The 54,291-nt window shown below is 54.9% G+C and overlaps 4 protein-coding genes and 1 long non-coding RNA gene across 11 annotated transcripts; all 5 read left to right on the forward strand.

Moving 5' to 3' along the window:
* The first annotated feature begins 868 nt into the window (after positions 1-868).
* Positions 869-27,096, forward strand: PLEKHM2 (pleckstrin homology and RUN domain containing M2). 4 transcript variants are annotated; one of them, XM_057433016.1, is made up of 21 exons: positions 869-1,000; positions 12,104-12,210; positions 12,344-12,453; positions 12,676-12,789; positions 13,212-13,311; positions 13,838-13,925; positions 14,396-14,582; positions 16,606-16,665; positions 19,130-19,364; positions 20,674-21,435; positions 21,697-21,766; positions 21,847-21,937; positions 22,248-22,312; positions 23,024-23,112; positions 23,673-23,805; positions 23,889-24,079; positions 24,374-24,439; positions 24,861-25,020; positions 25,243-25,422; positions 25,507-25,623; positions 25,974-27,096. In XM_057433016.1, exons 1-21 carry the CDS (start codon positions 941-943, stop codon positions 26,109-26,111), a joined length of 3,123 nt encoding a protein of 1,040 aa, XP_057288999.1. In that variant the 5' UTR covers positions 869-940; the 3' UTR covers positions 26,112-27,096. The 4 variants fall into 4 exon arrangements, with proteins under 4 accessions (XP_057288999.1, XP_057289000.1, XP_057289001.1 ...); XM_057433017.1 differs by lacking the exon at positions 16,606-16,665; XM_057433018.1 differs by lacking the exon at positions 12,676-12,789.
* Positions 27,097-28,221: 1,125 nt separating this feature from the next.
* Positions 28,222-30,767, forward strand: SLC25A34 (solute carrier family 25 member 34). Of its 2 annotated transcripts, none has more exons than XM_057433022.1 (5): positions 28,222-28,752; positions 29,321-29,386; positions 30,071-30,223; positions 30,319-30,453; positions 30,518-30,767. In XM_057433022.1, exons 1-5 carry the CDS (start codon positions 28,264-28,266, stop codon positions 30,716-30,718), a joined length of 1,044 nt encoding a protein of 347 aa, XP_057289005.1. In that variant the 5' UTR covers positions 28,222-28,263; the 3' UTR covers positions 30,719-30,767. The 2 variants fall into 2 exon arrangements, with proteins under 2 accessions (XP_057289005.1, XP_057289006.1); XM_057433023.1 differs by having other exon boundaries at positions 30,536-30,767.
* Positions 30,768-30,895: 128 nt separating this feature from the next.
* TMEM82 (transmembrane protein 82) lies at positions 30,896-33,982 on the forward strand. Of its 2 annotated transcripts, XM_057433024.1 has the most exons (6): positions 30,901-31,569; positions 31,652-31,724; positions 31,971-32,145; positions 33,016-33,424; positions 33,557-33,744; positions 33,845-33,982. In XM_057433024.1, the coding sequence occupies exons 1-6, from the start codon at positions 31,500-31,502 to the stop codon at positions 33,905-33,907; spliced, it is 978 nt and encodes a 325-aa protein (XP_057289007.1). In that variant the 5' UTR covers positions 30,901-31,499; the 3' UTR covers positions 33,908-33,982. The 2 variants fall into 2 exon arrangements, with proteins under 2 accessions (XP_057289008.1, XP_057289007.1); XM_057433025.1 differs by lacking the exon at positions 31,971-32,145 and having other exon boundaries at positions 30,896-31,569.
* A 3,046-nt stretch (positions 33,983-37,028) lies between these two features.
* FBLIM1 (filamin binding LIM protein 1) lies at positions 37,029-39,149 on the forward strand. Of its 2 annotated transcripts, XM_057433014.1 has the most exons (7): positions 37,029-37,222; positions 37,580-37,713; positions 37,799-37,910; positions 38,002-38,171; positions 38,303-38,481; positions 38,573-38,690; positions 38,982-39,149. In XM_057433014.1, exons 1-7 carry the CDS (start codon positions 37,039-37,041, stop codon positions 39,093-39,095), a joined length of 1,011 nt encoding a protein of 336 aa, XP_057288997.1. In that variant the 5' UTR covers positions 37,029-37,038; the 3' UTR covers positions 39,096-39,149. The 2 variants fall into 2 exon arrangements, with proteins under 2 accessions (XP_057288997.1, XP_057288998.1); XM_057433015.1 differs by lacking the exons at positions 37,580-37,713; positions 37,799-37,910.
* Positions 39,150-46,926: 7,777 nt separating this feature from the next.
* LOC130611836 (uncharacterized) lies at positions 46,927-47,714 on the forward strand. The gene is made up of 2 exons (XR_008975330.1): positions 46,927-47,008; positions 47,082-47,714. It is a non-coding gene; the product is annotated as an uncharacterized LOC130611836 (long non-coding RNA).
* Positions 47,715-54,291: the final 6,577 nt, after the last annotated feature.

Consider the following 54,291-nt stretch of genomic DNA (forward strand, 5'->3'; position numbering starts at 1 on the left):
TACCCCTTGTCCTGTCACTACAGTCCCTAATGAAGAGTCCCTCCCCAGCATCCCTATAGACCCCCTTCAGACACTGGAAGCTGCTCTGAAGTCTCCACACTGCCTTCTCCTCTCACACAAACCTTAGCAGCCTCCAGCTCGGGGTTGCTGGGACCGGAGGAAGCGCTGCTGAAGCCCCAGCTGATGGGATGCCATTTGCACCCCTTATTTCCCCACTGAGCATCCCTCCTTTGAGGCTGGCTGCTGCCAGCACCCCCAAAGCCGTAGGAGAGCCCGGTGTCCTCTCAGCAACCATTGTTGTCCCTTTGTGTCCTCTCAGGGGAGCGTGAAGGACCCAGCGCCATGTCCCCTTGTGTGCGCTCGGTGGGCCATGAGTCCTAAATGATGTCTTCCATCGGCCGCTGATTCGGTTGGCATGGAAGGGACCTTAAAGCTCGTAGGCAGGGGTTGGAGCTGGAGGAGCTTTAAGGTCCCTTCCACCCCAAACCAGGCTGCGGTTCATTGACATCAACGTCCCCTCACTGCTCCCTCAGGGACTCGCCGCCATTTTGGCCCCCCTTCCCCTCCCCTCAGTGTGTCCCCGCGGCCGCCATTAGTGGCGGGACGGGGCGGTCCCGGTGCTGGCTGCCGGGGGCGGGCAGCGTTGTTCCCGTTCCTATTCCCGTTCCCGTTTTACCTCAGTTCCTGCCGGAGCGCGGCGGCGATCACGAGCTCGCCCCAGCTCTGCTCCCTCCTTCCCCGGAGGAGCGGCCATGGAGCGTTGAGCGGCGGCCACGGCCCCTACCCCGCAGCCGGGCGTGGGGCCGGCCGGGCCGGGCCAACCGGCAGCACGGAGCCGGCCGGCGGGGTACGGCGGCGGCGGGGAGGCGAAAGGGCCCGGCGCGGAGGGCGGCATTCGGCCTCCGCCGGCCGGGCGAGGAGGCGGGCGGGCGGCCCCGCCATGGAGCCGGCTGAGGTGAAGGATCGCATCCTGGAGAACATCTCCCTCTCCGTCAAGAAGGTGAGCGGCGGGGGGGGGGGCTGCGGGGCCATGGAGGAGCCTTTCCCCGGCTCCGAGGGGAGGCCGTGGGGCTGCCCCCCCCCCGCCTTTGCTATGGGTGTGGGGCTGGGGACATCCCTTGGTCTCCTCTCTATGGGCGCTGGGGACTCTCCTCTGGTGGCGTTGTGGGGCTGGGGACACCCGGCTATGTGGGGCTGAAGGTGAGGACCTTGGGACCCCCCCCAGACCCCAAAGGTAGGGGGCTGGGGACACCCCAACGCACTGGGGGATGCTTCGGGATGGGAGCGTGGGGTCAAGAACACCCCTGCTAGAGGCTGGGGAAAGCTTCAGGGATGGAGGTTGGACGAGGCCTTGGGTGCCATGGTTTAGTGTGAGGTGTCCCTGCGCATGGCACGAGGGGTGGAAGTGGGTGAGCTTAAGGTCCTTTCCAACCCTAACTATTCTATGATTCAGTGCTGTGCCATGGAGCACCCCAAAATGTGGGGTCAGCCCCTGGGAGGGGGTGCTTCCTGAGGGACACTGCCAGGGTCGCCCCTGGGAGCCTCAGTCTCTGTTGGTTGGGATATCCTGGGGTTCCCCCTTGTCAATGGGTTTCTTTCTCCTGTGGCCAGGGCTGTGGGGATGCCGCTGCACTCCCTTTGCCTGTTCATTGGGGGGGATCTGGACGAGTCCAGCCTGAAACCCTCTTCCAAGGGGTGCTCCCTCCAGTCATAGATGTGCCTTGGAGGAGCAGGACCTGGAATCTTTTCCCCATGGACACAGGGGATGTGCGGGTCATACCCATGGGTTGGGCTGCGCCCTCAAAACAAGGGCTCTGAAGATGTGTTCTGTCATACCCCATCGTACCCTGTGCTACTTGCTCCACATTCCTCCTTGCCCCTCGGCATCTGCTGCTGGTGAGAGGGTTTCGTGAAGCCCATCCCTTTGGTGGGAAGTGTCTGCATGCACGGAGGGGCCCAGGACGCTGCAGTCTCTTTGGGTGGTTGCAGGAGTGAGTTGTAGGGGCACGCTGAAAGGTCTGGGTTGGAGCACGTGTCCTGCCTGGTCCGTGTGTGAGCTCCAGCATTCCTGGAGAAGGGATTCAAGCTCCGCTGGAGGAGGTAAAGGGGGGGGGGTCTTGTTTGTTTTCATCCCAAGTTTTTGGAGCAGGGAAGTTTCTCTGGACTCGCTGACATTTGTGCACTTGTTGGGTTTCCACCGCCTTATGGAATAGGAGTTTTCCTGTGGTCTGCAGCGTGTCCTGACACAGGTTTCATCCATGAAAATTTGTCTTTATGAAGACCATCACCAGTGGATTCCCAGCACTGTTATGAAAGGGTGGCCTGACATCGCCTCTGGGGTGCAGGATGGATGTGCCATGTGCAAACCTCTCCCAGCTGCCTTCTTTTCTTCCATGGGTGACTCTGCCTTCTGCTCTCTCACCTTTCTGTCCTCTGGAAGCCCAGGATACTCTTTCATCTACCTGGAAGTGAGTGGATGTTTAGCCTGCTCCAAGCTCTGTTACAGTGCTCTGCAGAGCTACTGCCTCAGTTTCCCCATCTGTATAAAAACATACTACAAGCATATAGGATTCGTTGCACATCACTTCCTTCCATTCAGAAAATCCTTGGAGGATCCCTGTTGGAAATGCTGTAGAAGCAGCGTGTTATTTTAATGATTACTGTACTTGAACAGGACTCCACAACTAGCTCTGCCAGCACTCCTCTGCCTCGATCCCTGCCACCTCCTACCTTGGTCCAGTGGGGAAGAGGGATCTGGGGCTTTTCCAGTCCTACCTCTTTGGCTTTCTTCTTCAGAGCAAGGAAGCTCAGGGAAATGAAGGAACCTCTGTGAAGCTTCATGCTGATGGACTTCCTTACGCCATCCCAGTGGAGCTCAAGCACATGGTGAAAGTCCAGTGCTGGCACATCCCTGGTTTTACCCCAGGATGCAGTTCTTCCTCAGGGACATTGCCTCTCTTCAGCTCTGGAGCCACTGATTTTCCACAGCACTTGCCTCTAGGCTCAGCCCCCAAGACCCTGGTGTTTCTCTATTCATTGCATGTCATTGGGAACAGTAAGGCAGTAGGTGAGAGGAGCAGGTACACACACGTGCTGGGAAAATCCTGTTCTCATTCATCCTCCTCTCTGTACCTCTGGGTCCCTCTTGAGTAACTCCTTGTGGCTGGGATTGCACCATGGGGCATGGAGGAGGTTTCAGAGTATCTCTGCTCTCATTTCAGAAGCTTCCTCGCTGTGTAGGTTGCTCACTCCTTACTTTCACCACTGTTACAGGTTGGAGTGGTGCAGCGGAGGGTTTGGGTGTGTTTGTGGTGATGGGCACGCCTCTCCACACCACTTTTTGGCTGGATGATAATAGGGTTTTCTCTCCTCAGTTTCAGACTCAGAGGAGTTTGTGGACTCTCAGCCTGTGGGCTACAACTTAGATGTTACTTCAGAAGTCAGCCAGGACTAAACCCCACCTTGAGACTGGTTAAACTGGGACAAACCCGCAGTGAAGGCTGAGGTTCCTGGTTATGGTGTCAAGCTTTGAGTAGCAGCCACAGAAAAAATGCCTCATTTGAGTGAGTGGCCCAGGGAAAGCCATCCAGACACTGGTCATCTTCCCTCTGCCTCAGACAGGGAAGGCAGTGAGCAGCAGGGTCTGTGCCATAGAGCTGTGGCTTTACCTGGGTGCAGCTTCAGTTTCCACAGAGCGCCTCTGAATTCAGGAGTGGGCTCAGAGCACAAGCACTGGGTGAGTTCTGTCTGAATCAACAGCAGCAAAAGTGCTTTCATTCCAAGTGAACCCCTCGAGCCTCAGTAACCAGGACTGTTTCTCTCTTATCTTCCTAGAAATAGCTGAGGGATGGAACCCAGCTAGAAAAGGTGGGGTCACAAACCTGCTTGGAGAGGGAAGTTACAAACCAGAGGGGGGTGTCTGTGGTACCCAAGATCTGGACCGTTCCTGTACTTCACCTGTACCTCAGAGATCAGTGGTAAGGGTGCTGCTGACTGTAGAGGTGTGAGAGCAGAGGTTTGAGATCGGGGCTCTGCAAAGAGAGAGGCAAAACATCCAATTGGACAAAATTTGCCCCTCCAGCTGGAGACCTGTCAGAGGCTTCTGCTTTTGGTTTCAGGAGAGGTCAGGAAACACTATCACTGGTGAGGGGGGTCCCTGCATCAATTCCAACATGCATCCAAGGGCACTGTGAGCATGGTGTTGATTTCCCATCCAGAGCTTGTCCTCTCTGGCAGATGTAAGTTAATTCAGAGGGTTTTGCTTTCTGCCCACATGGACAGTGGTGCTGCGGGCTCATTCCTTTTGCTTATGACTGCTTCTTTTCCCCTTTCCCGTCCAGTGCTCCCTCACGCTGGTTCCTGCCCTGGGCTGTGCTCCACCACAAGTTACTGAGCAAATTGGTGCCTAACCCTTAAGGTTTTTAAAGGATTAGGGCTTTATTGAGGCAGAAGGCTGGAGATGGACAAGTTATGACTCATTGTGGATTCACCCCTTTCTGTGCATCCTCTCCCTTGTTCACTCAAGTGCTTGTTTTCTTCTAGGAGATGCTACTGTGTGGCAGCAGTGGGGTGAGAACTGCCTCCTAGTGCCTCCCAGCTGAACTCTTACCTTGATTGATAAGCATGTGAGAAATGCCAACAGCTTCATACCCATCCCTGGCCAACCATCTCCCGATAGCTAGAACCTATCACAGGTGACTTGGTCCATGCTAAAGCTGGTAGTGTCAATGTTTTGTATTCTAGAGAGGTTTACTGCTGTCCTGCCTGTGATTAGGTAGGGAAAATGCGACTTCCTCAAACAGTGCTTATTGTTGGCTACTCAGGAGCTCAATATAAGACCAGAGGAGATCAGAATCCAGGATTCTGGGGCTCTCCTCTGTTTTTCAGGCTTTCCTACTGGCTTTGAAGGACACACATTCCCATGAACCCTAGAGCAGCTCATCCCTGGTGCATGCCAATTAGGTGGAGCCATGGTTTTTGCTGATGTTGCAGGACTTCTTGCCAAAAGCCCTGGCTCTGCTGCGTTTGTGCATGACTTAGGGAAGGTTTCCACTTCCCTCTCAGTGAATTAATGCTGTGCCTTCTCTGCCTGTCTCCGGCTCAGATTTGTACCATTGAAATGCCTTTGCAGTCTGCCCTGCTGCCTGAGCGACACCTGTGCAACATCTCTGCTTCTCCTGTGTGGTGAGGGAGGATAGATTTGGGGATGGTTTAGTGCCCCCATGTCCTGGAGAGGAGCAGGTAGCACTGGAATGGAGCATCCCTCCTCAAGTCTCACAGGGAATGTGCTCACCTCTGGCTGGGTGGATTTATCCAGCCCAGCTGCCATGACACAGAGGTGGCAGTTCTGGAGATGTGAAAATAGCCAAGCAGTGACTTGTCTCCTGCTTCCCACTGAGGGACACCTCGCTGGCTCTGGGACTGCAGGGGGTTTATCTCTGCCCAGGGTGTTTCCCCTCGTTTGTGCTTGCTCCACGCCACATCCGTTGTTGCTGGGGGGAGCACATAGCAGGGATTAACTTCAGAAGTCCTGCCATGCCCTTTCACCACATGGACCAGGTTTGCCAGCTGCCAGAAACCTGTGCCTGAAGCCAGCAGCCACCTCACACAGCTCAGAAGTCAGCCATGAAGACACAAGGATCTCTCAGGTGCTTTAAGAAGCCTGTGAACGCTTGCAGCTCCTACACTGTGTGTTTTGGTGGTCCTCTAAGAGCTTTGCCACTATCTGGTGAGGGAATGAAGCTGCTTGCTGTGGTTCTGCTGAGAGCACAGCTGTGTATTCCCTGAGTTGCTTGAGGATCTCAAAGTTTCTGTCTTTGGAAATTCCTGTTGCCTCATCCTGGGACAGGTCTGGTGATGATAGGAGGCTCATCACCCATGCCTGCAAGGGGATTAGATTCTGCAGGTACCTAAAGTGATGCTTGTGTCATACCCAGGGGAGGCATTTCTCAGAATGAGCTCTGTTTCTGTTGGTGGACAAGGCTATGATAGCCTTTTGGGGAGAAAACATCCCACTTGTTTTACCACTAACACAAAGCCTTTCACTGGAGAGCAGTTGGTTTAGGAGGCTCAGTTTTGGTAGGGAGTTTATACAAGGAGCTGAAGCAATGCCTCTGAGCCTCTCTGCCTCTGATTGCACAACTGCTGTTGAGTGATTTCAGCTTTCCCTACTGCTGATAACCTGGTCCAAGAGGAGTAACTGAAATAACTGCAGAGGACTTGGATGATGGGGAGAGATTTATAGCAGCAAGTGCCCAGGGTGTGAGTAAACAGCAGCTCTCTGGAGAGCAGCACCTTTACAAGGACTTGCAGGGCACAAGCAAGAGGAACAGGATGCTCCCTGTGACTTGGAAGCAAGTGTCACCCCTGGAAAAGATCCTATCCTTTGCTGAGCCATGCATGGGTCCAGCCTGCTGCAAGGTTTGCTGCTTAGAAGCAATGAAGGAAAGCCCTGGAAAAGCCTTGGGGCTGTGGGAGATGACGAGTGTACGTGTCCCATGAGGTGACAGCCTTCCTGGCGCTGGATTGCAAACTCTTCAGAGCTCTGTGTCTCCAGCCACGGAGCATCTTTGCTGTGGGTTTCAGCTTCACCTCTTTCAGGCTCCTGTCTGTGCACATTAAGAGCACACTCTGTTTCTCTCCAGGCTGCTCCAGCATCACTTGTGGTGCCTTCAATGTGCTGACACTCTGAGTGTGATGATGTATTTCATTGGGAAAGCCACAAGATCCAGGTGAGATGTCCTGAGTCCGGGATGGACACTGGGCACTGAGACCCGCGCTGATTTGGAAGCTTGTTGTAAGAAATGTTGAGTCAGATCGTGTATGCAGGCTGCAAAACTGAAGCTTTAGGGTTTGTGTTCTGCAAGTGTGCAAGAGAGAGTAACATCCCTGCCTCAAAATTCAGCCTGCTTTTAGGGAAGACCAGAAGGTTTCCAAGCAGAGTAGTTCAGTCTCTTTATGCACTTGTCATTGTATGGTTGTACTCCCCTGAGCAGGTATGAGAGTGCTTTCTCTCATACCTTTATGTGTCTGTCCTATCCCTTCCTATTGCCACTTCCCTTGGGGTTGAGCTACCATCACTTGCTTGGGACAAGGTCAGTCACCCACCACCTTTTTTGGTGCTTCCTGGAGATCCAGGCTTGCTCCTGAGGGTGCGGCCCCAGACTGAGAGCCCAGCGCTGGTTCTTAATCAGCGCGTTCTTAATCACTGTGTTAACTTTGCAGGCTGCCTTCGCAGGAAACCATATGGGCTTGCTCTTGCAGAGCATTCCGTGTGTGCAGTGTGGTAGGTAACATGCCACCATCCTTGTCCAGTTGGTGGAAGAATGAGGTCCTGGGAGCAGGCTTTGGGGTTTGGGTCTTGTTTGCATCTCCAGCTGCCTGCCTGGATGGCTCCTGAAATACTGCCCTCAAAGAAAACCCCTACCTGGTAGCTTGGAGGAGGTGTCTTTCAGCTGCTGGGGAAGATGGTGAGAGAACAGGAACTGAGGCAGAGAAAAGGCTTCTGTTAAGTTTTGGCTGCCCACTTGCTGCTCTGTGGTGGCTGCTTTTGTTTTGCATTCCTGCAGCTGAGGAAACCCCCTCAGCAGCCCATGTGCAGTGGGTTTCAGAGCACCCCTCACCTTCCCCCTGCAGCAAGCGCAGTGCTTGGGGACATAAAGGAGTGCAGGGGGTGGGGGGGTTACTTTTCTTTTGCTGTGTCTGTCCTGTCAGGGACAAGCAGAACAAGGGAGATGGAGTTGGTGTCAGAAAACTGCCAGTGAAACATCTGCAGGCTGGATTTATGGAGTGGAGATGGAGATTTGGTTGGGTTGTGGCCAGCCGTGATCAGGGTAAGGAGGCTCTATATTTCGATAAGGTTTTAGAAACCCTGGAATGATTTCAAAGGAGCACCATGAGAATGATTGGATTCGGGGAACGGACGTCACAGCGTGTTTGTTGGCAGCCCTTGCAACACAGGAGCTCTGTGAATGGGCCTGGAGAGCTTCACGCTCTGAGAACCGGTGCGATTAGGAGGTTCTAAAATTGGGCAAGGAATGATCCTTTCTGGTGCCTGCCAGCACAGGGTGTGGTGGTCATTGCACAAAGTCAGCTCGTGATGGATAAACAGCAATTAAATTCACCTTCTCCTCAATGGGAGCAAGGTGGGATGGAAGGAGCGCAAGCCCCGTGCTCCCCCCCTGCAAACCAGCTCTGTTCCCTTTGGACAAACACCCTCTGCTCTGCTTCCCTCTCAGGAGTGGTTAATTCACCTGCCTCAAGTGTTTGGGCTTTCGTAACCAGGTCACCCAAGTGGGTTTGTCCCACGGTGCAGGGACCCAGCCGGCTGCAGCGTGCTCTCGGTGTCAGATGCCTCCTGCACGCCAACAGCGCTTATTTTGGCCACAGGAATGCCTATAAATAGCCCTGGGACAGGGCTCGAGGCATTCACCATGCCCCAGATGAGTCCGTGTCTGAGCCAGCCTTCAACCCTTCCCTCTGCATTTGGAGTGCAGAGGAGAGGAGGGAAAAAGCATCTCTCAGGACAACCCAGCAGTGACCAGTGTCACGTTTGGGTCATGTTTTTAACCTGGTTCCTTGGCTCCATCCTTATTCTCCCTGGTTCCAGCCTGGCTCGCTGCCCAGGCATGGCAGGGAGCTGCTTTGTGGATGCTTCATAACGTTTGGTCACCACCTCCCAAACAGGTCCATCTGCTGTAATTGGGGAGAGGTTTGTTTCAGATTGTTCATTTGTGGTTTATAGTGATTTAGGGAATTAAATGCTGCATGGAAATGCCTTTTTGTCAGGGCAGTGCCACATGGCTCCTGCCTGTGCTGCACAGTCAGGATCCACCAAGATGCTCATGTTCATAGTTCCTACAAACTTCCAGCTAGGTGGATCTGGGAGCAGGCCAGCTCCAGGCCTGTTCTGGGAAATGATGCAACTGGATTTTGTTCCCCAAGTGGGACACCTGTTTCACTTCACCTTTCCTCTTCATCCTTCTTCCCAAACCAAAAATGCCTCCCCATCAACTTTGGCAATTCTCAGCCTCTCCCCACCCTTGCTGTAAGGATGACTCAACCCAGGAGACCCTGAGGCTTCTTCTGTTGTTTCCTCCCTGGACACGTGGTGCCTTGGCAGGGATTTGTCTGGCCAAACTCATTTTAGGGCTGTTGCAAGCCGTGCATATCCTTTGCTGGACTGTAAGCTGTTGGATGATGGGATGCTGGAAACAGCAGTCTCTCGACACAGCACCATATAGGAATGTGGCAGCACAACTTAGTGCCTATGGATAGGACGAGCCCTCGGTGCACATCCCTGTGACTGACAACTCCTAAAATGCCATGACTTGGAGTGCCCAGATCCAGATCTGAAACTGCTGAGTGCGGTTCCCCCTTGCAGGGTCCCATGTGCACAGGGCTGGTTTGATCCCATGATTGAGCAACGCACAGTCACACCAGCTCGTCCTCTGCCTCCTGACGTTGCAGAGGGACAGACTTGAGTCTTTTGGGGTAGGTTTGCTGTGCACATCGCTATGGGGCTGGGTTTTCCAACAGCGTCCCCAGGAAGAGGGGGCAGTGCAGGGGTGGCTGGTTTGTGTGGAGCAGGAGGCTGCGTGCTGCCAGCAGAGCAGCTAAAAGCGACAGCAAGCCTTAATATAACACAGATTGAGCCCTTCAAACCCTAGATCCCTTCATGGGAGAAGATTCAGCTTTTCAAGGGAAGGCAAATCTGGGTTATAGGAATTCCTGGTTACATCTCAGTGCTTGGAGATGTTGAGATGAGACAACCAGCACTTGCTAATGGTTTGCATCCTCCGATGAGGGGAGCAGGTCGGTCTGTGTAGCAATGAAGAGGGTTGGGAGCTGTGAACTGCCTGGTGGAAGGACTGTGACAAAGATGTAGGTTATTTGTGGGGAAGGAAGGAAGGAAAGGAAAAAGAGGAAATGTTTCTATTTGCTCATCTCTTTTGCTGCTCAGGCTCGGAGTGTCTCTGTCACGGGGAATTCCTCTAGTCAGCGGCACAGACAGGCTTCAAGTTCCTCCAGGATGCCCTCGCCAAGCTGTGTGCTGAGGGTCTGCTTGGGTTTAGTGTAAGCTAGTGGAGGGCCTGGTTTAGTTCTGTTTCCTCCTTGCTGTCCTCAAACCAGCACAGAGCCTGCAGAAACACCCAGGACAGGAACCCTTCTCCAGGGGTGCCCAAGCTCTCTGCAGAGGCAACAGCCTGGCTGGGACAAGCCAGGTATTGCTGCCTTCAAATCCTGCCTGTATAGCAGGGGCTTTGCTTCCTGCCTCAGTTTCCCCCCAAATGGGATATTTTAGTGAGCTCCAGGGAGAGCATCCCCTGGAGTTTAATCTGTCCGTCACTTGAGGGATACAGCTCTGAATCATGACTTAGTTTCTTCCTCTGCTGTCCTTGCTACAGTTTAAAACACAGGTTCCAGGTAGCTCCTGAAATAGATCTTGAATAGTGGGATTTTAGGGCATTCTCCTCCCTGTCTGTGTCTGGGCTGCCTGTTAATAGTGTAAATCCTCTGGAACAGTCCCCTCCCAGGAAGGGGTAAGAGCTGCTGGGCTGCAATGCTTCGGGTCTCACCTGGGTGTTGAGAGAATATCTGTGCATCACCAGAGCACCCAGTGGCTCTGCAACTGAAACACTGCTGCCTGTTTCCTTCCACAGGGGATTTACCTTCTGGATTAGTTGGGACGGGACAGGTTCATGTGCGCTGTGCGATGGGATGTGGGAATTTGGCCATGATTCTTCGGGCTCAGCAGTTCTTTCCCACGTAAGGGCTGGGACCAGCTCCATGCAGGAACACGCCTGGCTCTCCCATCGTAGCTCAGAGCTCTAGAGGGATTCACCCTTCAAGCAGGGAGGGTGTTGGAGTTAGATCTATTCCTGTTTTCAAGAGTGTTGTTGGGAACAGTTTTCCAGGGGCCATGGGGTGTTCTGTGTCCCCTGGATAACTTTTATATGGAGACTGGATGGTGTTTCTAAAGCAGCTTCTCTGCCTCTAGTAATAACTGAAGAGGAGAAAGCAGTTTTCTGGGGACAAATCAGACTCAACCAGCAAAGTTCTTGTTTTTTCAATCTACCATGAAACCAGGGAAGTTTGGCAAAGAATTATCAGGTCACTAAAACACTGTACTTGTGGCTGTTGTTGTGTTTCAGCTTGTCACCAGCCAGACAAATAAAGGTAGTGTATAGAGCTGAGATTACATCCCTCGTGAGTAATCTCCCCGCCTGAATGCCAAGTTATGTGTGAGACGGGGACCTAAATAGATCTGTAAGCTGTAGGGGCAGGCGGAGGCCGGTGGGTCAGCTGGGAAAGGGATATAGGATTTGGGGGTAAGGGGATTTCTAGCAGCTTTTGCAGCAGCACGTGGCTCTGTCTGTATCCAGTGCCTTCTGCACCCTCTGAGTCCCCATGCTGTGTGGCCAGGCAATTCCTACCAGCCTGTGTTTGAAAGTCTGGGACAGCTCTCAGCTGCCTGGCATCAGTACCCAGCATCGTGGTGCTCCCTCGGGCCACCTGCAGCAAGCAAACCTCTGTGTCTTCTCAGGATGCTGAGATTTCACACAGATTTAGCTGCTGGACTTGGAGCATCTTTTTTACCTGGAAGCAGCGTCTCTCCCTAGCCAGGTTTTTCCCATGGCAAGGCCCCGAGACTGAGGAGGGGACTTGTCTATGCAGAGCCAAAAACATTGCTCAGAGGTCTGGGTTATTTCTGTTCTGAACTGCTTTGTGATGGCTGCACCACTGCAGAAGGACCACCAGACCCCCACTGCAGCATTGGCTGTAAAGGAGCAAGTTGTGCAGCACAGCAGGTTCTGAGCCTGCCCAGCACACAGGGAAGTTGGTCGTGCAGTCACAGCCACAGCTGGCTTGTCTCTGAAATGTGGATGAGTCTTTATGGGTGAGGCTCTCCCTATGAGTTACTGCCTTTAGGGTACTCTTAAACCCAATGCTACACCCTGTAAGTAACCTGCATCAAGGTTTAGTGAGCTGAGGGATTAAAGAAAGCTAGTTAATACTGCCTGTGAGTGCATTGGCATGTCCATCTGCCTCCTCAGGGGGCTGTAGAAGGGTGTTTCAGCTGTCTCATCTCTTCCTTTTGCAGCTGCAGAGCTACTTTGCTGCCTGTGAAGATGAGACACCGGCCATCAGGAACCATGACAAGGTCCTGCAGCGTCTCTGTGAACATCTGGACCATGCTCTGCTCTATGGGTAAGTGTGGAGCTGCTGGCGTGCTTTTCACCCAGTGTGTAGCCTCAGTTTGGGGAAGCCATCTGGGCAGTCACTGGGACGGAGGTAACAAAGCCCTTCCTTAACCTTCCTCTGGGTTTCTTTCTTCTTCCAGCCTGCAAGATCTTTCATCAGGCTACTGGGTGCTGGTTGTTCACTTCACCCGCCGAGAAGCCATCAAACAGATAGAGGTGCTTCAGCACGTGGCCACCAACCTGGGGCGCAGTAAGTGCTCACAGACACTGCCCCTGCTCAGAGGGCAAACAAGTCTGGGCACATCTGACAGGAGGCCCAGGCAGGTTGTGCTGATGTGGTCGAGGGCTGGGGCTGCAGCAGAGTGAGGGAGGCAGCAGGCAGCTCAGGGCCAAGGAGGTGGGAGGCCTGCCTTAACCATATGCACCGTGCCTCAGGATCAGGTGCCTGATGCTGCTTCTCCCCTGCTGCAAGTTGTCTGTAGTGGATGTTTGGGACCATCGAGGCTGCTTTTGACACAGGACGGTGCCCAGAGACCTCCTCTCTGCCTGATTATCCCAACACCCTTCGTCTCCCAAGCCCGTACTGGTGAGAGCGGAGCTGAGCACAGACTCCCCCATCACCTCTCTCTGCACCAGAATGTGTGTAATGTCTCAGACTGCTCCTGTGCTGATTTAGAGTGATTCTTTCCTCATCTCTCCTGTCTCCTGATCCCTGGAGATGCCCACAGGGCTCCCATCTCACTAGAGACACACAATTGTGTGTCTGCTTCTCAACCAGCTACCACACAGGCTCTTATTCCCATTCCCACTCCAAATCACAAATCTGCCCCTTCACTTCCCACTGGCATTTTTCCCCCAGATTTCCCCAGTGGTCAGTTGCTTCCCTGGAATGATACCAATGTGAATGGATGATCTGACATGTTTTAACTGATTCATGGTTATTTCTGGGCTTGCTTCACTTCTCAGGTATTTCTCCACAAATGAATCTCTCTGCTGCTTTGTTTTCAGGCCGGGCATGGCTGTACTTAGCCCTCAATGAGAACTCCTTGGAGAGCTATTTGAGGCTGTTCCAGGAGAACCTAAGCCTGCTGCACAAGTACTATGTCAAGTGAGTATCCCTGCTCCTTGTCTGGGCATTGGTGGGCATCCCTTCTCAGAAGCCAGCCCTAATTTTTCAGTGGGGAGCAAGCAGTTGATCAGGGTCTGATTTTTCCTTTGTGGGTTTTGCATGATTAATTTAAAGGTCCCAGTTGCGAGCACTCTGTGCCATAACAGAGCCTTCAAGCATCTCTTCTAGTGACTGCTTTTACTCCCCGTCCCAGATGTACTGTTTATATTCTTCCATGTTTTCCAAGGAGCTGCTGAGCTCTTGGGACCCAGCTCTGGCGGACACCTGGAAATCTGCCTGCAGCCTGGCTGAGGACAGCACACAGTGAGTGTGTGACTGCTCCGAGCTGCACACATCTGCCTTTAAGCTTTGGCACTGCTCTTAGGAGGCAGACAGCAGGGTCACAGCTCCAGGGCACTTTATAGGGCAGCTCAGAGACACACCACCAAGAAAACAGAAGGGCACTTGTAGCTGTTTCTTCTCTTTCTCACATCTCTAAAGCTCTTTTGTTCAATCCATGCTGCAGGAACGCCCTGGTTTGCAGTCATGATCATCTGACCTTGTTCTTAACACTGGTGTCCGGGCTGGAGTTCATCCGCTTTGACTTGGATCTGGTGAGTGTTTTACCTGTTTGTCTTGGCTCTGGGAGCAGGTATGGGGGCCAGGGGGGGGGAGGCCTGGATGTAACAGGTCCCACTGCTTGCTCCAGGTTGTACCTTCTTGTTGGCCTTCAGCTGAGAACGTGAAGGTGCCACTTTTAGACAAGGCTTTAGGCTGGGGTCTTTGGGGATCCAGCAGTGGGATTTATCCCTATTGCTCTGCACAGTGCAGGAGAGGAACAAGGCAGCTGCAGGGCAGCGTGGTGGGGGTAGAGGAGCTGAGTTCTGCAAGTGTGGCACGAAATGCTGGGGTCCCTCCAGGTGAACACAAAGCCACTGGCAAACCCTCGGTGTCCCCTCTGGGTTTCCTTTGAAAGGCAGAAATGGGCACTCAGAGGACGTTCAAGGACAGTTCGATCATTTCAAGTGCTAATAACTGTGTGGTGACTCAGAGCCTCACTCACCCTGTGCTCTCCTCTCTGCAGGATGCTCCTTACCTGGATCTAGCCCCATACATGCCAGATTACTACAAGCCTCAGTACCTGCTAGACTTTGAGGACCGTCTGCCCAGCTCCATGCATGGCTCAGACAGCCTGTCCCTTAACTCCTTCAACTCAGTCACCTCCACCAACCTGGAATGGGATGACAGTGCCATTGCTCCATCCAGTGAAGGTCAGTGGTTGTTTGGAGATGAGATGTGCTCCCACATCCCCTTTGGCTGAACTGTCAGAGTGGATGAGGCAGCAAATGATGGGCTGGAAAAGACCAAAGCAAGAGACCCAGAAGTTAGGCTGTGAGTGTCTCCTGCCTTGCCTTGGGAGGTGCTGGGACTTAGACCGTGGACAGCCCCTTTGCCTCAGGCTGGGAGAGGAGGACGTTCCCTGCTAGTCACCTCAGGCCACCTCTCCATCCTGCGGCTCTTTTAGCAAGACCTGGAGAAAATTGCCCATGGAGGAGTGAAAGCCAAGCCCCTATCTGAATGTGCCTTCCAGTTCAGAGCAGGCACACAGAGCTGCAGAGGACCTTTTTTAACTGCCTGTTTTGCAGTCCAGAGACCCACATACGATGGAGGTGGTGGGGAATAGTTTGCAGGGACTTTTCTCCATGTCTGCAGTCTGAGGAAAAGGCAGCCAGTGGGCTCAGGGGTGCTGGTTTTCCCTCTATGCATCTTAACTTGAGCAGCGTGATAAGTTGTCCTACTCATCCCTTCATCCCTATCAGAGGGGGCTGGATGTTCTTCATGGATGTTGGACGTACTTTGTGCCTGTGCCCTTAACCTGCTTCAGGCTGGAGCAGGGAGCTCTTGCCCTGCATGAAGCATGTTCCCATGAAGGAGCAGCTCCAAAATACATTACCCCTGTTTCCTTTTTGATGTCAGTCTGGATAAAGCGAGATCAGGTGATTCTGGAAGGAATAGATGGGGTGATGAGTGCTGTGAACGGGGTGCAGTGGATTCAGGACTGAGTCCATGTACGAATGGGTTCCCTCTCAGACAAGGGTCCCCCAGCTGCCTTTAATGTGTAAGATAGAAACAGCAGACATTAAAGTTGCTGGGAAGGAGCAGGGTGGGGTGGGTGTTAGCATCCTTTAGCAAAGGACTTTGAAGCGCAGCCCTGGTTTGGGCTCACCTATGATATCTGCACTTGTGCTGTAAGTGTGGAAGGCTTTGCTTCCCAGGACTTGCTTATGCCAAACCTCCAGGATCCCAGGTGGAGACAGCAAGAGGAGCCTTGCAATGAAAGTCTCAGGAAGAAGCTTCTCTGTCCCCAGGGGTTTGACATAAGCAGCAGTTTTAGTTCTTGCAGCGTGCCCTGGGCTTGTGTTCCTGTTCCTCCCTCAGCAGAACATGTCTTGGTGCCAGCAAGTCTCCTGCCTGTTCCTATTGACTGGGCAAGGGGTGTCACTTGGGATAGGCCATGCTCTCTGGCCACTGTGGTGGATGGAAGCTTAATGCTCATGAGAAGAGGGGTTTGGAGTAGAGATCCAAGAGATTTTGGAGCTAGGTTTTGGATTTGGCATCATCATAAGCTATCCCGTGCGCCTGGGCAGCGGCTGTGATCTGCGTCTCAGTTTCCCTGTGCATAGAAAGGTTCAGTGGTGATGCAGAAATGCCATCCCCTGTGGAAGGACCAGGACAGTGGAGGTGCCTGAGCCCAGGCAGTGCCACTGTTCCTCCTGCTTGAAGGAGCTGAACTTCAGTAACTGTTTCACTGCTCATCATTTCAACAGGAGCATCTCCCTACCCTGTGAGTGTAGGTGGAGTTGGGGATTTTAGGATCAGTGGACAAGTTTTTCCCTTTAATCACACTTCGCAAGCGTTAATGAGTCAAACATCACAGTATCCATGGGAGGTAGGTGTGAAGAGGGAAAACTGAGGCACAGATTGACTAAATTGCTTCCCAGAAGGGATCCCAGCCATGACATGACCGTGTTTCTGTTTTAGCTTTCCTTCATACCTCACTGGTAGCTCCCATAACACAGACATCCCACAGGAACAACCAGTGGTGCAGCTGGTTTCCATTTGCATCCATGTTCCCTAACTATTTTCTCAGGAGTTTCAGATAGCAGTGGAAAATTGTTTTGTTTCTCTCCTTTCCCATCTCCCTCCCCAGATCCCCCTCACACTCTCCCCTGTCCCTTCTCCCTCCCCACTGCTCGCATTTCTAATCCTGAGTTTTATCCCTCATTTTTGTAGATTATGATTTTGGAGATGTCTTTCCAGCAATGCAGACCATGCCCAGCAGAGACTGGGAAGGTGGGACATACTCATCTGTTACAACCTTTTGGTTTTCTCTCTGCATTGCTGCCACCTGAAGCTTGCTGCATGCTTCCCAGTTCAGTTCTTTAACAAGCAACCACTGCATCTTGATGGAATTCAGTAGAGGCAGAAAGGAGCAGAAAAGATCCCCCAAGGTGGGAGGTTGTGTGTCTCATCTGTGAGGCCACGTGCAAAGCTTTCCCCAGCTCGTGGTGCATGCAGGCACGCTCACCTGGTGTGTATCCTGGAGCAGAGGGATGTTTTCCTGCCTCTGATGATGCCTCTGTGTCTTCTAGACCAGGTTACAAAAGAAGAGCTTCAAAATCACTGCCCAAAATGAGCGTGACATGCCAGCTGACCTTCCTGTAGATCTCCTCTTTGGGATAAAGCACACAGGGTGCTGATGGAAAAGCTGATCCAATCGTTGATTTCCTGAAAGCCCTGGAAAGCAGCTGAATTAATTCTGCTTTCTTTAACTGGGGGCCTTTTGCAGGGATTGGTTTGGGAGGTTTTTTTTCCCTTGCACCCTGCTGTGCTGTGTCAAAACAGCTTTTGAAGCCACAACATCCAGCACACGGCTCTGCTCAGTTTGGGTCTCTATGCTTTTTATTTTACCACTTTTAAACCCAATTTGTTAACTATGTCTGGCCTTTATGCACAAGAGCATGTGCCCATTTTAGAGGAACTTGTTCTCCTTCCTCCACATGCACTCCCTGTGCATAACCTTTACATACCACAAGAGTAGGAGATTTCTCTGCTTTACCCCTGGAGGAAATACACCCATGCTCTGTCCTTTGCAGCTCAAAGTTGGATGGAGCCTTGGGTCCAAATTGACTTGGCTGGTACCACCTCATTATTTGGGGAAAGTCTGCCTGAATTCCATGTGGATTGCTCTTGGGCTCTTAACACGCTCCTTCTCATCTTCTTTCTTACCACATGGAGATGGTTTAATGTGTCCCTGAAACCTGAGTGTCCATGTAGAGGGTACAAACCACGTTCCCAAACCCAACACCCAGCAAACAGCTTAACTGTGAGTGTTGGTTGCAGGCTGGGAGAAGCCAATGGATGCCGGGGGCAAATCCCTCTGGCTTTTGTGTGAGCTTCCCTGTGCAGGTCCTGGTTGCAAGGTGGTGCCAGTGTGAGCCACCACAGGTCTGGAATGGGTGAGCCGAGCAACCCTTGGCTGTAGCAAAGCTTCCATTATAACCCCTGCCAGGTCAGCGTCCTGATGCATTCCTTGCTCTTTGTACACAGAGCTAGAAGAATTAGGTTAAGAAGGTTAAGAAAATTGGAGCAGATCCCTGTTTTCAACACATTTTGGGGTAAAATTCTGTATTTTGATCAAAGATTGTTTTGTTTCAACAGAACCAACAAGTGACATTCATTGTGGTGATGCAGGGTTGAAGCCTGGGGCTGAAATAGCTTCTAAATGGTTTATTTCCCGTTTACCATGGGATTTACATCCCCTGATGGAGTTTCAACCCCCCCATGTTCAGGGCAGGCATTTCAGCAGGAGCAAAGCAGTGTTTCGAAATCAGCCATCACACAACTGCCTTTATCAGCTGTTTAGAAGAGGTTTCATTTTCCTACTCAAACCCTGCACCCCAAACCAGTCCATAGGGCTGTGGTTTCCTTTAGACAGGCTCTCCCTGCCTAGCAGGAGGTTTCTACTGGCTTTGGATATGAAGAGTGCTGGGGAAGAGAAGGGCATGGATAACCTTCCCTTAACCATGAGTTTGTGGATGGATAACTCTGAGCATGACTCCTGCAGCCCTTCTCCACTGCTCCTTTTCCCTCTGAAGACTAACATGGGTAAAGCTGGTTGTGCTATGACCTGTCTGTGCAGCCTGCTGTCCTCAGACCTTGGTGAATGCTGTGTCCTGCCCTCCAGCACACTTCCAGCTTGTGTATGTCTCATGCAAGCAGGCAGCTCTGTAAGGATCACTGCTCTATGGGGTGGCTTCATTTCTGCCCTTTTACTGAGTGAGCATCTTCCTAAGACCCCATTGCAGAGGAGAAGCAGCAGTGTGGGGCAGCAGCTTCGTTGGCTCGCTGGCATCTTACTAAGGAGCACCATGGCCCCAAGACCCCTCCAGTTCCTTCCCAAGGATGCTACTTCTTAATCCAGGTGCTGGCTCCTGGGGACCAAGCTGTTATTTCCAGCTAAATGTCTAAATCCCAGCTTAATGTCTGTGTTGTCTAAATTGCAGTGGGTGCAAAGCACAGAGTGATGCTGGTGGCACGCTGGCCTCTGTCCTTCCTCACGAGCAGCCTGCTGCCTGCAGCAATCTCTGAACTAAGCGGGTGTGACGATGCTCTGCGGGTACCTGGGGTGGTGTCACTGCCAGCAGTGTGGTGACCTTATAACGCCCCAAGCCCCCAGCGCACCGCTTTGCTTGATTTGACTTGATCTGGTGCCTGAGCTGATGTTCATCCAGCTCTTCCCTTCCTGTCTTTGCAGATGGAGACCTCACAGACACGCTGAGCTGCCCGCGCTCCACTGCCTCGGAGGCGAACGGCAGCAAAGGCTCTGTGAAGAGCCCAACGCAGCGCCACAACCCCTTCAATGAGGAGAAGTCGGACGTGACGTCCTCCACTGAGACCACACCGGTGCACACGGCTTCCCGGGAGAAGGCAGAAGCCACCCCTGAAGGGACGGACCAGTCTGAGAGCTGCACGGAGCTGGAGGTCATCAGGTGGGGACAGAGCTGCCTGGCCTGGAGACGTGGCTCTGAGTGTCATCTGTCACCACAGGTTGATGATGTGCTACCCCTTGTAGCCCAATGGAGACAGCATCTGTGGGGTAGCCTTTATACAATCCTGAAAAGGTGGTTTTATACCTCTAGACACCAACTGATGCCCTGTAGGTGTCAACAGAGCTGGTCCCTTGGGTCTGTAGAGCTACAGGCTGGGTCAACATAAACACCTTTGCCTGACACTATCAGAGAGCTCAGAGGAAGCCAGGGGCTTTTAGTTGTGGTTTTCTCCAGCTGGCGGCAGGTTTGCAGCAACTCCAGGTCTTGGATCTTCTCTCCCATCCTTCCTCTTGTTTGTCCATGAGCTGTGGCTAAACCTGTTGAGGGAGATGCCTCCTGCATCCTGTGTTTGACTCTTCCAGAGGAGGTCCCCAGGGGACCCTTGGAGCCTTTAACCCAGACAGAGCTCAACGCTCCATCTGCTCACAGCCCAGGACGGGGGCACCCCAGAACCGGCCCAGCAGGCCTGTGCTTTGTTCTCACACCCTGTTCTTCCTGAGAGGAGCTGGGTTATGGCACAGACACACCAGAAGGAGAGCACTGCACTCACCAAGAGTGGCCTGACAGCAGTTTTGGTGGCCATGGCAGGCCTGAACACTTCCACAGCTGGAATCTCGGAGTGCCGTTCCCTTCAGCCTGCATCTCCCTCTTCTGGCAGGCAGGGACACAGCATTCCCATGTCCTCTTGAAACCTCCCGAGATGCTCTGAGAGCATCTTGCTCTCAGACAGGGATTTCTCTCACCTCACTTTAGCTCCACGTCCATTTGTGATCCCCTTCACAGTCAAAAGAAGCCCCAGATGCTGCATCTGGCAGCTGGAGCCTCTGTTCTTTTTGGATGGGTAGGAAACAGTGTCCATAACCTGCTTTTCTTGTGGTGGCTGGCATGGACACAGGGCTCTGTGTGGCTGCAGTGTTCTCTGCAATAGGGAAAGTTGCAAAGGAAGGTTGCTGGGAAAGACCTTTAGACTGGAGCTGAGGAACAATTCCTTCCCCAAAGGGTGCTCAGGCATTGGAACAGGCTGCCCAGGGCAGGGCTGGAGCCACCGTCCCTGCAAGCATTCAAACACCGTGTAGCTGAGGCCCTCAGTGCCATGGGTTAGTGGTGGGACAACAGTTGGACTTGATGTTCTTAAAGGTCTTTTCCAACCTAGTTGATCCTATGGTTCCATGGAAGGGATCCCTCTCTACGCCACAAAAGCCTAAGCAGGCACAGATGATGAACATCTCTCGTTGTCTCTCACCACCAGGTTGGCCAAGAAGAAGAAAACAGGCAAGAAGAAGAAAGCAAAGCACGAGGAGCCCGTGAACACCCCAGCGCCCACAGCACCCGAGGCCAGCGGTGACAGCGGCGTCAACGGGCTGAGCGACAGAGAGGACCCTCAGAGAGGTGACGGCCCCGGCGCTGAGCCCAGCCCCGGCGGGCAGGAGGAGGGTGCTGAGCGCTCTGCCCTCAGCCAGCTGGCACTGCGCATCCCCGAGATGAAGGACACGTCCATGGAGAGCGTGGGGCAGCCGCTGAGCAAGGTGATGGACAGGCTCAACGGGCAGCTGGACCCCGGCGGTGCCTGGAGCGTGCCCCTCGAGCCCCCCGGGCAGTCCTTTCGGACTGGCACGCCAGGGGAGACCCCGGATGGATCGTCCTCTGGCGACTTTAGTGAGGGGATTTCAGCCCCCATGGACTTCTACCGCTTTACCATCGAGAGTCCAAACGCTGCTGCACCAGGTGGTGGCCACCATGACGCTCCAGGGCCTGGCCAACCGCCACATGTTTCTGGTAGCCCTGAGGCTCCTGAAGAAGAAAGCGGAGAAGGAGAAGCAGTTGGGGCAATAGAGGAGTCTGGAGGGGCGAGTGATGAGCCCCAAACTGGCCAGACAGGCACCACCAAGCCCCAGGTTCTCTGTGAGCCCAAGAAGGAGCAGCCCAGCCCTTCCCCAAGCAGCGCTGAGGACTCTGGTGTGGAGGAAGGACAGGGCAGCCCCTCAGAGCTGACCCATCCCTCCGAGTTCAGGTGAGGCTGGGTTTGCTCAGCAGGGAGAGCATCTTCCAACCAATCTTGAGCTCAGGCTGTCACTTTTCCCTTTGTCTTTGGTTTGGGGGGCAAAGCCTATCCTTTTCCGGGAGGAAGAGGAGGCACAAGGGGTCAGGAGGGAAAGGTCCTAGGGGGTAAAGGTTCCCAAATCAAGGACAAGTTCAGTGAGGAAGGGGATTGTCCTTCCTGGACTCATCCCATGCCATGACTATGTCCATCCTCTCCCGTCTCTCTACTCAGAGTGGACAACAACCATCTCCTCCTGCTGATGATCCATGTCTTTCGGGAGAATGAGGAGCAGTTGTTCAGGGTAAGGCGGCCACCAGTGATCTCCCCCAAGGGACCAGCTCTGTGCCTGCATCCACTGAGAGCTCTTTTCCCTCCACACAGATGATCCGGATGAGCACTGGGCACATGGAGGGGAACCTGCAGCTGATCTACGTCCTGCTGACGGATTGCTACGTGTACCTGATCCGGAAAGGTAGATCCCATCCTGACAGCCTCTGCGCGGCTGCAGGGAGGGAGGCTTGCCCGTAAATGAGGGTACCATAGCTCAGTACCTTCACTGCCAGCTCCTGCCAGTTCCCTCGTGTCCACCGGCGCAGTGGCACAGTAGGGAGCTCAGGTTGACTTGTCCCCCGAGCAGCCCTGGGACATGTGGCCCACAGCTCCGTGCTGCCTGGGACACAGCTTGGTTTGTGGGTCCATCACTGCTGCTGAGCCACAGCCCGGATCCAGGCAGTGCTGGGCTCCTCTGCCCCAGTTCATGTGGCTCTTTGTGTCTGTGCCAGGGGCTGCAGAGAAGCCGTACATGGTGGAGGAGGCTGTTTCCTACAATGAGCTGGACTACATCTCGGTGAGTGCAGCCCCCAGGGAGAGGAGCAGGAGGTGGGGTGGTGGGGTCAGTCCTCACCCCTCCATCCACAGGGGTGTCGGGAGCATCGCAGTGGGGTGGTTTTGAGGGTGCTTTGTCCGTGGGGACTGTTTTGACCAATGAATCTTTGAGATTGGAAGTGATCCTCCTCCGGGCTGAGAACATTGGGGCTGTTCAGCCTGGAGAAGAGAAGCTGCGTGGAGAACTCAGAGCAGCTTCCAGTGTCTGAAGGAGGCTACAAGGATGCTGGAGAGGGGCTCTTCATCAGGGACTGGAGCGATAGGACAAGGGGTGATGGGTTCAAACTGAAACGGGAGATTTAAGATGGAGATAAGGCAGAAGCTCTTCCCTGTGAGGGTGCTGAGGCACTGGCACAGGGTGCCCAGAGAAGCTGTGGCTGCCCCATCCCTGGCAGTGTTCAAGGCCAGGTTGGACACAGGGGCTTGGAGCAAGCTGCTCTAGTGGAAGGGGTCCCTGTCCATGGCAGGGGTTGGAGCTGGATGAACTTTAAGGTCCCTTCCAACCCAACCCATTTCATGGTTCTTAAATCCCACCTCTGCGGGTGCTCGTATCTTCACATGGGCAGCAGAGCAACTGCTGCCCTTCTCCTGTGGGGCCAGAAGCCAGGTTCGGCCCTGCTTTGTTGCTGCTCATCTCCCTCCTGGCTTCCTGAACCCATCCTATGTGGCACAGGTTGGGCTGGATCAGCAGACGGTGACTCTGGTGTGCACCAACCGGAGGAAGCAGTTCCTGCTTGACACCGCGGACGTGGCTCTCACCGAGTAAGCAGGGGCCGGGCGGTGAGCTGTGGTGCTTGCTCCTGGGTGACTTGGGGCATGCAGGAGACTGGTGACAGCCCTTCAACAACAAAGTGCTGCCATTGGGGGCATTTGGGGTTTGGTTTGATGCCACCGGTTAAACCCTGCAGGCAACTGGGAATGCCTTGAGCATGGATAAGGATGTACACAGCAGTCAGCCTGTGCCTCAGGCTGACAGCCTTGGGGCTCTGGGCCATGCAGACTGTGTGTTCTTTGTGCCCCTTTGGATGAGTAGGGATGAGGTCTTGAGTTTCAGGGCATGTCCCCAGGTCTGTCTGCATGTTGTCAGCTCAGGGAGGTGATCTCTTCAGGGCCTAGATCTGTGTTGGGATGAGTGTCCCATCTCCCACTCTCACCCATCTCCTTCCTGGACTTTGCACCCTTGGTCCACAGGTTGATTTTGGGATCCTTTGGTCTGGAAAACCAGAGGCTCACATTGAAGGGAAGTGCCTGTGGCATCAAAGCTTGTGAGGGAGATGAATCCTCTGCCCTGGCCTCATCAGAGATCTCTCTCTCCCTCTCAGATTCTTCCTGCTCTCCTTGAAGTCAGCCATGATCAAAGGGTGCCGGGAGCCGCCGTACCCCAGTATCCTCACTGATGCCACCATGGAGAAACTGGCACTTGCAAAGTTTGTGGCCCAGGAGTCCAAGTGCGAGGTGAGTTCAGGCCTTGCAGCCATCACTACACAGGAGATTCCCACAGGAGGTTCCCTCCCATTGACTTCTCCTGATTCCTGCAGGCCTGCAACGTGGTTGTGCGTTTCTATGGCCTTGTCCACTGGGAAGACCCCATGGACGAGGCGCTGGGACCTGCCAGCAACAGCTACGCCTCCACTGAAAACGCGGTCACCAAGGATGGCATCCTACACTACAAGGCAGGGACCTCCTACCTGGGCAAGGAGCAGTGGAAGACCTGCTTCGTGGTGCTCAGGTTGGTGCCAGGGCTGTGGGTCAGGACTGCGGTCAGCCAGGGCTCATTGGAGAAGGTGCTGGGACCAGTTTGCTGCCCAGGAGCTCTTCGGGTGATGGCAAGGACCCATCTTGTCGGCTGGGAGGATGAAACCACCAGTTGTGGCTGTCCAGCAGCAGGAATGCAACCCCATGGGGCTGCATGGGTGGAGGGCAGGGCAGAAGTGGCAGCGGGACCAGAGGCAGAGGGAGTTTGTGCAGTTGCCAGAGCTGAGCTGACTCCAGTTCCCATCTCTTTCATCTTCCCAACTGGCAGCAATGGGATCTTGTACCAGTACCCGGACCGCACGGACGTCACCCCTCTGCTCTCCATCAACATGGGGTAAGCAGCTGGCAGGATGTAGCAGCCAGACCCAGTGGGGATCAGGAGCTCCTTGGGGTGTTCAGAGAGGTGTTTGGGGGCACATCACGATCCAGACCATGCTGCAGCACTCCCTGCTTGCTCCTGGCCGGGTGCAGATGCCTGTTTGCTCAGGCTCCGGTACAAGCAGTTGGAGATAGGCTCATTTCCCCCTGGGTTTAGCACACCCTTTGATGGGGAATTGGCCTCTGAATGTCTGATGGAGCCCTCCACTGCTCTCACCTCCAGCTCTACGCAAGGTGCAGAGACCAAGGCCGTCCTTGGAGCATCCTCAGGGACTGTCTCCTGTGGGGAGCAGGCGCCGCGCAGCGCCGGGAGGGCAGGCGGAGGCTGCTTTGAGGCTGCCCCGGCGCTGATCTCCATCCTCCCCCCTCTCTCCCAGCGGTGAGCAGTGCGGGGGATGCCGGCGCTCCAACACCACCGACCGGCCCCACTCCTTCCAGGTGATCCTGACGGACCGGCCCTCCCTGGAGCTGAGCGCCGACAACGAGGAGGACATGGCCGACTGGATGCAGTACTTCTGCCAGGCTGTCTCCAAAGGGGTGAGCCGGGGACAGGCCCCAAGGGTGGGTGCATCAACACCCTCCATCGCCCGGAGCCCCTGTGGGGCACAGCTCTGTCAACGTGGAGCTGCCCAGGGATGTCTGGCAGGGATGGAGGAGGCAGTTTTCTTCCTGCTCAGCAGGGTTTTCCTCAGGAAGCACCCTATGGAGACACATCTCCTTCATGCCAGATTCAAACCCCCCTTTTCCCACCCCGTGCAGGTGATCCCCCAGGGTGTTGCCCCCACGCCGTGCATCCCGTGCTGCCTCGTGCTGACGGATGAGAAGGCTTTCACGTGCCATGAGGACTGCCAGACAAGCTTCTTCCGCTCCCTGGGCACCGTGGAGCTCACGGACATCACCGCTGTCTCCACGGAGGCAGGCAAGGAGTACTGCATCCTGGTGAGTGTGGTGCTTTGGGAATGCCTGTCCCAGGGCTGGGCGAGGACCCCAGAGGTAACACCTGGCTTCTCTCTTGGTGTTTAGGAGTTTGCTCAGGACAGCAAGCAGTTCCTGCCCCCCTGGGTCCTCTATTTTAGTTGCACTACAGAACTGGAGAGGTTTCTCTCGGCACTGAACGCTGCTTGGAGGAACATCTACCAGGTGAGTGGGTGAGGCTGTGGCACACTCTTCCTCTGGTGAGGAAGGGCCAACAGGACCCTCTGAGGAAGGTGGGATGGAATTTTCATGTGGGGTGAACCCAGCTTCCCCACAAAGGCGGGAGAGCCAGAGAGCGTCTGTATAACCACGGGATGTGGGATTTGGAACCCAAATCCTGTGGCAAGACAGGCTATGAGCATCCAGAGCCAGTGAGGGGAATGACTTGGTTCCGCCCTGTCCCCCTCTGTCACCCGTATTTATGACACAGCGACTTTGCCATCTGGTTTTGGGGTGGTTTGACACCAAGGGCTGGGGTCCGTTCCCCTCCTGACTGCCCCACACGTGTGTTTCAGGTTGACCTCCTGCACAAAGCCACTCTGGATGCTGCCATCAAGAAGAAGTGCGAGGACGCTCAGAGCCTCATCGACAGCGCGTGGCAGCGCAGCGACAGCCTCTGCCGCGGGCGAGCGGAGCGGGACCCCTGGTGCTAACCCTGCCCGGGGGAGGACGGATGCCGGGGGCCCATTTTGGGAGAGCAGGGTCTGTCCCCAGCTGCCCCGCAGCCGACCGGCTCCCCAAACCCTCCTGCCATCGCTCGCTCCCCACCAGGATCGTGCCTGCAGGCGTGGACCCTGCATCCCGTCCCCACCACGCTGGGGACATCCGGCACGTTTTGGGGAGCAACCAGACACTTCTCCATGCAGGAGGTGAGGCTGAGCCCGGCCGCTTTCCCTCTCCAGCCATGCAGCCTCCACCTTCCTCATCCAGTGGCCACGGGGCAAAATCGTTTGCCTTTCATGGAATAATATCCCACAAATAGTGTGGGAGAGGGGAGGGCTGGGGATGAGCATCCCCCCATCGCAGCAGGGAGCGGAGGACTTGTTCATTCTAGAACAGGGATGGGGCATGGAGGCGGAGAGGGGAACACACATCGCTGCCGTGCATGTTTTCTCCTGGCTAATGCAATCACCGAGTGCGGCACCGCTTCACCTCCTGGATCACCCCGCGCCGGGCTTCCGGACATCACCAAACCACTCCCCAGCCCGTCCATGAGGTTTGAGGCTAAAGGAAGAAGGACCAGGGCCAAAAATCAGCCTTAACTCCTCCCAGCATGGTTTTAGACGATCTCAGAAGCCGCTTTGAGGTTTGGATGCTGGCCCCGTGTGCTGGGGGAGAGAAGAGAGCGAGTCCCATGTTCTTCAGGTGTTCTAAGGGACATTGTCACAAGGCTGTCACCAACCACGTCGCCATCTCGCTGCACCCGAGGCCAGTGAGGACCCATCGCTGCTTGCTCTCTACAGTGAGCCCTTGGGGCACAGCCCCAGCTTTTAAATGATAATAATAATGATCCAGAGACCTTCTGTAATATATGTTCATGGGGCCTTTTCGGGGAGGAAACGTACGTGACTGAATGTGTATGTACATACATCTGCTTCCTTACCTCCTCCCCAAATAAATACTCATTGGTAAGTCAGACCCCAGCACCAGGGGGTGCTCTTCCTCCTCCTCCCGTCCTCAGCTTCGCTTTGGGGCAGGGAGAAGCAGTGGTTTTAGGATAGAGAGATGAGGATGTGCACCCCATCGGTGTTAACCCTGAGTTATCCATCTTGATCTCCTGTGATGCAGGAGATAGTCCCAGTCTAGACAAGGAAAGAAACAGCCACAGGGCCAGCCACCAGCATCCCATAAATTCTCCCTTGCCTTTCAAAAGCAAAGCAGGGAGGGTTGGGAGGATTCCAGTGTCTGAAGGGGGGCTATAGGGATGCTGGGGATGGACTCTTCATTAGGGATGTAGTGACAGGACAAGGGGTAACGGGTTCAAACTGAAACAGGGGAAGTTTAGATTGGATGTAAGGGAGGAGCTCTTTACTGTGAGGGTGGTGAGGCACTGGAATGGGTTGCCCAGGGAGGTTGTGAATGCTCCATCCCTGGTGGTGCTCAAGGACAGGTTGGACAGAGCCTTGGGTGCCATGGTTTAGTGTGAGGTGTCCCTGCCCATGGCAGGGGGTTGGACCTGGATGATCTTAAGGTCCTTTCCAACCCGAACTGCTCTATGATTCTATGGGGCAGCCACGGGGAGTGTTTCCTTCCCCACCATCCCCAGTGATCCCTGGAGCAGGTTGCCCCAGAGACGGGAATGTGGGGCAGTGATGGACAACAGCGACCCCCCCCTACCGCCCCGTTGCTTTTTGTCCTTGGAAGCTGATTTCAGACCACTGCGGTCACCCCCCGAGGGTCAGGAAGGGGGAGATGAGGAGGGTGAGAGCCCCCCGCAAGCCCCGGAACCAGCGCCAGGACTTGGCCGCTGCTGAGCCCGCACCGGGGGGAGCCGGACCCCCCCTCCCGCCGCTTTTCCGCAGAAAGGGCCCTTTTTTCCCTGTCGGGAATCGCCAGGTCACGTGAGACGAGGACGCCCGGGCGGGATTTGGGATTTGGCTGCGGGAAGGGGGGGGGGGAAACGCACACCCCCCACCCCCCCCCCCCCCAGGCCTGACCTTTGCCCCATATCCCTTCCCCAAACTGGGGGTGGCTCCGGTTGGGGGGGGGCTGGTTCGCAGGAGGCGGCGCTCGCTCCCCTCGGTGCTTCCCTGCAGTGGGGGGGGGAAGGTGGAGCCTGGGGCCATCCCCGCGGGCAGGTGCTGCATGGCGGCGGGTGCCGGGGCCCTCGCACCCTTCCCTGGGGTCCCCTCCGCTTCCCTGCATGAATTCCCTTACCCCCCCCAGAGCAGACCCCGCGTCTCAGGGGGTTCCCCAGCCGGGGGGGTGCCGCCGGCCACCGACCTGGTGCTGGGCGCCGCGGCCGGGTGCTTGGCCTGCGTGCTCACCAACCCGCTGGAGGTGGTCAAGACGCGGCTGCAGCTCCAGGGCGAGCTGCAGCCCCCCGGTACCTACCCGCGGCCGTACCGGGGCGTGCTGCGGGCGCTGGGGGCCGTGTGCCGCGCCGATGGGCTGCGGGGGCTGCAGAAGGGCCTGGCCGCCAGCCTGCTCTACCAGGGGCTGATGAACGGCGTCCGCTTCTATTGCTACTCGCACGCCGAGGACGCCGGCTGGACGCGGTACCCCGGGGGTACCGTGGCCGCCGGAGCCATCGCCGGGGCGGTGGGAGCCTTCGTGGGCAGCCCCGCGTACCTGGTGAGTGCCTCTGCCCCGCTGCGGGAGGAACTGGGGGGTTTGGGGGGGGGAGGTGTTGGGGACAACCCCCCCCCCCCATAAAATAGAACGTATTTGGCTACCCTGGAGCTGGCCCCAGCCTCCGAACAGCGCTCGGCGCATCCCTTCTGCCCTGCGCTGCTTCACCCCCCGAAGTGAGGGTCTGATTTGTGCATGCTTTTCCCCTCTCCCTTATGGAAACTCCCCCTTCTCCCCCCCCCCAAATCCCTCCCCTCCTGGAAATCTGAGCAGAGAACTCCCTCATAAGGGAATTGGGGTGTTTCTCCCCCCACCCCGGTTTTTAGGGTTGCAGAGCTCAGAGAGGGCTGCAATGAGCACTCACAGGATCCTTTTGCTGCAGGCTGGGAGGGTGAATACAGGGGGTTCAAAGTCTGGAGGTGCTGCTTGGCACCACATCTGGGCACCCCACATCTGCCAAGGGGCTCAGAACACCCCAAGAGCTGCTGAGAAGAGATGAGGAGGGAGAACCCACGGTTTGTCCCAGTGGGGATTGGGGGGGCTTGTGACACACATCTGTGTGTCCCCCCAGGTCAAGACCCACCTCCAAGCCCAGACACTGTCCTCAGTGGCCGTGGGCCACCAGCACAATCATGAGGTGAGGAGTGGGGTCTTGGGGGGGGGGCACCCATGGTTTGGTGGCACCGTGGCCACGCACGCAGCAGGACCCGGTGGGGACGGTGCTATTTTGGGTGTTGAAAGCTGCTGTTTGGCCCGTAGAGATGCTATAAATAACAGTGAACAGGGAGGGAGTGACAGGAACATGGAGCTGGGACACTGGATCTGGGCACCCCACGGGACCGCTGGCACCCGTACAGAGCCACGGTGGCTTCGTGCCACCAAGGGGGTTTTGCACAGCAGGGTGGGAAATTGTGCCAGGGTGGGATAGAATCATGGAACCATGGAATGGTTTGGGTGGGAAAGGACCTTAAAGCTCACCCAGCTCCAACCCCTGCCACGGGCAGGGACCCCTTCCACTAGAGCAGCTTGCTCCAAGCCCCTGTGTCCAACCTGGCCTTGAACACTGCCAAGGATGGGGCAGCCACAGCTCCTCTGGGCACCCTGTGCCAGCACCTCAGCACCCTCACAGGGAAGAGCTTCTGCCTTATCTCCAACCTGAACTTCCCCTGTTTCAGTCTGAACCCATCACCCCTTGTCCTACCGCTCCAGTCCCTGATGAAGAGTCCCTCTCCAGCATCCCTGTAGTCCCCTTCAGGCACTGCAGGCTGCTATTGGAAGGGATGCGCTGTTCCCATTTTTCCTCAATTTCCTCACTTCCCAGAGCATCTCCGGAGCGTTCGAGAGCATCTACAGGCAGCACGGGGTGGCAGGGCTGTGGCGGGGGGTGACGGGCGCCGTGCCCCGCGTGGCGGTGGGCTCAGCCGCGCAGCTCGCCACCTTCGCCTCCGCCAAGGACTGGGTCTGTGAGCACCAGGTGAGGGCAACGCGGGATCCGGAAGCCATTGATCCAATGATCCCCCCCATTCCCTGTTTTTGGTGGGAGGAGCTGATGCCCACCGCTTCCCGCAGTGGTTCGGGGAGGGCAGCTGGGCCGCGGTGCTGGCGGGGGGCATGGTGAGCGGCGTGGCCGTGGCGGTGACGATGACGCCTTTCGATGTGATCAGCACCCGGCTCTACAACCAGCCCGTGGATGCCGACGGCACGGTAAGGCCATGTGGGGAAGGGGATGGTGGGGAACACGGCTTTTCCCAGGATCCATGCGCCACAGGGGCTCCTCTCTCCCCAGGGCAAGCTCTACCGGGGGTTTTTGGATTGTATCCTGCAAATCTCCAGCAAAGAGGGGCTGCTGGGCTTGTACAAGGGCATCGGCGCCGTCTACCTCCGCCTCGGCCCGCACACCGTCCTCAGCCTCTTCTTTTGGGATGAGCTCAGGAAGATGGTGCAGCACCAGCAGCCCCCGGGGCTGTAGGATGGGTCCCGGCCCTGCTGCACCCGTCAATAAAGGGGTTTTTCTAGTTTTTGGCGTCGTTTCAGGGTCTCTGGGGTGGTGCAAATCATAGAATCACAGAATGGTTTGTGCTGGAAGGGACCTTAAAGCTCCTCCAGCTCCAACCCCTGCCACGGGCAGGGACCCCTTCCACTAGAGCAGCTTGCTCCAAGCCCCTGTGTCCAACCTGGCCTTGAACACTGCCAGGGATGGGGCAGCCACAGCTTCTCTGGGCACCCTGTGCCAGCGCCTCAGCACCCTCACAGGGAAGAGCTTCTGCCTTATCTCCAACCTGAACCTCCCCTGTTTCAGTTTGAACCCATCACCCCTTGTCCTGTCGCTACAGTCCCTGATGAAGAGTCCCTCTCCAGCATCCTTGCAACCCCCTTCAGACACCGGAAGCTGCTCTGAGGTCTCCATGTAGCTTCTCTTCTCCAGGCTGAACAGCCCCAGTGTTCTCAGCCTTCAGCGAGGGCTGACCTGAAACGCTGCGCTGCATCAGGCTGGAAAGAACAATGGTGATGCCAGGGGCCAAAATGCTCATGGTCCACAGACCCCATCGTGTCCATCCCATTGCTGCTCTCCTCTGTCCACCCTAATTTTCCCCTCCATGGGGCAGCTGGAGCCCTGGCTGGAGGAGCTGAGCTCCAGCTGCCCTCACTTGCCCCAGCAATGATTTACCAGCCAGGGGGAGGCTCCCGGCCTCCACCCCTTGGACCTTGGAGCCGGGCCCTGGCTCTGCTGTGGCTCCTCTCCATCCGGAATGTTTTCCCTGGGGTCGTGGCTGCCGGGGCTGACATGGGGCTGGGCGCTGCTGGATGCGCTGCTACAAGGTGAGAGCCCCCAGGGGTCCATGGGGACAGCTTGGGTATGGCTCAGGGACACCGGTGACCTGCTGCTGCCTTTTCCCTGCAGGGTTGGTGGGTGCCTGCGCCGTCTCGGTGCTCTGCAGCCTCCTGAAGGTTTATCTTTACATCCAGTGCCTGAAGTAAGCACCAGCCCCTCTTTCCCGGTTCCATAAGGGGGTTTTGGGATGGATCTGCCTTTGGGATCCACTGCTGGGGAGGGCAGCTCGCAGCACCCATGCGTGCTGGCAGTGGCAGGGCAAGGGCTGTGCCCTCTTCTCCCTGCTGCAAAGCACGGGGGACCTCTCGAGGCTGTCATCCTGCTTTTGGGGCGGCAGAGGAGGGAGGGGACATCCCGCCCGGCTCAGTGTCCCCCTCGCTGTCCCTAGTGACCCAGAGGGGCAGGCGGAGAAGGAGGCGATGCGGGCGCAGCGGCGGGTGCTGGAGCCACTGCATGTGCTGGTGCTGACGGGGCTGCTGGCGCTGGTGGGCTCCCGCGTGGCCGCGCTGGTGGTGCTGGAGTTCTCCCTGCGCGCCGTGTCCGCCCTGCTCTCCCTCGGCAAGGTGAGACGGGACACGGGGGAAACTGAGGCACAGGGGGCTGCGGAACCGAGCCTCGCTTGTGGGTTTGCCTGGGGAGGATGGGGAGGGGGCATGGACTGTGTGTGGGTTTGCAGCACCTGCAGAGAGGATGAGGGCTGTGGCGTGCCCGAAATAAATCCCCTCCTGCTGCTTGCAGCACCCATGAGGCATATGGGATCTGCAGCATCGAGGATGCTGTGCATCTTCCAGCTGCTTTGCAGCCTTTGCGGGGAGGATGAGGATGGCTGGCATGGAGAAAACCATGTATTGTTTTGCATGCGTGCATGTCTGCAGCCATGTATCTCCTTGCTGCATGCAATGCCTGAAGCATTATAGGGGGCTGCGGCATAGAGAAAACCACTCAGTGCTTTGCAACTGTGCATCCCTGCTGCATGGAGCATCTACAGGGAGGATGGCTGGCATGGAAAAAACCATGCATTGCTTTGCATGCATGCATCTCTGCAGCCATGCATCCCCTTGCTGCCTGCAACATCTGCAGGGCTACAGGGGGCTGCAGCATGGAGAAAACCACTTGCTGCTTTGCAGCCATGCATCCCCTCATAGCTCTGCAGCACCTGCAGGGAGGATGAGGATGGGTGGCATGGAGAAATCCATGTATCACTTTGAATGCCTGTGTGTCTGCAGCCATGCATCCTGCTTTGCACTGCAGCCAAGCACTGCTTTGCAACATCTGTGGGGAGGATGAAGAGGCATGTCTTTGCAACTGTGCATCCCCTTGCTGCAACCAGCGCTTGGGGGGTCACAGGGATGCTGCAGCATGGAGGAAGCCCTGCATCCCCTCGCATCCGTGCATCCCTCCCTGCTCTGTTGACAGTGTGTCCCGTCCCGCAGGGCTCCCACAGCACCCAGCTCTACCTGCTGTGCCAGTACTCGCTGGGCTGCGGCGTGTCCTGCGGCCTCAGCTTCCTGCTGGAAGGGGCTCCCCACAGCACCTGCAACCTGGCGCTGGCGGCGGGGCTGGCGGGGCTGCTGGCCTGCAGCGCGCGGCGCCTGGCGCGGCACGTCTGCACCCTGTACGAGCTGCACAGCCCCGCGCAGTACTGCGGCGTCTGCATCCTCCTGCTCAGCACCGGGCACCGCATCCCGCGCCTGCTGCGCCAGGCGCTGGCCATCACCTTCACCGTGGCGGACCTGGCTGCCGTAGCCCTCATCAACCGGGATTTCCTCTCCACGGGGGAGGCCATCCGCTTCTGGACGCCGCTCACCATCTGCTACACGCTGCTGATCATCTACATGCAAGGTGAGGAGGAGACCCAGTTACGGGGGTTTGGGGGGTATGTCCCTATATGGTGCATCTGTAGCATCCCTGAAGTGTCAGTCCCTGGCTGTGGGGCAGGGACAGGGTCCCACTGTGGTGGCCGTGTCCTTGCAGAGGAGCCGCAGCAGAGCAGCGGGAGGCGGCCGGTGTTGCAGACGGTGCTGGTGCGCATGGGCGGCCTCTTCATCCTCCTCCTCACCGTTGGGCACTGGGTTGACATCTTCCACGTCCTCATCTCGCTGTTGGGAGAACTGTGGTGCCTGCTCCATGCCCGTGTCATGCTGGAGGCGTGCTGGAGGCAGGTGAGGTGGTGACACCGCCACGACGCTGCAGTGAGGGACTGTGGCAGCCTTGAGACCACGGTGAGGGGCTTCTCTGCTTCTCTCCTTCCATCTCCCATAGGATTTCACCCAGCATTCTCGGTTGGATAGGCGGCCAAGATCGGGATCAGAGGCGGCATCCTGATGGACACAGGGTGTAACTGGGCATCAGAGACTCAAAGTGGCTTTGCCTGGCTCCCAAAAACACTTCCACCCACCCCACCCCCCAAATCCTCCCCATCACAGGTCCCCCATGGGGACGAAGGAAAAAGGGCTCCTGGAAGGTGCTAGACCCCATCCCACAGGGTGGGGGAGCTCAGAGGGAGACTCTTGTATCCCCTGTTTTTGGGGGGATCCCATGAGGTTGTGGCACTGCTGGGGACTGGCTCCCTGGTCCCACTGTGGGTCTGGGATGCTGATGGATGCCCTGGCCCTGGTGGCTGCAGGGCCACACTGTGGCAGTTCAGGGGCCTCCAAGGGCTTGTAAACCTCGGGAAATAAAGGTTTTTCCAGCAAAATCCAGGGGCAGAGTGAGCTGAGGTCCCACCATGCCAGAGCGGGGTGCACAGAGGTGGTGTGGGGTGTTCTGGGAGTGTACTGGGCATCCTGGGGGCATAAGGGGGCACAGCGGAGCATGTGGAGCTGTACAGGGAACTATGGGGTATCCTGGGGATAGAGGGGGCACATGGGGCATCCTAGGGGTATATGGGGTGGTTCACAGGGCACCCTAGGGGTGTTGGGAGCATCCAGCAACCTGAGAGGGCCTGGGGTAACGGGGGGGGGGATATCCATAGGACAACCAGGAGTGAGGATGGGAGCATGGGTCATCCCAGGGCACACAGGGGCACCCAAGGGACTATGGGTCACCTCGGGGTGCAGGGGGCAGTCAGAAGGCACCCTTGGGTCCATGAGGCACCCTTGGGTCCATGAGGCACCCTGAGGTGCATGGGGCAGTCGGGGGGGCCTATGGGGCACCCCATGTCCTATAGGGCACCCTAAGTACCTATGGGACACCCCAGGGTGCCCCGTACAGCTCCGGATCCCCGGAACACCCCTAGGGTGCACTGGGCGCCCCACTCGCCATGGGGCAGGCGGGAGGAGGAGGAAGGAAGGAAGGAGGAGAAGGAGGAGGAGGGAGGAAGGGGCGGTGATGCCGGGCGGCTCTGCCCCCCCGCTGCCCCCGCCGCACCGGGCGCGTCCGCGGAGCGCACGGAGGGACCCGCACCGGATCCCAGGTAGGGGACAGAGACAAGACCCCCCCCACGAGGCGCTGTGGGGCCACCTCAGGGCAAGCGACCCCCCCCCCCTTAAGGACCCCCACAGGTAGGGGACAGTCCAGGTATGGGGTTGGGGACCCCCCAGGTAGGGGACAGGGACCCCCGCCAGGTAATGGGCAAAGGGCTGCAGAGCCGTCCTGGGATGGGACAGGGGAACCCGGAGCCACCCCCATGAAGGGGACTGGGAGTCTCAGGTTGGGGGGGGCATGGTGGGGCCACATACATGGGATAAGGGGCTATGGGGGGGGTGGGGTGGGAGATGGGGTTGTGGGGGACTGCAAGGCCACCCCAGGGTAAGGGACATGGGGACAGTGGGGCCACTTGTGAAAGGGACCAGGGGACACCCTGCTCTGTGTTCCCCCGCTCTGCCCCTTCTCCTTTGGGTGTCCTCGAAGTGCTCTCCAAGAGGTCCCCAGGGCAGGGCACAGAGTTGGGGGTCACTTGTAAGATTCCCGTGTCCCCTCCTAATTCTGGGGGGATTTCGGGGTGCCCCATAAGTGGCCCCACCCCTGTCGGCCCCACCTGGGCTCCCCCCCAGGAGATTTCGGGACGATGCTCGCAGGAAACCGGGAAGGCCCTTCCCAACATGGCCCATCCCAAACCAGGACAGGGCTACGTGCAAGGGAACGAACCCCATATAAAATGGGGGGGGGGCACCCCATTAGTGCACCCCTCAAGCCTCGACCACCCTGACGGCCCCTGGCTGGGGGGGAACCGGGGGTGCCGCGATGGGGCCGCCGGGATCCCATCAGCCGGGCACAAAGAGGAACGCGCTGAGCACATGGTTCCCATTAGCCCCGGCGATCAGTTTTTTTTACTTTTGGGGGATTTTTCACCATTATTACCGGTTTCCCCCCCCTTTTTCCCCTGCAGCGCTGCTGGGCAGGAGGAGGAGCAGCGCCGGCTCCCGCGGGCAGGGTTTGAGCGGCTGGGCCAAGGCCGGCGGTGCTGGAGCCCGGCTGGGGTTGTGCCGGCGGGGAGGGCGGGAGCGAAGCCGCTTGGGCTGGGTTCGAGTTCCCTTTCTAATCCCTTCCCCTGCTTGAGTCAGAGGCTGAAGTCACCGGTGTGAGCATCCCGAAGCCCTGCACCCACCGCAGGGGGACTGTCCCCCCCCAAAAGGATGCACTGGCACCAGTGAGAGGGAGTTTGGGGAAGCGGAGCCGCCCTGCACAGGGAATGAGACCGGGCAGCTCGTCACACAGGTATTGCTCAGGCTGACAATCCACCAAGGGGATGAATCTTCACTGCTGCAGCTCCCGGCTAAAGCCTCAGGGCTCCCTGCCCCCCCCCCCAAACCATCCAGTTTGGGAAGGGGAAGCTTCGCCCCAGCTGCTTTTCCCGTTGGGAAGCTGAATAAACACTGCTTTTCCTGCCCAAATGGGGTTTATCGGGATCAGGCGCATCCTGCCTGTGCTGCTGGGCGATGCTCGGGGGCCTCTTTGGTGATGGGGGGATGTGGTGATGTGCAGCATTGTGCCTCAGTTTCCCCATCTGTAATGCTAAAGCGGGGGATGCCCTGAGCTGGAAGTCATTAGCAGGGAAATGGGGGTAAGCAGGGAGGGAATGGGAAGCCAGGGGACATGGGAACACTCCCAAAAAGGGTTTGCAAAAGGAGATCCTATCGCAACCCCATTTTTAACAGGAAAAGTGAGATTTTTCTGTTGCCCACCGGGAGCTTAATCCCAAATGGGGGCAAAAAGAAGGAATAAAGGGGATTAAAAGGCCTACAAACAGGCAGGGCTTGGCCACAAGGGCCTGAAAATGGGAGATTTTGGCTGCTGCCTCACCGGGACCCTTTACCCTGTGTCCTCCCAGGCACGAGGCTGTTTATTGCCGTGACGTGGGACGGGGACACTCGCTCCTTCTCCCTTTCCGGGAAGGCGAGGAGGGAGGCGGGCTGAGGCTGAAGGGCAGCAGGGCCTCCGGAGCTCCCAGTGTGCCCACAGGTTTTGCTCTCTCATTTTGCCCTAAAACCAAACCCAGGTCCGTGCTTTTGGCGATGCTGTCGGGGAAAGCGGAGAAGAGGATGGTTTCATCGGTCTTCATCACCCTGGTGCCACCGCGGAGGGAGGTGGCCACCAAGGAGAAAACCCAAAGGGAGCTGCAGCCAGATGGGGACAAGGTCCCAGGCACCCATCACCCCTGGACCCCGCTGCCCTGGCCCCCGGCGTTGCCCAATGGAGGTGAGTGGTGGCTGTGTGGTGCTGCAAATGGTGCTGGGAGGATGGTGGTGCGGAGATGTTTTGTGTCTCCTTTGTATTAAGGGATGTGTGTGCAGGCAGGAAGGGATGTGGGGGGTTTGAGGGGGTTATTCCTCAAATCCCTGCACCCATCCCTGAATGGATCTGGCTGCTGGGAACAGCCTGTGTTTGCTCTTCATCACTGGGTGCTTATCGGCCTTGTTTGTCCCCTCGGCTGCGGTGGCGTTTGCTTTTGGGGCAGGTCGGTGCAGTGAGTGTTGCTGCAAAGCCGTCAGGGAGCTATTGCAATGGGGCATTCTTGGAGCCCCCTAAACCCACCGCATCTGGCTTTTGCCACAGAAACCTGCCCAGCAGCCCCTCTGCCTTCATCCCCAACGGTCCTTGTCCTCTCCGAAGCTCCCCAGCCCTTGTCTGCAGAGACACTGGTTCCAGCGCTGCAGCAACTGGACCTTGCAGCACCCACCACCCTCCAGGTTAGGACGCATCCCACCACTGCCTCAGTTTCCCCACGTGCAAGGGCATAAGTGTGACATGCCATTGTCTTCCTGCACCCACCAGGCCCCTTCTGCCCTCCCTGCTGAATTGAGGCCACCCAAATTCTGCCAGGAGCAAGCCGGCAAGCCGCAGCGGCGGGATGCAGAAGGGTACCCAGAGAGGGACAGCTCCAGAGGTAAGGTGGGGATGGAGCTGCACTGTGAGCTCTTCCTCAGTTGGGGAAACTGAGGCACCCAGCACCAAACCCCTCTCCCTTCTTCCCGAAGACATCTGCGCCTTCTGCCACAAGGCACTGGGGCCGCGGGAGCCGACAGTGGAGGCCATGGGGAAGCAGTACCACGCCGAGTGCTTCACCTGCAGGATGTGCCCCCGGCTCCTGGCCGGGCAGCGCTACTACCAAAAGGATGGGCGTCCCATGTGCGACGCCTGCTACCAGGTACCCGTACTCCCATGGGGACAACCAGCACCCTCAGGGGGTGGGGGGGGGGGGGGGGGGGGGGGGGGGGCAGGAGATGCGGTCCCTGAGGGTGGGAGCAGGGATCTCATGGTGTCCCCCCCCCACCCCAGGCCACACTGGAGAAATGCGCCAAGTGCCAGGGGCTGATCACGGAGCGCATCGTCCGTGCCCTGGGCAAAGGCTTCCATCCTGACTGCTTCTCCTGTGCTGCCTGCGGCCGGGCCATCGGCACTGAGAGCTTCGCTGTGGACGAGCAGGATGAGGTGTACTGCGTGGCCGACTTCTACAGGTTGGGGAGCATGAGCATGGCAGTGCTGGTGACATGCAGCTTGTCCCCATCACCCCACAGCGCTCATGCTGCTCCCGTTTGCTCCCATCAGGAAATACGCTGTGGTCTGCAGCGCTTGTGAGCGCCCCATCATCCCCCACGAGGACAAGGACACCTACAAGATTGAGTGCCTGGGACGCAGCTTCCACGAGAGCTGCTACTGCTGTGAGGTACGGCCCCGATGGTGCCCCCCAAAAGCACAAGGGATTGGCTCTGAGCCTTTGTAAAGCACAGCCAAGGGGTCTGCAGCACCCCGGGTGCCATCAGTTTACCTTGCAAGTGGTGGAGATGGGGAGATAAACAGATCTGGTGAAAAGGACAATGTGCTTAGCCAGGAGAAGTTCATCTTTTCCTGTTTTTTATGGAGTCTGCTGCTTTGTCCAAGCGCTGGTGGGTTTGATAGGATGCAACATGGCACAGGACCCCTAACATGTGTCCTCCCTTTTCCCTCTCACCCCCAGAGCTGCCGGACACCCCTGTCACCAGAGCTGACAGAGGATGGGTGCTACCCCCTGGACAACCACCTCCTCTGCAAGTCCTGCCACATCCGCTGGCGAAGCGAGTCGTCCTGCTAAAACCCCGTGGTTCAACCTCCATCTTCCAGCACCGGACACCAAACGGGGTGCATCCACTAGTGTCCACTGCACCCCCAAATAGCTGCAGGACTGGGGTTTTCATCACCAAAACGAAGCTTGGACCCTGACTCGCTGGGCTGGCCCGGGGAACCACAGATGCAGTGTCCCTGTGCTCATTATGGACATAAAAAGCCCTGGAAAAGCCTCAGGGACTGAGGAGCCAAGGGTTTATTCACTCATTTCTTTTTTTAAACTCCTTTTCCGAGGCCAGTTTGGTTTCTTGGGTGTTTTTTCTTCTTTCTTCTTGAGCCTCCTTGGGGTTTCAGTTAAATGTTTCTCTCTGCGGTGACGGAGAGCGGGCACTGATTTAGTTACTTGCAGTTAAATAAAACCCCGAGTTTAAAGCCCCTCGTTTCTCTCCTCCACCCTGCATTCCAAACCCATAACATGCACGTTTAGAAAGAAGGAAAAAAGGACATTTTAGAGTTTTTAGAGGCGTGGCAAGAGTTGGGTCTCTCGGAGTGAGAACACGGCTGGGTTTGGGGTGCAGCGATGCTGCTATCGCCCTGGAGAGAGCAGAGGGTCGTTTTCTGGGGCAAGATTCAGGGGTTTATGGTGTGGGTGGTGCTGAGGAAAGGGGGTTTGGTGGCTGTGGTTGGTTTGGGGTTTTTCTCGCTGACAGCCCGCGCTGTCTGGGCTTCACCTCAACTGGGTCGGCAGAGGGCAGCCGGAGCACAAATTCCTCTATCAGGCAGAAAAACTCCAGCTAACCGTTCTGTGCTGCAGCCGACAGCGCTGCGATCCTGGGAAAGACCACCAATTCCCGTTTCTGCACGTTACCCGAGACAGGATCGCTCTGCCATCAGGCGGGTTTTCATCTTCTCTCAGTCCAAGCTCCGAACCAGCAGAAATTAAACTATTTATAAGCATGCCCAGCATCTGTGCGACCGATGTCACCAGGGTTTTGTTTGTGAAGGTGTTGCAAACCAGCTGGAAAAAGAGTTTTCCTTTTAACTGAAAGTGCTTAAAAAGGTTGGAACTGAATCTTTAAGGTCCCTTCCAACCCAAACCATTCTATGGAATCAAGAGGAGAAAACAAAGAACATCTGAGGTGATGGTTAACACGTTCCCGGATTGAAAAAAAAGGGCTAAAACCAAGCAAAGCAGCAGCCATACGTTTCTAGGTCACATAGGATGTCTCTGCAGCATGCTCTGTATTTACAAATGAAAGGGTTAATGTATCATTAATGTAAGCACCGGTTGATTAACCACATTAACCCACAACTATTTCCTGCTGACTGTTCCCCATCTCCAAAGCCAATTACGCAGTGTTTGCTAATGTGAGTCTACAGCCCATCAATCAGGTCATAACTCGCTATAAAGTTATTATTATAAATAGGATGTTAATACACAGCTGCGGTCTGTCCCGGTCACGTAAGTAGGTGGCTTTGACTCTGGCGTGTCCCATGCTCCAAGGCAGCTCTCACTTTCCAAAGCCTCTTGCCCTGTGGGGAAAACCAGGCACCAAATGATGCTAGAACAGTAAAAAGAAATGGGCAGACTCAGCGGGGGGTAAAGAGTGTGGGGAAGAGGAGCCCCAGAGAGCAAAGGGCTCCTCCTTTCTTTGCAATGTGGGTGATTTTCCAATAAATGTTGGGGGAGGATGGAAACGCTGATGCTGAGAGGTGTTTTGGATGAGTTATTACATTGCACGCTGGCTTAACCCCTCTGCGCAGCACCCTTGGGTGCCCAGCAAGCTATGCTACCCCTCTGCAAGGCTAATGGTGGGAAGGGTTGGGTGTTTCTCCTGCAGAGCAAGCCAGGACAGGCTGTTAGGACCATGACTGTGGCAGTTTCTGGTCAGAGGTAGGCAGGGAATGTTTTTTTATTGACATGAAGCATTACAGAAGTTGCTGGAGGGCAGAAGGGCAACTTCTGCAAGGCTTCACACTGGAGAGTTTGGCAGTGTGGCAAAGGGACAGAGAACTGGTGAGATTTGGCATATTCTCCAGGAAAAGAGGATGAGGAGGGACAGGAATGGATGGACATGGAGGCAAGAGGAAAATAGACTGACTTAAGCCATTTTCTCCTCGGGTAAGGGGAGAAGCACTGCGAGTCGAGGCACAGGGAGCGTCACTATGCCTGAAAAGCACAGCCCCGTGTTTCCTCCTGGGAGCACCTCGAGGAATTTCCAATGCTGGCCGAGCCACATGGAGGAGATTTTGCAGGGTGAGGCTGCGGGAGACGGGTCCCATCCTGCTGCTGAGCAAGCCCAGGTCTGCTGCGACAGCTCCGCCTGTCCTCGGGCTCTGTGCCCTGTTGCAAGCGCTTTTACAAGCGCCCAGGTTTGCTTGGCAAAGACTAAACCAAACACAAATCATGCATAGAGCAAGACAAAGCTCTTGCTCTGCCTTAGGAGCACCCCAAAGCCTTGCAGAGCCCCCCAGGGACCATCATAGGCATAAAACCCGCCCAAAGTCTTGTCCTGCTCCAGTGGCAGTGCAAAAGGGCAAAGAGGATCCTACACCCCTGGAGTCGCACGGGCCGGCCCTGCCCTTCCCTCGGCTGCTGCAATAAGCCTGCCTTGTCTTGCAATCCCTCTTGGCAGGCCCAGGGGAGCGGGGCGGGACGTGGCTGCCCTCCAACGAGAAGCAAATGCAAATATTTCTTCACTCCAGGCTGGGTGCGGTCCGGGGATAAGATTTCCCTGGGCTTTCCCAGCAAAGGCATCTAACGCCGTACCCTGCTGTGAGCTGGGAAGCGCAGGAGCAACCGGCTTGGAAAAGACCTTTAGGATCATCCAGTCCAACTGTTCCCATCACTGCCAAGGCCACCACTAACCCATGGCACTGAGGTCTCGTCTCCACGGTGTGTGAACACTTGCAGGGACGGTGACTGCAGCCCTGCCCTGGGCAGCCTGTTCCAAAGCCCGAGCACTCTCTCTCTCTGGGGCAGGAATTGTTCCTCAGCTCCATCTAAACCTGCCCTGGTGCAGCTTGAGGCCGGTTCCTCTTGTCCCATCCCTTGTTCCTTGGGAGCAGAGCCCAGCCCCTCCTGGCTCCATCCTCCTGTCAGGCACTTGTAGGGAGCAATCAGGTACCCCCTGAGCCTTCTCTTCTCCAGACTGAACCCAATTCGTAGCCCATAAAACTCCAAAGGTTGTCACTCTCACAAACAACTGATCTTTGAACAGCTTTTAAAGTAAAGAATGAGCTGTCAGGCTCACCTGTAGTGGTTTTAAATCAGTGGTGGAAGCTGTGCTTTGTTACAAATGAGGCCTTTTCACAGGTTTTGTTTGTAAGCCAAAGGTTTTGGTGTAGTGCAGGGAAAGCAAAGCCTGTAAAGGGAAACAGGCTCGCAAGTGCCTTTTCCCTCAGCATCCCCCATGGTCGGCCGTGAGAAATGCAAGCGCAGAGCCGGAGAGATGAGCCAGATTCCTCTCGTGCCTTCACTCTGCCATCACCGCCTCCAAGGGGCCGGGAAGGAGCTGGAGGGGAATGCTGCAGGAGGGGAAACCAAGGCTGAAGCAGCTGCCAGGGCTCTGCTGGGAGGAGGGATGGATGGAGGCAGGGAGGGAGGCATGGAGGGACTGATGGATGGGTGGTGGATGGATGAAGGGAGGGAGACAAGGATGGAGGGATGGATGGATAGATGGAGGAAGGGACAGATGAAGGGATGGAAGGAGGGAGGGAATGGAGGGAGAGATGGATGAATGGGGGATGAAGGGAAGGAGGGAATGGAGGGAGAGATGGATGAATGGGGGATGAAGGGAAGGAGGGAGGGATGAATGGAGCATGAAGGTAGGGAGGGATGGAGGGAAGGAGAGATGGATGGTGGGTGGATGGATGGATGGACAGATGGAGGGAGGGAGAGAGAGATGGCTGGAAGGATGGATGAATGGGGGATGAAGGGAGAGAGGGATAGATGAAGGGAGGGAGGGAGGGAAGGAGGGAGGGATAGATGGAGGGAGGGCTGGATGGATGGGGAATTAATGCTGCTGATGGGTTTGTTTTTCAAACAGAGATGAAGGAAAAATGTTTTTTTTTCTTCTGATCTGACCAGAGGAAACCATCTCCCATCATCCTGCTGCAGTGCTGTCCTTCCCCACTGTGTTTGGAGCCATTTTCTGTGCTGTCGCATCGTGACACGACATAAACCCCTACCACTCCTTCAACGAGAAGTGGTCTGATCCTGCTGACTAAGGAGAGGGGGAAAAACCAACAGGGATTCCTCTGGGAGCAGCCCAAGTCTTGGATTTCTTCAGCTTCATTACGCAGCATGGATATCTATATATATTAAAAACCTCAATATTCCCCTTTCCCCCCATTTTCCTGCACACCTGACCCACCAGCAGCACGGGCTGTATTTAAAGCCCTCTGGGCGTTGTTCAGTAACACCAAGTCAAACCAATGCAGCCGTTTACGCACGCGCGTTACCAGGCTCTGGTTATTTCAAACCAAACCAACCCAACCCCAACCCTCTTTCTGAAAACAAATGCACGGATTTGACCTTTTAGATCCCATCTTTCCCTCATATCTGAGGCGACCACAGCATCCCGCAAGCCCTGTTTCCCCAAAATGAACCTTTTTTTTTGCCCAGACCGGTTTATATCTCTTTGCTTTGCTGCAGCGTTCATTAGAGCCTGTAGATGAGGCGTTTTATTTAACCAAAGAGATATTTCTCTGTTTATCCCCTTTGTCAAGGTCGTTTATTGAGCTGGGAGATTTATCGCTGGGACAAAATGCTGGAGGGGAGGAGGAGGGGTGAATGGCTCCTAAAAAAGAATTTATCCCTTCACTCCCCGTGCGGCCACACTTCCCCTCACAGCCGCGCGAATACTTTGATATCCTTTACCGGATTGCTTCGTCCGAGGCTGAAGCTTCCTTTGGCGACCGGCGCTTTAAGGGCACGGCGTTTTGTGAGGAAAAGAGAAATAAAACACTAAAAAGAAGCGTTCTTGAGGGCGAACACGGGCAGGAGGAGGAGGGCGAGGGTCGGGGCTCCCCCCCGGCTCCACAGCGCCGCCTCACCCGCGCCTCAGCGGGAACCGCTTCACAAAATGGCCGCCCGGCGGGGCCGCTGCGAGCGGCGCTGAGGCGACAAAATGGCGCCGGGCGGGCAGCGGGGGGAAGGACGGGACGAGGCGCGGCTGAGCGGGGCCGGGGCGGCGAGCGGGAGCCGCGGCCGTGCCAAGAGCTCGGCGGAGGGGCTCCTCCTCGTGTGCGCATCCCCTCCGGGCGGGCGGTGGAAGCGCTGCGGGGGAAACCCGACCTCCCCCCCCCCCTTTTCCTCACCGCCTTGACAAAAGGAAGCTGAAATCCGCCAGAAATGCTGCTCCAGCCACCCCCCCGCGCAGATGGCCGGCACCGACCCTTAAAATCTCTCTTATTTTACCTCATAGCCTGAAGGTTTTTGGCCCCGAACTGCCCGTTCCCTGCGCTCCCCCCATCCCCACCACACGCGCGCCGGGGCGGGCAGGTCCATGCCTCCATTCCCTTCCACCGCTTTTCTCCTTCGAGCCGCCACCTCCCGCTCTCCTCTCGGCGTGGAAAATACCCAAACGTGCTTTAAAAAGAGCAAGAATCAACCCCAGAACACCCGAGGATGGACGTGCCTGCCGAGCCGGAGGCGTGTGGGGAACAAGAAGCCATCGCCGCTCGTCTTGCTCCCGACGACAACCTGCCCGCCATAACGTTAATTAAAAGCATATCCTTCGTGTGGTCAGACGTGGTAATACTCTAAATATAAATGTTATCTATATCTATCTATGTATCTATATATATACACCCCGTAACATCCAAACGCTCGTTGTTGGAAGCTGCAGCCAAGGTACCACGTATGCTTTTAATACTGCTTTTAATGTTGCCTTCCCTTTTTCCTACCCCAGTGTTGTTACAGGGTGCATTTTAACATTGTCCCTTCTTTGTTCCAAACCACAGCCCTAAACCACTGCTGGTTTTTAACCTGGAATGAACAGATTTAGGCCCATGCTTATGCTATTTCTACACACACGGAAGTATTTCTAACATATTTCTATATACATCGGAATCCCCTTTTTTTCTATGGACTGATTACAGAATATCAACCCCCACACCTAAACCACTGTGATTTTATTCTATATAACCACTTATTTTGGCCCGTATATACGTTTGATTTTATATATATATATATATTACCTTTGTTTTCCTCCATTGGCTTTCTACTACAATACATCCTAAAAGCAGGAGAAAAAGGAAAAAAAGCCATCAAAAAAAAGAAAGAAAAAGAAGAAAAACCAAGAAGGAACTCAGCTCTTTTCTACAGTCCGTGGTGGAAGTGTGCCTGAATGTTTTACTTGTTCCACAGAGATGGAGATTTTGGGAGGATTTTTTTTGCCTTTTTAATTAAAATAATTTAAAAACAGCAAAAAAAAAAGTTAAAAAAAAAAAAAAAAAAAAAAACAACAACAAACAACTGCACAGAAACCCCGAACCTGAAGCTGCAAATCAGAGAGTCCGGATCAGACAACTCATTGCGACAGAACGAGAGGACAAACGAGCCCAAGCGCAATGGCAGATCCGGGAGGAGGGATCAGCTCCTTTATCCCATCCTCTACCGCTCCACACACCACCATATTCCCTCTTTTTTTGTGTGTGCTCTGTGTTGGGGTGTTTGGTTTAAAAGCCGAGCCGGCTGCAGAGCCGCTCCTGGGCTACATTTATATCTATCTATATATATCTATGTATATATATCTCTCTCTTTACCCCCCTGCACACAACCCCATCCTTGTGCAATCCTCTCCCGTTTATTACGCGCTCCGCCGCTCGCTCTCTTCCCCCCCTCTCTGCGGGTATAAAGGTTTCTCTCCTCTTTCCAGCTCGGCTCCTTATTCCAGAAGCTTCTACGGGGGAGGGGAGCACCCACTGCGGAGCCTTTGCCGCAGCGCCCGGCAGGCGTGGTCCCTGCCGGAGGAGGAGGAGGATGAAGATGATGATGAGAAGGATGCACCACTTCTCCCTGGCACCTCTTACCCCTCGCTAGATTTCCCCATCCATGACAAGGGTGCAGGGAGGTGTTTGCGAGGGTTTGTTTCTTTTCTTTTTTTTTTTCTTTTTCTTTCACATAAATTTGGTTTCTAGTTTGTTTTTTCCCTTCCCCCTTTGCTAAATGAATTAAAAGCAGGGCTGTCTCCTGATGGAGATGGATGGGGCTGGCTCACCGCAATGGGGTTGCTGCTCGCTTCATCGGGCGCAGCGAGGGCATCGATCCAGAAGTGACCTTTCCCAGGCGGTGGGAGGGCGGCAGACACCCCCCTGCCCCGCCATGCTCCTGCTTGGAATTCATTTCAGATAGCAGGGTCGTTATTTTTCGGTTTCTCCTCCTTTCCCCTTAAAGAACAGCTGTTTCACTGATGATTGTTTTTTTTCCTTGAAGCTTCCTCATGATCGTGGGGGGATTTTTTTTGTGTGTTTTCAATTGCGTTTTTAAATTGCCCAGCTGGAGACAAGTCTTGATTAGAGTTGGAACAACAGCTCCATTTTATTAATAATGGGGAGGATTTACAATCCTACAGCACCTTCCTTGGAAGGCTTTCAAAACCATTTGCAAACACTCCCGAATTGTAAGATTCCACAGCCCTTGGCTGTGAGGTGGGTAAGTATTTAACGGTACCACCACCAGGAATCACTCTGGTGGCAAATCTCTGCTTCTGAGTGCTTAAAAAGAGGACAGATTCGGTGGGGTTTAGGGCTGCAGAGCCGAAGGGGGGTGGTGGGGGTGAGTGGGGCTGGCTAAAAGCTGTAACCCAGATCTGTTCAGTGTTCTCTCTAGATGCGGATTGTTTTGCTGGGAACTGGGCTGGGATTTCTCCGCCTGCTCCGTGCAGGCAGCTCTGCAGCTTGCCAGGGCGAAGCTGTGGACCTGCCTGCTCGTCAGTAAACATCTGCTTACAGATTGTTCCCTCCCCTCCCCCGTTTTATATTGTTTTAGTTCATTACCTTTTTGCAGTCCCCAGGTGACCTCCTTCGGTGCTGGCTCTGCTGTGGTTTGACCACAGCTCTGCATTAAAGCTGGCCGCTAGTGCTAATGCGCCCTGAGAGCCAGAGCAACCTTGCATGGGGGACTGGCCCCCACCGAGCTAATGCAGATGCTCTGTTTCCATGACAGAACCCTGCACACCACTTTTTCTCCTGCACATCCCTTCTCTGACCCAGGTAGAGCAGGGGGACGTGGCAACATTATGGGTGGAAGCTTGTCTTATGCCTTATTTTTTCCCCTTTTTTCTTCCTTTCCAGGGGAACACGGGACTGTTTGTGTAACCCCTCTCCACACCTTTGTAAGTATTACAACCACGCAGTGATCTCAGAGCCTCCTGGGCAGTGGGAGCTGGCCTTGCGGAGGAGCGAAAAGCATGGTGCTCTGGTTGTGTAAGTGTGTGTTGTACACGGGCCACAGAAACCCACAATGTTTCTGTGGTTACTTCTGTCTGGATAGCACGAGTAGGTCCCAGGGCTTCCCCTTCCCACTGCTTACTAATTCACAAAAGCAAAGGCTTTGTGGAAAAAAAGCTCTGCCCTGTGGCCTTCACCAAAAATAAATAAATAAAGTGCTGTGGATTAGTCATCCTCATTGTTAGAGGAAGCTGTGTTTGTCAGTCCTGTGCGTAACGGGGGGGGGGCATGAACCAGCAGCTTCATTCGTGGCGGCTGGTAATGTGCTCTGGTTGCTGCTCTGTGGAGTGGTGCCACTGAGGCTCCATCGAGCTGCTCCTGGCAGGTGGAAAAGGGACAGTCCAGCTTTCCATACCCTTCCCTCCTCCATTTTCCTTCCTCAGAGCTGGTATCTCTGCCTTGTCAGGTGTGGAAACATGGAGATTAACAGCAGTGAGGACTGATGAGCTGTATTCTGGGGTCACTTCCAGTGCCAGAGAAGAAACCCTGGTGATTTATGTATACTGTTTTTTCCTGCCTGTGGTAGCTTTTACTCTAAGCTCCACTTGTATCACGGAGAAGACCCTTTTGGATGCTCAAAGCTGTTTTTAAACCTCAGTGTCCTTTCCCCTTCCCCATGGTCACATAGAAGAGCTGGGCGTGCAATTCAGTCGGTACAGCGAAGACAGCTCCCTCCCCCTTTCCCCTTTTAAAAACCCCCTTCCCGAGCTGTGTGCTCCTGAACTGCTGCATAGGCAGAAAACATACAATGCACTTGTCAGCATTGTGCTGCTGTGTGGCACGTTAAAAAAAAATACACACAAAAGGGGTGGGGAGAACAGTTGCCTCCAGGGAGTAAAACTGTGGGGCCCCTTTCCCTACAACGAACAGACCTACATGCGCTAGCATATTACTCCCAATTTTGCTAGAGCAAATGGCAGAAGGAACATTGCAATGGCCTAAATTGTGTTGGTGGAGATCAGTGTCCCCTTGAATTACATTTTTTCCTCCCCCAGGAACTTATGCCTATAAGTTGCTGCTGGTTTATTACTTGATTCCTCAAAGCCACGCTGGCTCACAAGAAGATTTATCAGGTTAGATAGAAGCTCTTCCCTGTGAGGGTGCTGAGGTGCTGGCACAGTGTGCCCAGAGAAGCTGTGGCTGCCCCATCCCTGGCAGTGCTCAAGGCCAGGTTGGACACACGGGCTTGGAGCAAGCTGCTCTAGTGGAAGGAGTCCCTGCCCGTGGCAGGGGTTGGAACTGGAGGAGCTTTAAGGTCCCTTCCGACCCAAACCATCCCGTGATGTTATGAAGAATGCCGATGATTCCCTACTGGGTGCAGTTCTTTTTGTGGTGTCGTAAAAAGCACCCAGTGCTGGTCTTCCCGAGGTCACAAGTGACTTCATGGCACAGAGTCATTAGTGCACAGGGCGTGTTGGGTATCGGCACCTTCTTGTTAGCCTCCTGTAATGAGAATATTGGCATCGGTGTCGCGTGGCTGCCTCTGGCTGACCACAGAGAGGCCCTGCTCGGCTAAGCTGGAGCAGCACCATGTGGGAAACGCAGGATTCCCTGCCAGTGTCCCCCTGCTTGCTGCAGGTTTGTAGCACAGCTCTGACTTCATGCTTTTTTTTGGCACAAAAAATGAGTGGAGAGCAATTATGAGGTGTCCAGGCCAGCTTTCATACGGTGCTCCTGGGAAAGCTGGTGTGTGGTGTCCTATGAAGACTGCCAATAGCTCCTGTGCCTGAAGCCTCGGCTGTGCTTGAAGTAAACCACCATGGACAGGGATATGACTTGTATTCTCTCATCAGGGATGTGTTGGTTTGGAGATCCGCCTTGTGCTCCTCAGAGGCCTCTGCTGGCATGGAGGGACCCTGGACTGAGATGCTGACTGCTTGGGATGTTCCCACATTTTCCAGGTTGGCACATCATGTGGGACTTGGGATTACTTTTCTTTGGCAGTTTAGGACAAACGAGGGAGAATTGCCTTGTGAGGGCTGGACCTTCACCACCTCTGCTTTGGACTGAAGAGTTGCTACTGCTACATCCATGGCGTTTCCAAGCTAAACACATTTCTGGTGCCAAAAAGCAGGTGAGCAATAGAAATCTCTGCTCCATAGCGGGGAAAACCGTGGTCTTTCAAGCTTTCCTGTTATCCCAAAGACTTAAAAGCTGCACCATGAGATCTGCAGAGGTGAAATTAAAGCAAAGGCCACTCACGGAACCCTTCTCCTGTCCTGTATTGCTGTTATTTTTCTTCAGTGCTGTTCTCTGAAGGGGGAGAGCCATAACCACACCAACGTGCATTCCGTCTGCCTCATCTACATCACCAAGTTGCTTCAGTATCAAAATGGTGTTTGATGGAACAAAAGCTCTGGTAGTGGCTGGCTCAGTGTTTATTTTGTGCTGATCAATCTGATGGGGAATGTGGGGAAGAGCAGCCTTAAGCTGACAGGTTCGGACTTTGTATTAAAACCTTGCTTCAGTGCAACAGCTCTGGGATTTTTTTCTTGGGCACATGGGGCTTTTATGTAGAAATAATGCAACAGTAGTACAGGATACAGTGATCTATCCCATCCTAAGGGATTTATATCCATTGGAGTGGTCCTGTTTGGGTACCAGTTCAGACAGGGCTGGCGTTACTTGGTTTTCTTCTTTGTTTTTCCCCTAAAATGTATTCTTTTGCAGCCTGGAAGACTGAAGTCCTCTCTGTTTAGCTGATACCATGCCCTGTCTTTGGGAAACCCCTTTGTGAGCAGGTTCAGCTCTATGGTATGTGGTCACACAGAAGCTGGGGGGCAGGGGGAGCAGCACTGTGATAGTCCTCTTTTTTTCCCCAACAACAGGCAAAAATATGGGTTGTTATATATAAATATATATATTATATATAAATAAAAATCAATTCTAATATATGTACTAAGAATAAGCTCTTCTGCAGTCTTGTTCTGGCACACAGTGTTTCGGTTGTGTGGCTCGGACATCACACTGGACTCTGCTGCTGGAGAAAACTGGAATGAGAAAAATAGAAAATAAAATTATTTAGCAAATAAATTACTAAATACAGGGTTTGGAAAATGTGGAGGGAGCATTCTGGGTTGAGTTGTCTCCTCATGAACAACTGGAGCACTAACACTCAAAGGGGAACAAGCCAAAATGACTAGCTTTATTAATACAAATCCTATACTTTGTGTTGCTTAGGATCCAGAACCAGACTTCGTATCCAAAGCATTATCTGTGTGTAAGCTGATATCCTCTGTCTTGGCAACAAATGAGCCCAAATACCAAACAGCACCAATGCCTTCTTGGAGAAAATTATCCATCACATAAAACGTTAATGGGTAAGCAATAAAATTAGGTCTGTAATTCAGGCTTGGCTTAAAACTGAGCTAAAAGCCTCACTGGCATTTGGGTATTCAGCTGCCATAGCATCGTTTTAATAAATAGAGTCAATGAGCAGGAAAGGGCTGTAAATAAATACAGTTTATAGTGACAAGATGGTGGCTGGGGCTGGGTGGCTCAAAGAAAGAAATGCTCTGCATGTTCCTCGTGATGTCTGAGGGCTCCCATATGGGTAACCTATGGTTTTCCAGTAAAAAACAAAGCAAGTGGGATGTGCACTGGATGCTGTTGGGGATGGTTGCTGTGTGTCACTAATGTGACTGCTCTAATCCATGCTGGATGTCACTGCCCATGTCCCCAGCTATGGAGAGAAGTGTAAATGCCTTCCTTCTTGACTCCAGCTGTGCTCCACAGAGTAATTGCTACGCTAGGACCCAGTGTAAGGAGTTACACTCTTGGCACATGGAGCTCCCATTGCTGTCCTTGCTGGTATCTAATCTTTGCTTTTGAAGTGTTGGGCAAGCCGTCCTGGTGACATGTGGCAGTGAGCTGTGCTGCACGGGTAAGATGCTGCTCGTTCAGAACATAGATACTTGCCTTTTCTCTGGTGTTTGGTGTTCTGTCCTCGAAGGGAGGCTGTCTCTACTATAGTCTGCGGACCCCAAGGATGTTTTCTGATTCTCCTGCCCCTTTTTCTCTCCTCCAAACTGGTTGCCGCTAACTTTACTAGTTCTTTATAAGGCAGCCCCATTTTTTCATGCCTTTAATGGTTCTCTTTTGATCTGCCCTGTTCTTGCTTTGATTTTCTTGCCGTGAACACGGCGTTCAAGCTGAGATGGGTTTATAACCTCATTAATATATAGCCTGGTGCTTTAATCCTCTCCAACTGCCGATAAGAAACGTCCCAATGTTTTCACTACGGGGTTGACCGAGATGTCCGGAGATAGCTGGGTTCTCGGCTACACCCACAGGAGTAATTCATGTTGCTCCTCAAGGTGTGCCAGGCTCTTGTGTATACCGAAGGCTGTTGGGCATTGGAGAGCTGCTGGAGTCCCCTTGTCCTAAACTCTCTGCCCCCCTAGGATGGGTGGCACATGGGGATGAGTGTCCGTGCCTTGCCCCTGGATGCTCATTGTGGTGTTGCTTGTGGCAGTGTTGGCAGCTGCCATGTAGGAGCAGTCCTTCATCAGGGAGGTGCCTTTTGCTGGGTGGATGGTTCTGCCCATGCTGGTCTCCAGCCTGGGTCTGTGTTCTTTAAAGTCTTCCAATGAGTTGTTACAGCAACATCCCAGTGTTGTAACTGGAACTGTTTCCCCTTCAAAGCATTTCAGAAGTACTGAGATGTTCCAGAGCTTTATCTGTGTCACCAGCTAGGCTTTGTGCTCCTCTTCCAGTTGGTTCTAGCATAGGCAGAGCCCAGGAAGAGCTAATTTCAACTGCGTCCCTCCTGTCAGCAGAGCTGACAGCTTTGCTTGTGACAGCTTCCAGTCCATGGGCATCCCTCTCGGACCTTGCCTGAGGTTCCTTGAGAGACCCAGGAGCTGACGCAGTTTCCTCATGTCCCTTAGAGGTGCCACCCTGGCAGGGAGGGAAAAAATCAGCATAGAAAAGCCATTTGGTGTGTGGTTTAGGTTTCTTCCCCTCCCAGATGGGTGCCTGTAGAGCCTGTTGAAGATCTGGACATGTAGCAACCGCTACACGTGTGTACGTGGCTCCATCACAAGTTTTAAATAATAGATGGTTTGTGTGCAAAGATTCATTGGTTTTATGTTAGGCTCATCAGTAGATCGTGCTTTGGTGGAGCAGCTAACACCCATCATCGCTGGGGAAACTGAGGCACGGGGCTGGTTCGGGATGGGCTCGTGGTTGAGGGGTTGGGGATAGCGCTCATGATGACGTGCGTCAGAGGCCTGATTAAATCAGGAGATCAGTGTTTGTTAAAGCACTGATAGCGCAATGACTTTGACCACTTGTCAAGGTGGACTTGTTGCCAGGAGGTTACAGTGGTCCTTGGGAGGGGTCTGGCCAGACTGGAGGGGACCCTGACAAGAAAACATGGTTTGAATTGATAGAAAAGTGCTGTTGGGAGGTTTTGGCCAAGGAAAATGGGGGAATATTGGTATTCTGAGCTGAAAACTGCTAATGGGCTTCAAAAAAAATACTGTTGTGGCCATGGGTGTGTTTTATCCTGACCTCAAGCTGTGTGGTGTCACATGGTGGCAACTGGTTGGGTATGTTCAATTTAGGGTGTAGAAATGGGTGGTTTTATCTGTACAGCGGCACATAGAAGCACGGAGTAGTTTGGGTTGGAAGGGACCTTAAAGCTCATCCAGCTCCACCCCCTGCCACGGGCAGGGACCCCTTCCACTAGAGCAGCTTGCTCCAAGCCCCTGTGTCCAACCTGGCCTTGAACACTGCCAGGGATGGGGCAGCCACAGCTTCTCTGGGCACCCTGTGCCAGCGCCTCAGCACCCTCACAGGGAAGAGCTTCTGCCTGATATGCTGGAAAACAAGACCCTTTGGGCTGAGAACTCTTCTGCCCCATTGCAGAGTCTCCCATTGAGCAGCGCCATATTCACCACGAGTGTTTCCTTCACCCCATCTTTAATCACAGAGCCATGGTGGGTGGAGAAGGGGTTCAAGGACGTGCAGCTGAATCCTCCCAATAGGAATTCCCACGGCCTTCCCATTCTGGACTCTATCCGCGTATCAGGGCAGGCTTTTTGCAGTGCACCCCTTTATTTCTTGCAGTGCATCCCTTTATTTTTGGCAATGTACCCCCTTCATTTTTGGCAGTGTCTCCCACTATTTTTTGCAATGCACCTCTTTGTTTTGCACAGCACTCCCTTTATTACACAGCACCCTACTTTTTGCAATAGCCCCTTTTATTTTTGCAGTGCCCCCCCTTGCAATACAACTCCCTTTATTTTCTGTGTACCACCCCTTTTTTTTGCAGTGTCCCCCCTTATTTTGCAATGTACCCCCTTCTTGCACAGCACCCCATTTTTTGCAATACATCTAGTTTTGCACTGCACCCCCTTTATATTTTGCTATGCACCCCATTTACTGTTTGCAATTCACCCCTTTATGTTTTGCAGTGCAGCCCCCCTTTATTTCTTGCATAGCACCCTTCTTTTTGCATTGCACCCCCTTTATTTTCTGCAGTGCCCCCCCTTTTCAACCCACCCCTTTACACTTGCAGCACAGCCCCCTTCATTCTCTGTATACCACCCCGTTTCTCGCAGTGCCCCCTTTATTTCTCCCAATTCACCCCGTTTTTTGCAGTTCACCCTTCGTTTTCGCACCGCACCCTGAACTTTTCGCCCCCCCTTTGCAAGCCCCCCCTTTACCCCGTTTTTTACAGCACAACCCCTTGATTTTGCCAATCCACCCCGTTTTCTCATTGCCCCCCCCCCCACGTTTCCCATCGCAACCTCCTTCCCCCG

Source organism: Pezoporus wallicus, unplaced genomic scaffold, assembly GCF_028554395.1.
Source record: "Pezoporus wallicus isolate ANWC-B61680 ecotype Strahan unplaced genomic scaffold, APGP_CSIRO_Pwel_v1 contig_13882, whole genome shotgun sequence".
In the NCBI taxonomy this organism is placed as follows: Eukaryota; Metazoa; Chordata; class Aves; order Psittaciformes; family Psittacidae; genus Pezoporus; species Pezoporus wallicus.

What these genes read in the sequence shown, in the direction of transcription:
- TMEM82 (XM_057433024.1), top strand. Translation starts at nt 31,500, where the DNA reads ATGTTTTCCCTGGGGTCGTGGCTGCCGGGGCTGACATGGGGCTGGGCG. An exon ending in CTTTACATCCAGTGCCTGAA is followed by an intron (nt 31,725 to 31,970) that starts GTAAGCACCAGC and finishes CGCTGTCCCTAG; the next exon opens with TGACCCAGAGGGGCAGGCGG. An exon ending in TGGAGGCGTGCTGGAGGCAG is followed by an intron (nt 33,745 to 33,844) that starts GTGAGGTGGTGA and finishes CATCTCCCATAG; the next exon opens with GATTTCACCCAGCATTCTCG.
- PLEKHM2 (XM_057433016.1), top strand. Translation starts at nt 941, where the DNA reads ATGGAGCCGGCTGAGGTGAAGGATCGCATCCTGGAGAACATCTCCCTC. An exon ending in ACCTGCTTCGTGGTGCTCAG is followed by an intron (nt 24,080 to 24,373) that starts GTTGGTGCCAGG and finishes CCCAACTGGCAG; the next exon opens with CAATGGGATCTTGTACCAGT. An exon ending in GCAAGGAGTACTGCATCCTG is followed by an intron (nt 25,423 to 25,506) that starts GTGAGTGTGGTG and finishes CTTGGTGTTTAG; the next exon opens with GAGTTTGCTCAGGACAGCAA.
- FBLIM1 (XM_057433014.1), top strand. Translation starts at nt 37,039, where the DNA reads ATGCTGTCGGGGAAAGCGGAGAAGAGGATGGTTTCATCGGTCTTCATC. An exon ending in CCCGGCGTTGCCCAATGGAG is followed by an intron (nt 37,223 to 37,579) that starts GTGAGTGGTGGC and finishes CTTTTGCCACAG; the next exon opens with AAACCTGCCCAGCAGCCCCT. An exon ending in TGTGCGACGCCTGCTACCAG is followed by an intron (nt 38,172 to 38,302) that starts GTACCCGTACTC and finishes CCCCCACCCCAG; the next exon opens with GCCACACTGGAGAAATGCGC.
- SLC25A34 (XM_057433022.1), top strand. Translation starts at nt 28,264, where the DNA reads ATGGCGGCGGGTGCCGGGGCCCTCGCACCCTTCCCTGGGGTCCCCTCC. An exon ending in TGGGCAGCCCCGCGTACCTG is followed by an intron (nt 28,753 to 29,320) that starts GTGAGTGCCTCT and finishes GTGTCCCCCCAG; the next exon opens with GTCAAGACCCACCTCCAAGC. An exon ending in GCCACCAGCACAATCATGAG is followed by an intron (nt 29,387 to 30,070) that starts GTGAGGAGTGGG and finishes CTCACTTCCCAG; the next exon opens with AGCATCTCCGGAGCGTTCGA.